This window comes from Panulirus ornatus, chromosome 28 (assembly GCF_036320965.1).
Source record: "Panulirus ornatus isolate Po-2019 chromosome 28, ASM3632096v1, whole genome shotgun sequence".
Taxonomy (NCBI): Eukaryota; Metazoa; Arthropoda; class Malacostraca; order Decapoda; family Palinuridae; genus Panulirus; species Panulirus ornatus.
The window spans coordinates 10777549-10849637 of record NC_092251.1 but is presented as its reverse complement, the minus strand read 5'-3'; positions in this window follow the sequence as shown (position 1 = coordinate 10849637).

Here is a 72089-nt window from a genome sequence, read left to right as displayed (position 1 = left end):
TGCAGGGGTTAGAAATGATTAAAATCACTAAATGCAGGGGTTAGAAGTGAGTATAATCACTAAATGCAGGGGTTAGAAATGAGTATAATCACTAAATGCAGAGGTTAGAAATGATTAAAGTCACTAAATGCAGGGGTTAGAAATGAGTATAATCACTAAATACAGGGGTTAGAAATGAGTATAATCACTAAATGCAGAGGTTAGAAATGATTAAAATCACTAAATGCAGGGGTTAGAAATGAGTATAATCACTAAATACAGGGGTTAGAAATGATTAAAATCACTAAATGCAGGGGTTAGAAATGAGTATAGTCACTAAATGCAGGGGTTAGAAACGATTAAATTCACTAAATGCAGGGGTTAGAAACGATTAAAGTCACTAAATGCAGGGGTTAGAAACGATTAAAGTCACAAAATGCAGGGGTTAGAAATGAGTAAAATCTGAGAGGTTTTAAACTGTGTTTCACACAGACTTTAGGAAAGGGAAGATGTTATATAAAGGCTGTAGCTAAAGCGCTTTTTGATTAGATGTCAGACACCTCATCATTAGAAAGTTAAACGCTTAGAACGTCTAAAGGCAAGTAATTACAAAGAAAGTAATTATGGATATTCCATTAGCATCTTGGATAGTAATTATGGATATTCCATTAGAATCTTGGATATCTTCCCTCCCAACAGGTCAGAAGACTATAAACCATAAAGACAATAACTTGAAAGCTAGGATTTTGAAGCTTATAGGAACTACAACTGGGAAAGTTAAATAAACGAAAGTTGCTTAAAAAGGAAAGACGAAAGTAAACCTGTAAAGCTTCATTGATGCCTTAGTTCAATCAGATATTACTATCACATCATTATATTTCAGTATTTTCCATTTACAGGAATCAAAGGCAGATGTTAACATATATTTACATACCGTGTTGCTCGATGTTTAAAGTTTGGGAATCTCCAGCCCGAGGTATTACATCGAAAACGACACCTTGAACATAAGGTCAAACTCACGAGTTGATGGCAATTAACTTAAGAGAACAAAGTACAAGCTTAAAAGCTCTCTAAACTTGAAAAAGAAAGTTATTAAGTCACACGTTATTTTTACCAAAACTGCCAACTTATAAGTTATATAAAACGGATTAGAAGCTTTAGCCGAAAGCTAAGATGCTGGAAATTAGTAAATGAATTTAGAAGTTCAACATTTGAACGGGAACTGGAGTGTTTTAATGATGTAATCGTGAGGGGTAACAAGGAAGAAAATGTGAATCAGAAGAGAGAGTGTAGTATATGATCAGGATGGTGGCACGTTAGAAATTTGTATTCCCCTGCGACACACGTGTAGAAATAGATGAAGACAAAAGATGAAAATCACATTCAGAATGATTGCGAACGCAGGTACGTCAGCGGACCTAAGGCAATAGAAAGTAAAACTGGTTTATTGTGTAGGTGTCGTTACGAAGGATGTGTTTGTGTGTGTGTGTGTGTGTGTGTATTTTTCGGGATTAAGTATAGACAAGCAAATCATATGATGTGCCAGTGTTGGACAATGTGTGAGGCTTTCTTGGGGTCATATGGCACTTTCACACACCACACAGTACCGCTTTGCAGTGCAGTTCAAACTCCAGAAGTCCTAACAAGCGAAATGTACATTTGACTTTCAGAAAGTCTTGCGGGGAAATCTAATTCGCCTCATGACTGCTCATGGTGAAATCAAAGGCCTGTTCACGGTGGAATCAAAGGCCTGTTCATGGTGGAATCAAAAGCCTGTTCATGGTGAAATCAAAGGCCTGTTCATGGTGGAATCAAAGGCCTGTTCATGGTGAAATCAAAGGCCTGTTCATGGTGGAATCAAAAGCCTGTTCATGGTGAAATCAAAGGCCTGTTCATGGTGGAATCAAAAGCCTGTTAATGGTGAAATCAAAGGCCTGTTCATGGTGGAATCAAAAGCCTGTTCATGGTGGAATCAAAGGCCTGTTCATGGTGGAATCAAAGGCCTGTTCATGGTGAAATCAAAGGCCTGTTCATGGTAGAATAAAAGGCCTGTTCATGGTGGAATCGAAGGTCTATTGTCCTTAAGGGAAAATGAAATGTATTGCATGATTCATGAATATCATCCTGTCACACACACAGTGTAATTCACCGTAAGCGCACTGACGTGAAGATAACAGTTTGCAGTGGCCGGGTAATACGACGATTAATTCACATCTCGGACCCATTTGGGCGGCGTTTGACTCTGCATAATGCTCCGGGAATTGAGCTATATCATACTAAGAGTATCATATGGCCTCGATGTGTGTTCTCATGGTACGATATCTCCTGGCAAGAGATTCCAGGGCTTCTGGTACAACAATTTGTCCGTTTTCTTTTCTACGATAACTCAGTCACTTCTAATGGTAAGGTCTAACGGGGTATACCTCTCTTTATCACTCTCACAAATGTCACTTTATAGTGTTTAGGACCGAAAAGCAAGAAGCTTTTGACAACAAAAACGTAACTTATATATTCTTACGAATGTTTGCAAAATTATTTAGTTATTTAGGTGTCCTGGAGTAAGAAAAAAAAAAAAAAAGAGAAGATATACAGTCCTTAGAAAAAAAATAGATTGGCATTAGATCACTTTTAACACATGAAATTTCCACAGCTCAGGTCACGGTTTCAGAATTGTGTGAGAGAGCAATGCTCCTAATGGCAATGGAATTAATAGACAGGAGATTAAAAAAAAAAAAAGATAAGGTTATGCTCCGCGCGTGTACAGATCGGCCTGATGAGGAGCAGCAATGCCACCGAGCTTGCCGGACCCGAGGCACCAACACGTCTGACTCACAACGAGGCCGAAGCGAGACTGGCTCCACCTCTCTCCCCTCTCCTCTCTCTCTCTCTCTCTCTCTCTCTCTCTCTCTCTCTCTCTCTCTCTCTCACTCCTCACCTCTCCCTCTCCCACCCACTCCCCTCGTACCCGGGTGGCTCGCCACCTCCCCCACGTCAACCAGCACCGGCCCAACATAGCCACAACCACCTGCCTCCTCGCTCAGACACACAGGTGAAGAAGAAGTCTAGCGAAGAGGAATGTTTCTGGCGTGAGCCAAAGCGTTCATCGCATTCTGCAGGAATGAGGCATAATGCTTCTCTCTCTCTCTGGGTACGAGGACGTTCTACGTCGAATACGCCAGCAGGAAACAAAATATTCGTCAATAAAAGCGGATGCCGAATATTTTGTCTCCTCGAATATTATAAAACTTTTGTTCGATAGTCTTTCGGGATCGAGGGGGGGAAGGAGACGTTTATATCGTTGTCTAACTCCCCCGGAGGTACAAGATTCTCACTCGCACGCGAGTTGCAGCCTGATTTGTGCCGTGTCAGACGATGGTAAAAGCTTGTTCTTGATGTTGTTTAAAAGGTCATGGTTATTGTTTCTGGTAGGATGATGTTAATGGCATTTTTGGTATTCAGTCGAGTTTGCAGTTTTCACAAGAAGGAGAGGCTAGCCTTTGTGGTATTACGTAACGAAGAGTTTGCACTGTTCACGAAGGGTGAAGCTTAAAGCTCAAGGTACTGACGAGCGTGAAGCTAAAGTTTACGGTGTTCAAGAAGGGTGAAGCTAAAGCTCACTGACTTGGGTGAAGCTAGAGTTTACGATATTCACGTAGGCTGAAGCTAAAGTTTACGCTGCTGATGGAAAACGAAGTTAAAGATTATGGTTGTCACGGGAGATGCAGTCATTGCTCATGTTATTCACTGGTGATGGGAACTAAATCATCAGAGTATATGCGCTCAAGATCCTGCTAAAGTTTACGGTTTTTCAAGCGTGATTAAGTTTAGAGTTTACGGTGTCCACGCGGGATGAAGCAAGCAAGAGTTTACACTGTTTGCACAGGATAAAGCTAGGTTGTACAGCGCTCCTCATAAAGCTAATGTTTATAACCCTCAACATGGCATGAAGCTAGGTTACACAGCGCTCCTCATGAACCTGAATTGTATAACCTTCAGCATGGCATGAAGCTAGGCTACACAACGCTCCTCATGAAGCCAAAGTGTATAACCTTTGGTTACACAGTGCTCATGTGGGATGAAGATTTTTACATTATTCATGAGGGATAATTCCTAATCTTACTGTCCACCGAACAGCATAATGCAAATTATTCATTTTACTCGGTCCCCTTAGGGGAAAAACCATTTTTGTTGATATCGACCAGAACGGAACTAAAGTTCTCTTCCCTGGAGTGAGATAAGGTAATCTTTTTCTCTCCAAGTGGGGGATGGGCTAGTGTTGCCCTCATCAAGTTCATGAAGACAGATTTTGCGGTTTCCAGTCGTTTAATGTTGCTATCTTCGTGTCATGTAGAAGCCGCATCGTTTCTCTCTACGAGTGAGAAGAGATCTAATGCTGGAGCCTTGAAGAACGATGATGCCTGTCAACTGGAATAGGACTGACACTCTAGTCTGTGGTTCCAAGTAGAGTTCAGTATATAATAAGAGAGTGTCGTATGTCGACAGGCTGGACCACATCTCATAATCTTGTGAACAAGTAGATGGGAACAGTAGCCATCCTTGAGAACATTGCACACCCTACCTCGTAGTATGTCCTATGGAGATTCACATGATATCATCGCTTCTCTCAAGAGCCGCGAGGAATTGTAAGCTACCTAAGGCAACACAGGATTAAACACAGCTGTTGAGAAAGGTTAATGTTACTTGTCCCTGACAGAAGAGGAACCAAAGGTTAGAAATGCAAGAAATACGTAACAGACGAGGTGGGAAATCGCAGTGAAAATAAAAGGATTTTTATCATTATGAAAAGCGTGTGTATGCGTGAGGTGGAAAGCGGAAAAAGCAGAATACGTTACGAACTGCCAACATATGTTACATGATAGACAGCGGGAGTGGAGCAGACCAGCAATAAACGTGTTTAAAGTCGATACTGCAGACTAGAAATTAGTATAATATGACAGGGGATGAACACTATATCTAGAAGATACGAGTAACATATACAATGAGACGTCACGAAACAGTCAGGGAAAACGGAGAGTCAGTATGGAGAAGATAACATCTGCTGAAACTTTCGTCAACATATTTGGTTGAAGGCAAGTCGAAGCGCTCTGTTTTCGGTGCAGGGAAGCAGGAATAGGGTGAGAGTGATGGAGGCCAGGATGGTCATGTAAAATACAAAATTCAGGAAAATAATTCTGTGTTCCTTCTCGTTGACTGGGTTGAGGGCGTGGAGTGGAAAACATCCCGGGAGGTAAAGGGATGTAGGAAGGGAAGAGCAAAGGCAGGGGGAGCAGTGTAGCATAAGAGAACTGGAGATGAAGGGAAGGAACGATGGAGGGAAGATGATAGTAGGGTGGTGGATGATGAGGAGGGATTGATGATGAGAGTCGTGTAGTTTGCAGGTAAGAGGGAGAAAAAGTGGAAAGGCAAATCGAAAGGTGGCTGTGAAGGGGATGGCTTATTGATCCAAAATGTCTCTAGTCACTCCTTCCTCTTTTTGTTCAGTACGTCCTCTTAGGCCTCCGTCATGGGTCCAAGTGTCAGAGTGGGGACCACATCACCTGTGGAGCGATACAAGGCTATAGATAGTGATGAGGTTGGACTGTTGGAGAGCTGGTGAGGGTGTGTTTCGCCGGTACAGACGCAGAGTTAGAGATGATGATGGCCAGTGTGATCAGCTCGACAAAGGAAAGGAGTTTTGTTCAAGGATGAATGTAGGGAAGATGAGGGTGATTGAAATCTCATAGTGTGGAGGAGGGAACAGCTTTGTAGGATAGATGGCAAGGGAGTGCACAAGTTCAGTCTCACGGGTGTCATATGTGCTGAGAATGAAAGATGTGGGGGAAGAGCTGATCAAGTCTCGGGATGACGAAAAATGGTTCGCCAGGTGGATGGAGTTATTGAAACAGACTGAGAACGTCAATGTTAACGTCGCAAAGACCGGGATACAGGACATATCTCTGTATGGATCCGAGACATGGACACCTTTGGAAAGAAGACATTTGTTGGGTTCTAAGTCTCATGAGATGTGGGTGTGGAGCAGAAATGGAAAGCTTGAGCCAAGAAGACAAGGAAAAGAAGTAAGAAAATTTCAGAAGATGTAGGTGAAAAAGAAAACTTATGGAGGCGATCATGGCGAAGAAGGAGAATTGGACTGGGCATATTTTACGATGAGATGGACCCTTGAAGGACGTGATTGAAGGGAAGATGGAAAGGAAGTGTCCAAAAAGAAGCCGAAAGAAAGATCTTTTGTGCAAATGAAGCGAAGAGTGGAAACCGGGAGAGGACTAGGGAAGGATGTAAGTCCAGGCTACCGAATCCACCCATTATTCATACGAAAATAAAAGAAATAAATCAAATGTTCTTGTAGGCAGTAAGCCTGGAAAAAAAAAAAATAAAGATTCTATTCATAGCTAAAAGAAAATATGAAAACGAAAAGTTTTTTAACAGAAAAAAAGAATCCACTTGCAAACCAGAAGCAGGATGACACCATGGAGTGTAAACGATCATTGCGACCCCGCTACAAGTGGCTTCCACGAACAACGCTTTCGGCAGCATCTCCCCTGAATGTTTGACGAATATGTTACTGTATCCGGCATTATCTTATCTATCTCGCGACCTTCGGCTGTTCGAGGGACATTATTTCTCCAACCAGTGGTCCATCTGCGATGAAAGGTATTGGAGGGAGAACTCGTAGACATTGAGCCCCTGGCGGATCTACAAGAATGGCCTCATGTCACTGGCTAGGAATTGTATGGAACGTGATAGTGCGACGTGGGAGAGGAAAACTCATGTACGAGAGTGGGAAGTGGAGCGATGTGAGAGATGGATGTGGGAAAGCGAAGACGTATTCACATGGGGGAATGGAGGATTACTGTAGTAAGGGAGGCATTGTGGACTAGGGAGAAAGACAGTGGCTTATGGGTGAGGTACTGGGGTTGCAGAGAAATGCAGTTTGTGTTTAAGAACTGGGGGCAGAGGTAAGGAGGAACTGCGGGTTCTCAAGGAAGATGACACCGTGAACTGGGGAGAAAGATGTTGTGAATTGGGAAGGAGGATGGATAGTGTGCGATGGAGAGGAAAGTGCTCAAGGAAGATGACACCGTGAAATGGGGAGAAAGATGTTGTGAACTGGGAAGGAGGATGGATAGTGTGCGATGGAGAGGAAAGTGCTCAAGGAAGATGACACCGTGAAATGGGGAGAAAGATGTTGTGAATTGGGAAGGAGGATGGATAGTGTGCGATGGAGAGGAAAGTAAAATCCGAGTTGTAAAGGGTGGCAGTGACGAGGAAGTCTTGTGGGTTAAAGGGAAGCTTGGAAGCTCTTAAAACCTGAAAAGGAGAATGTTATGCATACGGTCAAAAACCTCTTTGCTTTGGGAAAGGGAAGTGCTGTGGGGGACACTACAGAGAGAACAGTATTCGAAGCCCCCAAAATACATCCTTAACGTGAGGCAATTCGTTTATTTTTACATTTCATGGTTATGATTATCATCTGTTACTTTAGCATTAACTTTGGCCTATGAATACGGGTAGCACTTGACAGGAAGGTTCTAATGTTGAAAGTTACCAGGAACACGGTGGTTAGTGACAAGAACTGTGTGAAAAAAAAGTTAGTTTACCTACTACTGGTTAAAGTAAAGATAGTAATGTATGCTCCCTGTTCGCTTATTTCGCATGAGAAGTTTTCATAAGTATGAGCATACAAGAATTGATATGGTCAATGGTTTCCTTTATGTATACTTGTGTTCCTTTACAGCAATTCATATGTATTCATCAGAAAGCAGCAATTGTTCCTGGCAAAAGTGTATGAATATGTATTCAGACATCAACATTCCTTTGTACATAATAAATATATGACTACAGTAACGAATGTACCGCATAAAACAACACTGTATCACACGCAATATCTAAAGAAGAAAAGGAATTGCAGAAAAATTCATCGACAACTGGCCTGAAAGATAGAGCAGATACCAACGACCTCTGTATTTCTCCGGCCCTGCAACAGAGTTGAGCAGCAGCTCATCCATGCCATGTAATCCAGACTGTAATATTGCACATCCATCAGCGTAGCCTTAGGGTGACAGACGACAAGGCAAGTTTATAACATTTTTAGGTCAACTTTAAATGTTGTTGGGGCTCTGCCACACACGTCTGATCCTTGGAAAAGAATTGTCATGTCTGGTCAGTGGTTGGTGGACGTGTTGATAATGGTTGGTATTATGGCCTGTTGTTAAGGCTGGTTGGTGGATATGACCTGTTGTTAAGGCTGGTTGGTGGATATGACTCGTTGTTAAGGTTGGGTTGTGGGTTTGAGCTGTTGTTAGGGGTTGGTGGCTGTGGCCTGTGATCTGTGATCGCGCTGCTGTGATTTTTGGCCGTTGATATGACGTCTTGCTGTAGCCTTTGAGAGGGAGAGGTTGTAGGTAATGCATTTCTCTCTCTCTCTCTCTCTCTCCTAAAACATCTGGGAGAATATATGCATAGTCAAGCTGTGCACAAAGACCAAGTCCTCCGTCATCACTGCAGATAAAACTAATCTTCTGCGAATTCCAATCGTACACCACAGAAGGATTTTATTATTTATACGTTTGAATCTCCAAATTCATGAATATACAAGATTTGCGTCTGATATGTATTATTTATTTATTTTGCTTTGTCGCTGTCTCCGGCGTTAGCGAGGTAGTGCAAGGAAACAGACGAAAGAACGGCCCAACCCACCCACATACACACGTATATACATACACGTCCACACACGCAAATATACATACCTATACATCTCAATGTATACATATATATACACACAGACATATACATATATACACATGTACATAATCCATAATACGAAACAAGGCTGGTTGGTAGCCGAGCGAATGACATCAGCCGTGCAGTTTGAAGTTATGTATAAAGGATATAGAATGCCTCCATTGTGAAACCACGAACGAGTTAGCGCTTGAAAGAATGAGACTAAAACGAAACTATGTGTAAAAGTGGATTGCATTACTTTTCAGTACCGAAGTACTTCTTATGAGTCGTTTATGATTTCATTTTTCGCTCTGCCAAAGAATCAGTGTTGTTTCTTACTGTCAAAAGATGTAAACTCGTACCTAGGATATTTCGAGTCTTGGTATAATCTAAGTTATCGAATCATTTCTGGAAGGTAAAGACGAGAAATGTGCCGTTGATAAACTTAAGATAAAACAGTTAATCTCATCCTCTCTGGGCAATCGTTAAGACGCGAATATACGTCACAGATGCGAAGGCAAATTCTTAAATCGCTAGAAACTTGATTGTTTACCCGAATTCTGTGACATCTTGGAGCTCAAAATCTTTCTACTTAAAGCCGAGTGAACGAACAAGATCTCCAGAGCAGTGTACTGAACTTGGTGTCGTCAAGGATTTGCGCACAATCCGAAGATTCAACAAACTTCTTTAAACACAGATATCAACTTTTTCCCTCAGAACGGCGCCAGCAGAGTCTCAGTCCGCAACAGCAGAACATAACGGTATTTCGAAAATTTCAGGTACCACCTCTCGCTCACAAAGGTAATTGATTTGAATGGAAGAGTGAGCGAAGTGAATATTGAGGGTATAATTGGGAGACATGGGGGGGGGGGGGGGGGTCCTGTTGTAAATGAAAAAGGTGGAAAAAAAAAATAGTAGAGTTGTCTGCTGAAAAAAACTGGTGATTGGAAATAGTTCGTATGAAAGAAAAAGAATACATACATACACGTGGGTGAGTAGGGTTGCGGGTCAACGGGCATTCCTGTATTATGTACTAATTGATAAACGCGCAAAGGAGACTGTTGGATGTGAATGGAATGAGGGGGGGGTAGCTGGTAGAATATCAGATCACATCTTGGTGGCGGCCAGTACGAAAGTTTGCACTGGATTTAGCGAAAGGAAAAGTACATTGGTGGGAAGAGGGTGGCGAAAATGAACGAGCATCAGGATGGCATAAAGGAGGAGTGGGCGAGAAATGAAAGGTGTATTCAAGGGAGCAGTGCTTGCATGTGAGGATAAATGCGTGGGATGCGGGAGGTGGGATGTGGACGTTTGAAAAAAGGTTGTGATCGGTGGGATGAGGAAGATAAGTGGCTTAATGAAAGGAAAAAACTAAACTTTAGGGACGATACTTGCTGGAAGGGAGAGCGAGTGATTAGGAGGAGTGTAAGAGAAGGCGGAAGGAGGTCAATACGAAGGCGCAATGGATGAAATATAGGGCAAAGGAGAAAGAGGCTGAAGGAGTACATCGAGAAAATGCACAGTGTTTATTCTAAAAACTTTTACGTATTAAGCAAAACCTTTGGTCAGGTTTTGTTACCACCAGGGAAGGACTCTCCAGGCAAAATTCATTAAAGTATCGTCATCGTTTGATGGGTCGGGTAAAAACCCTTTGTCTTCTGGCCAGTGCTGACATTTTCACTTTTAGTAACCTCGTGATGAAAATCCTGGAACATTTCAGGAAGCGAATCACCTCCAGTGAAGAGTATTTTCATTGTGTCGATTTTATAAGTGCTTTGGATTGTTGTTATAAGTGTGTACCTACATGTCCAAATGCTATGATGTATTTGGATTCTATTTCATAACCAAAGGCCCAATGATGGAAGCTGGCCGTCGAAGCCAACAACAAACAGAACATATCACAACCACTTCACTATCATAGCCTCACCATCATAACCCTTTCATACCCTCAGCACCATCCTGACAGAGCCACAACGTCGCAGAAAGCCATTATACCACCAGCACACCACCACCGCCACCACAACATGACTAAAAACTCAACTAGGCTTCCACAACAGTATCACGTCAAGAATAGATCAATAGAAGAACTATAACAACAGCACCACGAAAACTACTCGGACTGCTCCATCCCTAAAGCCACGTCGTTACCAAAGCACCTCTGTAGAACTACTAACAAACAGCACTGCTAAATTCCTACAATCATCAGTGCAAGACTTACAATAGTCTCTCACCACGATACCATCAACGCCTCATAACCCCCGCAACATTTCCGACGAATCTATAGCGTCACCCTATCACTTCTCCAGCAGCATAATGTAACCAACACAACACACCCACATCACCACACTCTCCCATTCCTACCAGCCACCACGTCGTCAGCAACCACTCCCCCTCCCACGTCCTCCCCATCCCTCACCACGCGCCACTGCCGTCACACCAACACAACACCGTTATGATTACTTCCTGGAGGCAACAAAAGACAGACCATAATGACTAGTCTCCTCAAAAGAAGGCACGATTCCCTATCAGTGTATTGACGTACACCTTCAGTGGCAGCACCCGACCCGTCACCATTGCCTGGTCTCCTAGGAACTATCTCTCTGTATCTATACAATCAAATATTTTCTGCAGCATTTTTATTGCTTTAATTCTTTTCGCTTAAACTTTCCGACGGACACTTTTTCTCTATATATACAGTACGTTATTCAGAGAGGTGGTTCTGGAAGCGTCTCTCCGTTTTCAGTATAGGAAACGCAACGACAAGGGCTAGGCTGAAGCTGAGCAGTGTTAACTGCTGGGTGGCGGTAGACGTTTAGCTAACGGTAACGACAGCTCAACGGCTACTATCAGAAGGTGGCAGCTGCAATGCAGCAACAGCTACTGCTCGGCTGCAGCTACTGAGAAATTACAATTACAGTCACGCAGAAAAAAAAAGGAAATGTGTTTAAAATCAATTTATTCGCGAACAGAGCTTATCGAGGGAGGATAGAGAATCTTTTGAGGCTGGAACTCTAACGCTGAACCAAAGTACACGGAACACTAACACCATCAATGTTCTGCAGTAGCCTCAAGGCTAGAACACTGTCCCTAGCGCAGCAGAAGAAAAGAACATTAGCGAGAACGCTTTTGAAATGTCCTCGACTATAAAACCCTATTCCTGGGGCGCGCCAACACATGACGCTAAAAAGGATAATTCCATTTGTGCTGTGGAGAACATTTCGACGGGCTTTCTGCAATGATAGGATAAGTATGGACGTGTTATAGGAGACACGATTACCACGTCCCTTGGAGCGTTTGAAGACGGTAGGACTACAAGAACGCTGCCTTCTGCGGTACGAGATTCCACTGGCCTTCGAACTCTCGAACGCAGTGCACTACGAGGAAGCTCCTTACTGCGATATGATAATCCACTGCGATTGCTCCTCGATAAAATGGCTCATAGCCCAGAATGAGACGTCAGTTTTAAGATATAGACACGGCGCCTTGATCTGTTAAACGTTGATCAATGGTTATATCTTTGTCCTGGTGGCATATGTAATGCTAGAGTTCTAAGGCAGAGAGGATTAGCACGAAGTCTGCTTTCCTATAAAATGCTGAATTCAGGGGTTCAAGAGGAGAACGATGAAGGAACCAACGACTTGGAGTTAAGAAGAAACATGGCACACGAGTTTTAGAACTGGAAATATTGGTGACAACTTTCCATAAGCATTTTATTGACCTTATTTTTAATACCCCCCAAGTCACTGTTTGTTGCACTTGTGTGTTTATGTGTTAGATGATGTACGACACTGTTGCGTTGCGTCACAAAAATGCAATGGACAAAACAGTACAAAATATATATTGAAGTATAGCGAAGCTGAAACACTGTTATTAAAGATAACCGGAGCAGATGTATTCCTAATAAACACAGAACATATACAGAACAGAATTTGAATTCATTATGATGAAGAATTTTATATTCAATTTAATCAAATTCAGAGGAAAAAATAACGCACCAACTAAATGAAAGTTTCACAATTGTATTTGTGTTATGTGGTGAGAGAGCTACACTCGTGTAACGCGTCGTCCCTAAACCTTGTATATATGTACCATGTTATACTCCTGTGTATGCACAGACGGACAGACGCACGCTCGCGTACATCCTAGCCTAAGCAATGTACCCATTTCTAAACCAGCCCGGAAGGGAGGATGAGCACCTGGGATGGAGGCTAGGCCGACTGCCACCCCCAGAATTCGAACCAGTGCGGGTCCGACCACGGGCTGACTCGTGCTTACATATGGTCAGTAATGCTAACCATTACATCACTGCAGTTATCTCTTGGTACTGTGTGGGGAGGAGGGAGTTCACCACTCGTGGGGGCCACGTCTCTTGAAATTTCTCTGCAGTCGTACAATTTTTTACACTTTTGTATGCTGTCATTGTTGATAGGTTCATCACTCGGTTTATTTCATTTCTCCACTACCCTTGAGTGTTATTTTTTACAAGTTTTTTAAACAATTTTTTTTCCTTACTTTCATAAAGACTCACAGGCTGTAATCAAGTCACCCCTTACCTTTTCCTCTGCTGTTGTGGAATCATTCAAAGACTCTAATCGCTCACTGTGACTCGGCTGTCTTTTATCATCCTTTTTCCCCTCTTCTAAACCTCTATTGGCTCTTTTGTGCTCATATGTGGTGACCAAAACTGAGACCTGTAATTAAGTGTTGGCCAACTGTAACATGAATATGTCTGTGCCCACGTAATTGAGTGCAACTCTGACATTCGCCCTCAGGCAGGCTATGAACACCGTCGAATCCCAGGTGCTTCTCCCTCACAGATTTCTGCAACATATTTTCTGCTTGATGAGTTGGGTATTGCGACCAGCATTTGCTGTGTCGCATCCTCATTCTTTTGCATTTATTCCCAGGCCTCCTCAAACAACGCTAGACCCCTCCCAGTCCAACCACTCCATAACCAGTGGTCCAAAGAAATCTTATTTATGAGGCCCGTTCCCTTTGGGAACTCCCTCGAGGGGTTGGCCATGGCAGAAGAGTCCTCATAACTGTTGAACTCCAGTGCAGCTTCTTAGCCTTCAATTCCTTACCCTTAACAGGCCACTGGTAGAGGGCATCTCAAGCGCAGGGTTTTCACAGCCAACCCTCACCCACGAGCGCACAAGGGGGGCTCACCCAAGCCAGCCGGAGGGCCGACAGGTTACCGATTTAACCTGTGATCTTGGACCTCATCCTGTAAAGAGTATTGGGCCCAGGTTAGGGCTTTCACGGAACACACCTCCAGGTCCTGGTATGAAAGCCCTAACCCCTTGAATGCACTTGCACTCTCTTGACACCATGCGCCTCGCCAGTTCAATGTGGCTGATGTTACGTGCATGGTGTCTTTTCCAGTTAAATCCCGTACTCCCTGAAGGACTTTCGCGGTGCCGTAATAGCTGCATTTGTGGTGATGTGCAGCTAAGAATGCAAAGCAAACTCCGAAGTCTTGCGGGTCTATGGAGCAAGTCTCAAACCCTCTAGAAGCCACGATGTCCGGCTTCCGAAAGGACCCTGTAAGAGGAATACGAGGCTTGCAGACCAAGTCGTAACTCTTTTGCCTCAACCGGCGAGCCCAAAAGGCACTGATGTTATCATGCTTCTTCACCCTTCCCCCATGGGTACGTGGGCATACCTGTGCGACAAGTGTCACAGAGGCCGGAGATATCGGGTCGTCCCCCTTTTAGCCCTGGCGAGAGTGAGGAGTGTTCCTCACCTCACTTGGATGGCCTTAACATAGTCACTGCCCGTCAGGAGTCGGGTCTCACTGGTGACCCATCTGCTGACCTAGAGTACAGCAGCAGATGGAGCGAGACCCGACCCATCGCAAGGACTGACTAAGCCCTCCATGCGTGATGGCGTTCGGTTTTGTTGCTCGCCTGTCGACCAGCAATGCGTGAGGGGCCCGACCAACTCTGCAATTTCATCATCATAGCAAGTTCTCGGACCGTCGCCTAAATCACCGGGCCAGACTAGGCGAGCAGCGTCTCGAACCTGGCTTGTTTATTTAGCCGGACGGTTGAGACAGTATCAGGTATTCCCAAACTCACCATCCCCTGCCGCTGAGTGGAAGTATTCGCTGGGCGCGTCATGATTCAGGCGGAGCCAACGACAAACCACCACTCTCACCTGCCTGTCCATGCGCGCGAGCTGCGTCTTGCATACCTCCCCAGCACCAGGCGATGCTTTAGTTTGGGTGCGAGGTGGTCCACAAGGATCGTAACCCTCTGCTAAGGTTTTAGAGGGGCCGTGGTGATGTTGGCAAGCCCCTCTTATAGCAGGGCACCATAGGATTTTTTTCGCCTATTCCCTACCCCGACGAAAGCACCAAGGTACTTCCATTCGTCCTTAGCGTCCATGGAGCCGATATCGCTGCCCAAGACTTGGAACGTCCTGTCTTTGTCGACGTACCAACTCTTGCGCTCACCATCGATCTCCATGCTGAGGGACCGACATTTTCCCGGGTTCACCTGAAGGCCACCCCCTGCGAGAGTCTCTGCCATGATGTCTATTGCTTTCTGCAAGGCAGACCGCCCTTCGTTTGAACACTCATCGTTGTTCTCCCATGCCTTTATAACATGTATAGTGCTGCACTGTACATGCATTCCGCCGATCCTTAAACAATTCGCTATGATCCATGCATACTGAAAATCCCAACTAACCAATCGATATCTATATATTAGTCTTTACCAGTACGTAATGAATCATGACAATGCACAATGTATACTACTTTTATACAGTTATAACTAAACTATATTTATAATGCGTGGGAATTTTAGTTTACCTCGGTGCCCAAAACACTGTGAGGAGCACATCAGAATGGCACACTGGAGACGAAATGAGATATCCATCCCCAAGGAGGTGCTGAATGATATCTACGTTCGATTCTTTAGGGAGGCTCCACGGTCCAAGCTGAAGGACGTTTATGGATTTTACTCCCGTTTGGAACGGGCTCATTGGTATTACCTGGAAGAGTGTGTTGGAACCAGTCTTGGATGGAGATTTCGTCTCTGTTCATTTGCAGTGCAACTTATGATACACCTAGATATATCCCCGCCCCCTGGTGATCTCCCGCAGCCATATAATGGATTACAAGGACTTTAGAGCTCGCATACCCACATTCCACGCCATAATGCTAAATGAGTATCATTCTCAAGTCCTCCTAGCCCAGGGTCATAGGCAAGGTTTCCCCAAAGGGAAAGTGGAAGACGGTGAATTCCCTGAGGATTGCGCTGTACGAAAGGTTTTAGAGGAGACAGGTTACGACATTTCCCCTAAGCTGGACGCGACGAATTATTTGGAAAAGAAAATCGGTCCTCACCATGTACGGCTCTACATCATACCAGGAGTCCCTCTCGACACCAAGCTTACCCCTTGCAGCTCAAGATTGAGCTTATTGAATAGAGGTTTGGTTTTAAGGAGGAGCATACGATACTGCTTGTTGTAATAATTAAGTCTTGTAAGTATCTAACCAGCTTTGTTCCCAGAAACACTTTGCTACACAGTCAGCACAGTTAGACAAATCAGCCTTTTTCCTGCTTCCAATCACTGTAGCCTCAGATGAAGCTTTCTTTCTGTTTTCTCCATTGCTTGAAGCTGCTTTATTACAAGTACCTGATGTTTATCCCTTTCAGTGAGTGCACTGACACTTGTCTTTGTTCCTGCAAATAATACCCCGGTAGATGCAGGCACTGTGTCAACTTTGCCCAGTCTTTTTGAGGATGAAGGTAGAGATGCCTTCTCAGAGGAAGCTTGTTCTGCACTTCACTACACACACTTACACACACACACACACACACACACACACACACACACCAACCACCACTATGTGTGAGTCTGTATACGAAATACTGGCGTTACCGGACTCCGCCTGCATGTGGTTACGCCACGCGCGAAAAAGATATCTTCGGCGAGGTTGTTTCATCGTCTCCGGACGAAAAGGAATACAATCTTCGCCGAAGAACTTCTCATTCCTGAGGAATCCATATTTTCTGTATTACTGGTGGTAAATACAGCCTCTAAGTTGCAGAAGGAGCCTCGTGGAAGAGATCCTGAGGGTATATTGTTAAAATGATCGAAGGAAAGCTAAACAAAAATTTTTTAGGCGTGTTCTTAACCTTCCGAAATCTCCCGGTGAAGTCACGGAAGAGCAGAGTAAATTCAGATTAGGCCATAAGATTAGAATTTGCTTCACCAGAAACCGTAACCCGAAAAAAGGATATAGTACTCAACTCTGTTAGTCGTGGCTCCGATACTCCCATGTGCCTGACGCAGCCGACGAGGTTATGCGACGAAGCGGTGGGGCCTCACGGCGTGAGAGCTGATTGCTAATAGCATCATAACGTCTCACGGACTGGAAGAAATCATTAACACGCCATCTTTCCTTCTCTTCGTACCCCTCTCGATCATTAATTATTCTTCTTTACCCTCTAAGCATCTGCAGACTCCCACTCCATACTCTTTCCGAGGCTACCGAATCCTTCTTCTCTCTCTACCTCTGTAAAGCTTTCGTTGCTCACCAAGTCGGCATCCCTGAGCTTTTCTAACCAAGAGGGTCTTTCGTTTTCTTTAATTCAGTCACCATTATAGCTTAGTTCCTTTTCAGTAGCTGATCAGTACCAGTCTGTTAGCTGTAAGCTCTCCATACCACTCTCATCATTGATCCTTTATATTCTCATTTCGTTTATACAAAATGTCAAAATCTCACCCTAAACTTTTTATACATTACTAAACCTTACTTACCCGTTCGGTACTCTGGGTCTCGGTTCTCTTTTTCGTTGAAGTTTTTAGCCTCTTGTCTCTTCCTTCGTATTACTGTCTGTCCTTATTATCTCCATGTGAACTTCAAGTAAATTTCTTCCTCTCTTCCGGTGTCAGCATCAACATTTAACACCATCCTTCGCACTCCTTTCTGTACGTCTTCCAATTCTTTCATCACAAACCTCCCGAATAATTGGACCATTTGTAACTTCTCGTGTTCCCTTTTCACCCACACTGCCACCGCCTAGGCACTGGTTACTCCTTCCCCCCTTCCTCCTCTTCTTCCATCTCTCCTTCCTTATCACCATAGCCGAGGATATTGAGGTCTCGCCTAAAATAGGGCATATGAATTTTCCCTTCTAATGGCATCCAATGTAGAACAGAAAGCTATTAAACTCAAGTCGGCTTAAGTCTTCCTATTCCTTGTTTTATGTAATAGCTTGGGTGGGTTGGGGTGGGTGGGTGAGGGAGGTTCAGTACCGTTGTCTCCAAGAGGGCATTAATTACACGAGCCAATAAATACCTTTTACGTTTAACGAGAAAAGTTGGTACTCGTCGGTCGAGCCTCTTCACCTACGAATCGCCGAAGAAGAAAATTGGTTCTTGCCACTGAATGATACTAATGGGGGTGTGGGGGTTGTTGAATAATTCCCCTTCCACACACACGAAACGTAAAACAGACGAACAATGAATGATGATGTCTATTCAGCGATGAAAAACAGTCCTCTTTCACGACATGCCCCATGACCTGTTCTCCGTATTGCCCCGAGTCGATAAATACGTATTAACCCTCCAAGGTATTGTTGAAGCGAATGACATTCTTCTTTCGCTTCGATTTTATTCATTTACATTCTCTTCTGACGGGGATGATTACACATGATGGATAACGATGCAGAGAATCATTTCTCCCGACAGAAAGAAGGTGTTGTTAGTGTCTTCAGCTGAAGGCTGTGGACATTTGTCAGTTGAGTATTCTGATGCCATCTGCCTCCTCTCCCTTACAACTGACTTTTAGAACATTTAACTGCGAGGAAAATGACTGGGAATGATGCCACCGTTGATCCAAAGAATCTCTCGAGCAAGGAGGTACTGATGCCTCCTTAAAGCGAGTTTGTTTTTGCTTATCTTCTGTTATCTCTTGTTGGTACCAGGAGTATCAGCTGGTCTTGAAAGGTTAGAACACCGAACAGTATCTCTTGCACTCGCGAGATTCTGTAACAACCGTGAAATTAATTCCCCCTCGTTACTCCCTTGTAAATCTGGGAGTCATTGTCAACACTCCCGCGAGATTGCACAGCCTTGCTTTTCTTGCATATCACACAAAACGTGTGTACAGTTTCTCATTTTATTTCCCCATATGGCTGTCATGTTTCTCCTGCCATCCACCTTCTCCGAACTTGCCAGACTTCTACCTGGTACTCCTGGTCGGTGTAGTCATTCGCTGGCTCTTGCATCATAGCCCAGCTCTCATTTCACTAATAGGATTATAATGAATTAGAACTTGAAACTGCTCAGCGCTTCTGAAAGTCTGCAGTTTTTGTGGGAGAAAATTTCCCCAAGTGAAGATAACGATTTTATGTCACGGGAGTTGGAGTACCTATGTATCATGACTTCTATGTATGTAAGGTTTGTAAATCATTATCTATAATGGATTTTGTACCTTAATCCATTGTATATCTGTCAATCTATCTATCTATAGGGGAGAAAGAATACTGCCCACGTATTCCCTGCGTGTCGTAGAAGGCGACGAAGAGGGGCGTGAGCCGGGGGCGGGAAATCCTCCTCCCGTCCTGTATTGTTTTCCAAAAGAAAGAACAGAACAAGGAGCCAAGTGAGGACTTTTCCCTGTAAGTCTCCGTCATTTGTTCTGGACGCTACCTCGCCGACGAAGCAGAATGGCGAATATGTATAAAGACGACTTCTACTTTCCTTTATCTGTTCGTATCACAGCTCGGCTCATTGTTTTACATTAGGGCTCTCGTACTCGCATCTCATATGTTCCTCAGCAATTCTCCCCCTTGGCCTGGTAACTATTCTCCTCAGTCAACAACAGCGTCATCACCCGCCTCCATCTACTGCGTGTCACCTTATAATAAAAGATATTACGTCGTCTTCCAGCACGTTTTCTCACTCAATTTGCTCCCCCATTGTTACAGAAAATGAACCCTATATGTCCCCAACAGATCCCCCGTCTTGACTACGTGTATTGTGTGGTGTGCAGTGACCAACACAGTCTCTCTCTCTCTCTCTCTCTCTCTCTCTCTCTCTCTCTCTCTCTCTCTCTCTCTCTCTCTCTCTCTCTCTTATCCCATTTTATTTCTGAGGGAATTCCTGAATTCTTCTTTCTTTTTTTTTTTCTAAATCTTTCCGTTGCTGTGTTTAACTTCAAGACCCTCCTCCCGTGTGTTTTGTGAATCTTCTTCATTCGTTCATTTCTTTGTTCTGTGCTTTTGATCTGTCTCTCTGGGTAGCCGGGTTCTTTGTTCGCTGCTTGAGGCTGTTTCATGTGCTACTAAGCCATCGTCGAGTCCCTCGTCATTCATTCTCTTTCATCTCCTGTTTCCTTGTTTCGCAGACGATACAGATGTGCCTCATTTAGCTCATTGTGTAGACGTCATCTTTTATTCATTGTTATTCCGTTATGTCTTTCTTTTTTTCGTCACTGTATGATCCGTTATTTATTTCTTTATTGGGTTTTTATGTCCATTATTTCTTGAGGCAACTGGTGTCGTGTCGTGTGTTCTCTGTGCCGTGGCCAGGCACCCGCCGCTGCATACATAAGCCAAAGGCGTTACCTTATCTGTCCACATTTACCCCTACAATATCGTCAGCTCCATCCCCGCAGCCAGGATCCACACCCGTCCACACACACACACACACACACACACACACACACACACACATACAGAGAGAGAGAGAGAGAGAGAGAGAGAGAGAGAGAGAGAGAGAGAGAGAGAGAGAGTGTATCGTCCGCCCCGTTTCCCTTCCCCTGCCATTTCCCTCAGACACAGGTGGCTCCGTTCACTGTGTGGGACGGACGTTAGCTGCCATGCATCCACACCCTGGCAGCCAGATACCTCGGACACAGTTCGCTAAACTGGATTACGTTCGGCAAATTGAGCCGACGCTGCAGACGAGGTCGCCGTTGGTGCTTTATATAGCCGACGCTTTGGACGAGGTCACTGTTGGTGCTTTGTATAGCCGACGCTGCAGACGAGGTCACTGTTGGTGCTTTGTATAGCCGACGCTTTGGACGAGGTCACTGTTGGTGCTTTATATAGCCGACGCTTTGGACGAGGTCACTGTTGGTGCTTTATATAGCCGACGCTTTGGACGAGGTCACTGTTGGTGCTTTGTATAGCCGACGCTGCAGACGAGGTCACTGTTGGTGCTTTATATGTCCGACACCGTAAAGAGGTCACTGTTGCTGCTGACGACAATGCATTTTCTGTTTGTCACGTAGATGCAAACGACGCACTCAAGAGAAAGCTCGGAGGAGCTCCTGAGGAAATATCAGTTTTTTTTCGCCTCTTTGTAGACGAAAATTAACGTCGCAATAATTTCAGTAATACTGCTCCATGATCGACACTTGGATTACCTTCACCTATAATGATAGACTGGTGAACCCAAACCTAAACGATGTGGATGCGATGCGTTTTGGACGGCTCCTCAGTGATCCGACCCACGACTTTTGGTCAAATAACCTCAGCTCGTGTGGAGCAGGCCCGCCTCCCTCCGTATTTCTCGGACACATGTAGCGGAATATTCTACGTTAATGCACGCAGTGTACCAAACAGATTTACCGAGTTAGTGACACTGGCATTAGAAAATTATGACCGGCTCGGTGACTCTAAATCCTGATTACGTGTTAGAAATAGAGATTTTGTTGTTGAATACGCACTTCCGGGATACAATATGTTTCGCAGTGATTGAGAAAATAACGTAGTAGCCGATGGTGTTTTACTGTGTTAAATCTCATATTTAATCTTGTATTGAAAATTGTTATATAAATCTTTGATAAAACTAATTATACTTTTGTGAAAATTAGAGAGAAGCGGAAAAATACCAGATTTTACTTCCAGATTCTAAATATTTTCGCATTGCTCTTGATAGGCAAATCCGGGATGATTGCGGCGGTGCAAACGACGTGGACGTAGCTTGGAAAAGCTCCATTAAAACTTTCAAAGCAGTAGTGGTAACACGGGCGTAGTGTTCGGTTTTCTTTCCAAAACGAAGCCAAAATGGTGGAACGTTGAAATGAGGAAGTGGCTGCTGTTTAGAAACGTAGCGTATAAGAAACTGAGAGAGGCCAATAACCAACATGATAGAGGAAATCGTGTAATTATTTTGAGAGAAACGAAAAGACTTATGAGTCAGAATAACCTAAAGTGTGAAGCGTATGTTGCTGAAAATATCAAAAGACACCCGAAGGAGTTTTATTATTATGTTAGAAGATTCAGTACCTAGTCGAGTGGTCCTTTTATTACGGAGACCAGGGACGTGCTTTAGAACAAAGAAGTCATGGCAAAGATAATATAAACTTTTTCCCCCCTTGTACGTGTATTTTAGATTTGAGACGCATCTCTTGTTCCATTGCCGAGAGAAGAAAATATCCTGCATCACACTGACGTGAATGTTGAGAATGTACTATTGGCCCGAAATGGAATGAAAGTTAATTAAAACGGTAGGTCCAGGTGAGCTTTACCCGCGATCAACGAGAGAGAGAAAAAAAGATGGGTAATTACCCCTCTACTCTTTTCAGTGTCACTTGCAACGGGGAAAATTCTAGAGGAATGTAACATTACCATTGGGGTTTAATGATTAATTAACGTAGATTGTATGCATATATATATATATATATATATATATATATATATATATATATATATATATATATATATATATATAAATATATATATATATATTATATTTTCAGTTGTGTAGATGACCGAGTGAGTTTCTCTGAGCGTGTGCGTATGTCCACCTCTCTTGCAGATTGCCTCAAGTCACCTTATACGCAACGCAGTACATTATACACAGAGTTCTCGCGGCAACACTGAGACGCAGCAACACAATGGACCAGTGAGGAACAAGGCACGTCTTGCAATGTCATTATGTGTCTGAATACCTCAGCCACCCACCCGTCTGATTAAAGAAACTATCGATCCTCCAAGACACTCTCCCTTCATGTCCTCTTTCCTCGACCCTTTAATTCCATGGTCCTTTCTGTCGTCTCCTATCCCTCCTCTTATTCTTCGTCCTCTCTTGTCTTCCTTTTTTTTTTCGTATTTTACATCATTCCCTCCTCTGCTCATCACTTCCCCTCTCCAAGTCTTCTTCTCTTATCCCCCTGTCCTCCGCTCTCATCCCTCCTCTTCTTCCCTTTGTAGCATGTCTCGTCGATTAATCAAAGGGCTGGAGCAAAAGACCATTGTGTTAGCCTGCAACCTGCCTCAGGTCCGCCACAAGTCATTGTGGGTATACAGCCTGTGTGAGTAAACTTTTGTATACCCTCACCTGCTTGTAAACCTTCTCGGTGCTGCATGTGGGGAGGGGCACTGTGGTTATGCATCCTATATCAATAACTTCTTATTTTTCGTATATTTTTTTTTTGCTTGCCATAGAGTGACTGTTGTCTACGAGTCTGCTAAATGTCTTCCTCTTTTTTTTTTTTTTTTGATATTCCGTAAGTGTTCGATGAAGCTTCTGAGTAACCGGTTTACCTCCAGAATTTTTGCGATTTATTATTAAACCAAACTCGAGCATTAAGAAGATGCTATCTTCATCATTTTTGAAGGGAGATAGTAGGCTACGGGCTCTGTTGCTCTGGCATAGATCCTCTGTGCTATGTGCATGGAGTACATCACCCTTACTTTCAAGATACGCTGCTTGTAAATTCTGATCTTACTTTTCGGGATAGTAAGCTTGTGAAATGTGCATTTTAGGGAACAAGTGAATATTTAGGGGGTATCTCTGATCTGCCTAACATCATGGTCACATAATTTGAAATAGCTTCTTGATAATTTACTTGGATTAAAAAAAAAGTGCTTTGATCTAATTACTTCAGTCCTGCCTTACTGTTTTCTGAAGCTGGTATCAGAATTATCTGAGGTCATGAATTATTCTCATATGATAATACCTGTCTCCTATGCATGACAGCAGAGATCCTGATCTATGAAGATAAAAGTGATAAAATGATTAGATTAACATGAAGATAGGTGTACAAATAGAGAGGCTATATGTATGAGGTTATCTCACAAGGATATAAATGAGCCAATCTGCATGTGGAACTCTTATGTCGTCTGCTTCTGTCTGTGAATGAACGAAGGCAGTGTGGTGTACTTGTAGTGGTTAGTGGTGCCAGGAGTCGAGCCCATAGGTTCGAATCTTGGTTTGCAGTAGTCGGTCCACATTCAACCCAGCTGTTCATCCTTCCTTAGGGTTTGATCGATAAGCTGGATACCTGGCTTAGGCTAAGGTATATATTCATATAGTGCTCATGAGATGATCGTGATTAGGGCATTCAGTAAAACTGACATTGTAGGGTCGGTATGGAGATGATTTTTTTGCTCTGTTCTAACACAACCTGTTGTGCTCCGGTACCTTTTTTTCTCAATGTCTTTGTCACTGTAATACACACAGTATCCCTGATTCAGTTTACTTATTGCATCGTATTCTGTTCACACTATTGCCTCTGCTGTACCGTCTTTAGAGTATCCTTTAGTGTGTACCTGGCTTGATGTACTCCTGTATGGTGCCAACAGATAGTGCCTCCCTCACTGTGCTCTTTCCCCGTGCCCCTAACAGCGCCTCCCTCACTGTGCTCTTTCCCCGTGTCCCAAACAGCGCCTCCCTCACTGTGCTCTTTCCCCGTGCCCTTAACAGCGCCTCTCTCGCTGTACTCCCAACGCCGTGCCAATAACAGTACGTCACTCACAGTTTCTTCCTCTTGGTTACCCTTGTTGCTCTCTCTCTCTCTCTCTCTCTCTCTCTCCCTCTCTCTCTCTCTCTCTCTCTCTCTCTCTCTCTCTCTCTCTCTCTCTCTCTCCTTCATTGTAACGCCTCCTCTATTCTTTTTCCCCCCTTATTACAACACCATCCCAGCCAGCCAAGGCGTCCGCGCCACTCCTGACTCGTCTCTGTGCCTGAGGGCAGTCGCTCTGTCAGACCCCTACTGTGTCAGTCCTGATGTCAGGTGTTGTCTCGTCTGTCTGTTGTGCAACTCGAGAATTCAGTCGTTGTGTCCATGTTATCTGCTGCTGACGCATCAGGGTGATATTATAAATGATTCTTTGATATGATTGAGAAGCTCATGGGAGGTGACTATCACATTTGCAGTCATAGGGTGGTATTTTGTCTCCTTTGTTGTGGACGTAAGCGTTAGGATTGTTGTACATGGGAAGCACATATAAAAGGAGACCGTGGGATTATTGTACTTGGGGAGCGCAGATAACAGGAGACCATAAGATTGTTGTACATTGGGAGCACAGACAATGGGAGACCTGATGGACCAGAACGGGATTATCTACAGATTGATTTTCATTTGTGGCAGACGTTAGGATAGTAAATCAGAAGGTAAGTAGCAATATGGAAGAGGGGGAGATGAGAAATGAGGTGGGGCGGGAAGATGATGTGGGAGACAATAAACTAAAAGGCAAACTAGGAAGGGAAATAGTGAAGTAGGACGAGGGAGAGGAGATGGATAACGGAGGAAATGTAGGTGTTTACAGAGGAGGAGGTAGAATGGAATGGGAAGGGGAGGAGGTGAAGAAGCAGAGAGGAGCTGGGACGGAAAAGGTGGAGGGGGAACGATACAGAGGAACTGTGTTGGAAGGGGAGGAGACAGTTGTAATGGGGTTCTAGGATGGAAGAGGAACAAGAGTGGGATACAGAAGATGGGACACAGGTGGAGGCAGAATGGTGAAGTCCTGGAATGGAAGAGGAGCGAGAGTGGGATGCACAAGATGGGGCACAGGAGGAGGCAGAGTAGGATGGAGGACCTGAAATGGAAGAGGAGACGTAACAGGGTCGAATGGAGGTCGAATAAGGAGGGGCAAGCGGATGTGTTGAAGGGAAGATATGGGTGAAATAGGGGAGTGAATTGGAGAAGCCTTGAAGGAAGGAACGACCGGGTGTGGGAGATGAAGGTGAAGCTCTATACATTTACAGCTATGTATCAGTTAGTCAATAGCTAATCTGCCACTGATGATGAACTAATCACAAGTTGATCAAGAAACAGGGAGGAGCTGATGACAAATCAGTGGGAACTCATCAAGAACCATTGTTTCTCTGATTATGAAGCATTCCACGACTAATGAGAGGGAAAGTAGGACGAATTAATGGTCCATCCTCACGGCTGGTACCTGGGTTCAGATTCAGACGAATCGCAATGGAAGTGACGAAAGAAAAATTGCCAGTGAATATACGAGAGCAAGTTCATTACAGAGAGAAAGATCCAATTATGATATTACGTAAGAGTAAAAATGTAGTTCATGTTTAGTTTAGGAATGTGTTAGGAGCTTTCAGAGCCAATTCACTTGAGGAGGCGAGGTAAAAAGAGATAATTTCTGCTGGCAAAATAGAATTCAGGGCAGTGGCTTATTGATGGACGTCAGTTTAGCTGTCAGCAGTGATCATCCAAAAGTAGGTTAGCGGGTCTGTCCTCCAAGGGAACGTTTAATCGTCAACATTCGCAGGGAGTCGATTACCCCTCTGCTCTCACTGTCAGATCTACTACGTAAGTTAGAATGACGTTATCGTGATGAAGTAACCAGTCAGATACCGTGTTCACTCCATACGCCAGAACATTATGGAGATGTGTAATGTTTAACTACTCGACACAACCATCCAGTAAATCACTAGGATATGATCGCACTGGACAGACTTCACAAAATTAGAGGTGAACTCCGACGTTCTAAATGGATTTTGCCTGCACAAAATACTCACAACTTTGCAGAAATATACAAGTTTGCCGAACTTTTATTCATGGATTTAACATACTGGTGATCACTGATGTAAATTGCCTGTGATGATAGGTTGAGCGCTTCGAAATGAAAGTGGACTCGTTCGTACCCTCATATATATATATATATATATATATATATATATATATATATATATATATATATATATATATATATATATATATATATATTTAAAAAAAAAAAAAAAATATATATATATATATATATATATATATATATATATATATATATATATATATATATATATATTGTTAACCTGTCACCTTTTTCTAGTGGTGTTAATTGATTGATACAGCACCACCACCTCCTTACACACACACACACACCACAATGATGCTTCTTCTGAGTGCTCTCTGGTGATTATCACGACTGTCTTTGATCGTCAGGCGAAATGATATTGAATCATGTTTCTTGTGTCTAAGTGTACAAAAAAATGGTATTCTTTTTTTGGAAATGTAAGATATTAAATGCTATTCTTAACTCGTTTCAACATCAAATGTCTCTTGAGACTGAAGGGCCTGGAAATAGATTTGACTGCTCTCTGCTTCAAGAGTAAATACAATCTTGCTCTCCTAGACCTAACTGCGTTAGTGTATCAGGATATCAAGATAAATACCTACAGTGCGTACGCTTGTCCATAATCACTGCATCCCTGAAGAGGCGAATCATCACGAAAGCACTTGGATCACCGTGATTTAATTTTTCTTGAAGTATCTTCATGTTCCTTAAGCATGTTATTTTTTGATTCATCTGCATTAAAATGATTATTAGAAATATATATATATATATATATATATATATATATATATATATATATATATATATATATATATATATATATGTCGACGTTTATTCAAATTCTGAAACTTGGCGACGGTCATAGGATATCGTCGACGAAGAGTGGAAATTAGCAAGGGCTCCCGACCCAGAGACAAGCCAGGGGAATTTCCCCGAGCCAGGCATATCGCTGGGGGTCATGTCCGTGTGCCGGGGAAGAACTGCCTCCGTTCCCCCCAAAATTTCATCTCCTCTTGTCGTTTGGGGAGATGTGACTGCGTTTATAGTTTTCGTTAAGGGATGGGGGCGGCTTGATAACCTCCCTCCCTGGAAGGGTGGGTGGAGGGAAGCTGGTTTCATGACTGTGATAAAAGGCAGGGAGGAGGGCGGGAGGACTGGATGACTGTGATGAAGTGTTGGGGAGGAGAGGGACGATGCCTCCACGGTCATAATGGAAGGGGTAGTTAAGGCATCTTAATGAACACGAGATACACGGGCTTGGGTACAGGATGGGTGGGTGCGTTCATGGTGTGTAGGGCGGCCTAATGGAATGGTGTGAGGCCCAATAGGTTCGCTCGATGGTCTTTCTGGGGTAGTTAATGAGGTCGAAGAGGCTTAGGGTAGTTAGTAGGGTACGAGAGTGGGAGGAAGAGCAGGGTGGATACATATGACTTTAATGGTGAAAGGAGGAAGGCAGACTGGTTGTCTACCATTAATAGAGATGGAAGAAGAGTTTTGGGCATACTCTATGGGCTTGATAGAATTAGAAGGGTTGGATTCTTCGGTTGATGTGAAGGTAACGAAACAATTGGCTGGTTACTTCACCTTAATGGAAAGAGATTAGGAGCCTGGGTTGTTGATGTAGACGTGTTTTTCTTATCATTTTTCAGCAAGGCATATGAAACCCATTCAAGAAAATGAGGGAATTTCAGTAGATTCTTAAAGTCTCAATAATTCAGTGGAAAGTATCCTTCACGGTGGGTCTCTCAGCTCTGTCTTCTAGTATTGGCAAGGTTGGACCTTCGCCAAGGCTCTGATTGCAGCAATATATTGTTAATTCTGTTATGACCAATTAATCGGTATTCTACGTTGATCATTAATCGCCTGGTCCTGGAAGTCCGACAAGTACAATTAATTGTATTGGAGTTCGATTTGGTGACGAAATATGACAAGCTGCTCAGTCTCTGTGCTGCAGATTGCATGCACGAGGTAAGCAGGTGAAGGCAGGCGATTCTCAGTCACACTGCTGACTTTGGGACATGTACTAAGGAGAGTATTTCCGACAGCCAAAATGTGCTAAGAAGAGTAAATAGACCGGATATAATGTGATGTGCTTGGGAGAGTACATGGGCAAGTCAGGATGTGTTAAGGAGAGTAAATGAACCAGTTATAATGTGCTGGAGGGCGTGAATTGACCTGCCATGTGTTGAGTCCACACATACTTATTCTTGAATTAGAGGTACAGTAGGTAAATCTTGCAGAAATTATAGATATTCATAGCTGCATATTTTGACCGAGTCAGAAACAGTCATGCATGCATAGAAATAGGTCAGCTTTAGCATAGTTAAGGCTTAAGAGGAGACAAATATGACTCCTGTTATGTATGGGGAAATAAAAGCACTTGTTATGAAAATGCGAACAGGAAGAATTTTCAGCATATATCGTCTTGGTAGTAGAGAAACAGAACGCTCGTTTCGTTACTGGTTATCGCTCGTGACGAATTTGACATGATTGCCAGTGTAGCTGGAGTACATGGGAAGGACATACAACAGTAAGCCCGATGGTTCATGAAGAGGTTATCTGGGATCTTGATCTTGCCTTTGGGAGAAACAAGATAGCAAAGCAGAAGGCACCACCTTTACCCAACACTCCTCCTGGTACAATAGCTGACATGAGATATTAAGAGCTGAGGAGCCCCGCGTAGTATGGTGAGCGTATACTGCCATGGGAATTGTATAGGAAAGTGTGAACTAGAAAGATTCTCTCCTTTAGCTGGAGTGGAGTGCTCCAGGGAGGAAGTGTGCATATAACACGAAGGAAAAATAGAAATGTTTAATTTTTCTAAACAGAAACTTTAGAACTTCTTTTTCCCTTCTTGAAACAAGCTTATTCATTGAGAACACACATCATCAAAGTACTTGTCTAGATTTGAAGGTATTGCGAGTCCCTGTCCTTACTACATCTGGTGTTTGGCAACCATTGGCTTGGTGCTTACTAACCCAACAGACTGGGTAGGTAGGTTTCTTGACAGTATAGCCCAACCTGCCGATCCCACTCCTGACGCCCAGTTAGCCGTACAAATAAAGAGAAATTTCTCTCCTCCTTCTAGACATTGGATAGTCTGAGTGACTGATCCGGGTTTGTGATCTTCATGAAGACCGCTTAATTATCGGAAAAAACTTCAAATTTCGTGGTTAGGTTCGTTGATCCCTTTGTGTTATGGTGATGACTTGAGTCCAAAGGTCACTTTATGGCTGGTTGAGCTTTGTCTGTTATCTTTAGGAGGGTTTATATGAACTGTCAGTAAATGCTTCGACTTTCGGGTATAGGCATGGAATCTCTTGTACTGTGGTAGTGACTGTATCTAAAGGTCACATTACCGTTGTTTCATTATGACTCTATAAGCTCATCTGTAAAATCACCGGCACGAGAGGTTATTGCAACTGTCCATGATCATCGGTGAGCACAACGGTACGACGGTGGAGGACTGGCGTCGTGTTTGACTCCCAAAGATCAGGGCTGATTCCGGCCCGTCATAGCCAAATGGCCTCAGGCCTTGACGATCAAGGATCTTGGAGTGGAGCTTAAGGATCGCAGGCTCGTTCTCCATAGGTTTTTATACATAATCCCATTTTCTTTTCTTCGTGATTTCGAGGATGCAGCGTTTAAGGGAAGGATTCTTTCTCCTTTACTTTAAAGCTGATGTGACCCACTCAAATTTATTAGTATTTACGAGTTTTGAATACCGTGGTACGTTGCTGTATGGCCGTGTTGTTCGTAATGTATAGTGGATGTTTCTGCTTGTCTGTGCACGCGTGTGTTCAAGCAATTACTAATATGTACTGTAGGGGGAGGGAATTTTACACTCGTGGGACCCCATCTCCTGAACTCTCTATGTGTATGCATTTATGTTTGCTGGTGTGTGCATACATGCGTATACATTTGCGTGCGTGTTTTGAGGAATAGCTCAGTTGTCAATTTATGTCGTATATAACTCTAAAAATGAATATATATTTTTTCAGAGGTGTAACGAAAATTGGGGGTTCACACTATTTCTTTATCTTCCATACCATCCTCTCTCTCTCTATCTCTCTCTCTCTCTCTCTCTCTCTCTCTCTCTCTCTCTCTCTCTCTCTCTCTGCCCAGTAAGGCTGCACCAAGGGATGGATCATGGGACGGGGATGATGCTCTCTATCCATCCATTTACTGCCTCTGGAAACGTTGCCTCTGTCACAGCCAATTAAATGCTGCCTATTGGGAAATGATTAATCAGCTAACGAGCTTTATGCTATTTAGTCGACTACATTGTAGGATATCGGCATATATATATATATATATATATATATATATATATATATATATATATATATATATATATATATATATATATATCATATGAGGACCAGTAGGGAATTTGGCTCAGGAAATCAAACTGGCTTTCATATGATAGATATCCCAGGACATTGTTATTTTTATAGATTTTCCGTAAAACACAACATTAATTAAGGTAATATTTTAGTAGGTTGGATGGTTGGTTATTTTGGCCTTGAGGCCTACCAGGAGCTCGGGGTCAGTGACTTAACACTACCACAGTCTTGAAGCATTCATGGTTGGGATTCAGGACCCATTTGTGATTCATGGTTGTAGCTCAGGATAATGCATGTTTGGCCTTCAGGAGTCTTTGGTAATTCATAGTTGTGGCTCAGGAGTCGTATATGAATTAATTCATTTTTTGGGATTCAGGGGTCTTTGGTAATTCATGGTTGGGGTTCAGAAATCCAAAGGAATGATTCATAGCTGGGGTTACACCGTGCGACTGAAGAATCCTGAACTCTTGTTTTCAGCATGATTACATGACCATGTACACTTATTACACGTAAGAGCATTAGAAAAGGTTTTCATTACCTTGTATAGGTAATGAGCATCTACATTGCGCTTATCAAATAACACGTATCTGGGTACTGGTAGGGACCGGTAAGAATAACTGGGTAATATTCACTTCATGGTTGGGAATGGCCTCTGTTTATAAGATGGGGAAAAAGTTTGATTCTCTGTTAGGACAGGGAAGGTAATGGAGTCTGTGTTTAACCCTGTGTTAAAAGAAGGAGAGGAGTGAATTCTCCGTTCAGACAGGGATGCTTTGCGTAACTTGTGTACCATGCGAAGTGCCACATCTCTGCCGAAGTGTACCCTTACTGTATGTAACTTAGTTTCCTACAGATTAGCAAGTGCTGCAAGCCCTTTGCTGCAGCTGAATGGTGGGAGGGTTTATTGGTTTAGTCAGTACATAAGATTACAACGTTGTTAAGTACCAGTTGACTCTGTAACGAGCATTCTCGTTAAGCTGGGGGACTTGGAGGGCTGGCTAGAGTGCTGGGGGCGTAATGTTGATTACGGACCCAAGCGTTGCAAGAGCAATGATTCATGTGCCTCTGTTCCCCCTATTTAATTACGTAATCTCTCTCTCTCTCTCTCTCTCTCTCTCTCTCTCTCTCTCTCTCTCTCTCTCTCTCTCTCTCTCTCTCTCTCGTAGTATCGGAAGGACTACTGACGGCCGCAGAATGAGCCGTCATTTCTGTGGCTGTCTTTTGTCACTCCTATTTGCCCAGGACGTCATCTTTTCTTGCCATGTCACCCTCCAAGTAGGCTCCTCCCGGCAGTCAGTCCACGAGCATATAATCTCTCCATCTCGCACGTAACTCACACGACTCGTTCTTCACAACTCAAAATGTTCCTGCGGTGAGCGCTACGCGAGAACCCAGGAGGACGAACGACCCTGAAGTCCATAGTATTCCGTGCAGCGAGTGTTCAATATGATGCGTGAATGTGTAACGTCTTGGAATTCTCGTGAATACCAGAAGATGGTGGACAAATGTTTTCGTTCAAGATCTCTTGATTGATGGTTTCCTGTGTAGATGATGATCTGAGCGACGACCTTGGTAGTCGATGGGCCTCAGGTCTGACTGAACAACCGAGCGTGACGGGCGCCTCACTGGGCACAACGTAGGCACAGGAGTCACTATGCACAAGGTCACGACGTAGGCACAGGAGTCACTGTGCATAAGGTCACAACGTAAGCACAGGAGTCACTGTGCACAAGGTCACAACGTAGGCACAGGAGTTACTATGCACAAGGTCACAACGTAGGCACAGGAGTCACTGTACACGAAGTCACTGGTGCGCAAGATACCATATAGATAACGGCCGAGATAAAGTTATGGTGGTGTACGCAGTGAAGACCACAGAATGACAAGGAGTACTGCCTCACTTCTACGTGGCAAGTTTGTAACTTGAATGAAAATATATATGAAGCGTTGCGAGGGATAGAGGCTACTACAGTCCCAATAACCTTGGCCGCCAATAAGAGGTTGGTATCAGGTATACACACCTGACCCCCAAAGTCATGTGACAGGTCGTGTGACCTGACGTGTTGGTTGACAACTTTCCTCTGATGGGGGACAAATTTCTTCCTCTGTATCAAGTCTTCTTTTCTCTCTCCAGTCACGGGTTAGACACGAATATATATATATATATATATATATATATATATATATATATATATATATATATATATATATATATATATTCGGGGTAGTCACTTGTTTACCATACGGCGTCCTAGCTACTCACTTCACTTTATATCAACTTACTGTTATATTTCTTTCTCGTATCTCCCCTGATGATGTGATTATTACACGAAAGTGCGCTTGGAGACTTATCGTGTCTCATTACCCCGTGGACTCGCAGGAATATATATATATATATATATATATATATATATATATATATATATATATATATACACACACACACACATACGCATTTCTTCACTCAAGCTTAAAGCGTGACGTTCTCTCTTCGTCGTACCATACCAGTCCCTCAGTAGATAAGGGTAAAACCATAAGCGCTGCGAATTTCGTTTGCCACCAAAACTCACCGCTGCATCGGCCACGCCGCCTTCAACTCCTCCCTCCCAAAACACACAATGTTTCGTTTAATCATGAAAGCATCGGCATCGCATATGCATCGAAGATACATTTGCATATGGAGTGATGCGGAACACGAAAAACTTATCATTTAAATGCATATCCGAAATTCCCCCCGAAGGCCACGGAGGAATGGAATAGAATTTTATTTTGGAGGGAGGACCTACCTCTCGCTCAAGTAATCTATATGGATTGTCATTTCACACTGAAATAGCGGAATTCCGGTGTCCTTAAGGGCCTGACGATGGTGATGCTACTCTGTGCGGCCTGGGGTAATTCCTCTTTACTCCTAAGGCTTCAGGTCCTCTTTTGAGTGACATGTGATTTAAGCTCTCTGCTGCATCTCTTGGTACTACTGCGCCACAGCTGCTGCGGTTGTTGTTACAACAACAGCTGTGGGTAGTGCTGCTACTGGTTCTAGATGGTCGAGCTGAGCGCGGACGGTGCGACAGCTGTTGCTGCTCTGGAGGTGTTTTTTTTTTTTTTTTAGTGACGCTAATTCCACTGTCTTTGTTTCTCTTGTTGATCGCGGTACTGTTGATTGCCCTACTGACGTTGTCTCTGATGGTGCTGTTAATGCTGTCTCCGGCGTCCCTGCTTTTGCTGCCGTCGTCGATGGCGCAATTGGTGCTGACAGTGAGAGCTGCTCTTAACTTTTTCGCCCCTGGTGATGATGTGGACGCGTTGCTAGTGGTGTTTTATATCTACGTCCGTTCGTCCTGTTAACCTTGGGGCTCCTCCCTTCTTTGGCGTCGGGAGTTGAACGATGGTTTCGGTCTGGATAAATAGCCATCTCGTGTGTAGCAGCGAGCTGTGCGAAGCAGAATTGTTTCCCCTTCATCTTTTCTGTTGTACGTGCATTTTATCGTTTTAGGATTTTCTTGTGCTTGAGCATCCTTCCAGTTCTTCTACATCTTTGTAGTATATTTTGATTGTGTGTGTGTTTGTGTGTATGTGTGTTTGTGTGTGTGTGTGTGTAGGTGGGTGTGTAAGAAAATTCCATCCGTAGTAATATGAAAGTAGCAGTTCCAGCAGATGTTGGATCTACTACAGTCGAAGGGCCACATTCATAGTTCGATTGTATGTGGTCTTGATACATGGAGAAGGAGTTAAAAAGATATATCGTTTGCGAGATGTAGCTTAAGACGATGACGGCCTCAGTTGCACCTGATAGTCGATAGACCTAAGCCCAAACAACCAACCAGCCAATCAGCCGGTACTGTTGAAGAACATTTATCGGCAATATAAGTTTCTATAGAATATGATTGCTTAAAATAGCATATACTCACATGATATATACGGATATATGAAGCATAATCCCTTATGATATTTACGGATATCTAATGCATATGCTCTCATAATACGGATGTTCATTTAATTTTTGTAATAGATTCACGTCCATTTCTTAACACTAACGCTTTTGGGAAAACAAAGAACTTCACACACAACTAGTGCAGTTCACAAATAGCTCTTATGGTCATGCGGACTGAATACATCGTTGATATAGCATCTTAGTTGAATCCTCGACTGGATCATTTTATCTGCTCTTCTTTGCTATTTTCCCCATGACCATCCTTTTGATCGCTGGGTACCCAACCCATGACCTCGTAAAGAAACTTGTACACTCTTCAACCCCACAGCCTCATCCCTTCAGGAAAGATAATCGCATTATAGTCACCGGCTACAGATATGCGTCTGCTTCATGGTTATACAAGTTGCGTCGGAAGGTTGAGAGGCACGTAGAGACGCCCTTCGAACCATGCGTTAGAACGTGTCGCATCCCCGACGCAGCGCTTCGGAACACCTCACGACAGGTCTTCAGAGGATCACGCCAAAGGCTACAAGTTACAGTTTGTACAGATCCCAAAGGCTACAAGTTAGTTTGTACCAGATCCCAAAGGCTACAAGTTACAGTTTGTACCAGATCCCAAAGGCTACAAGTTACAGTTTGTACAGATCCCAAAGGCTACAAGTTACAGTTTGTACAGATCCCAAAGGCTACAAGTTAGTTTGTACCAGATCCCAAAGGCTACAAGTTAGTTTGTACCAGATCCCAAAGGCTACAAGTTACAGTTTGTACCAGATCCCAAAGGCTACAAGTTAGTTTGTACCAGATCCCAAAGGCTACAAGTTACAGTTTGTACAGATCCCAAAGGCTACAAGTTACAGTTTGTACAGATCCCAAAGGCTACAAGTTAGTTTGTACCAGATCCCAAAGGCTACAAGTTAGTTTGTACCAGATCCCAAAGGCTACAAGTTACAGTTTGTACAGATCCCAAAGGCTACAAGTTAGTTTGTACCAGATCCCAAAGGCTACAAGTTAGTTTGTACCAGATCCCAAAGGCTACAAGTTAGTTTGTACCAGATCCCAAAGGCTACAAGTTAGTTTGTACCAGATCCAAAGGCTACAAGTTAGTTTGTACCAGATCCCAAAGGCTACAAGTTAGTTTGTACCAGATCCCAAAGGCTACAAGTTAGTTTGTACCAGATCCCAAAGGCTACAAGTTACAGTTTGTACCAGATCCCAAAGGCTACAAGTTACAGTTTGTACCAGATCCAAAGGCTACAAGTTACAGTTTGTACAGATCCCAAAGGCTACAAGTTACAGTTTGTACAGATCCCAAAGGCTACAAGTTACAGTTTGTACAGATCCCAAAGGCTACAAGTTACAGTTTGTACAGATCCCAAAGGCTACAAGTTACAGTTTGTACAGATCCCAAAGGCTACAAGTTACAGTTTGTACCAGATCCCAAAGGCTACAAGTTACAGTTTGTACAGATCCCAAAGGCTACAAGTTAGTTTGTACCAGATCCCAAAGGCTACAAGTTAGTTTGTACCAGATCCCAAAGGCTACAAGTTAGTTTGTACCAGATCCCAAAGGCTACAAGTTACAGTTTGTACAGATCCCAAAGGCTACAAGTTAGTTTGTACCAGATCCCAAAGGCTACAAGTTACAGTTTGTACCAGATCCCAAAGGCTACAAGTTAGTTTGTACCAGATCCCAAAGGCTACAAGTTAGTTTGTACCAGATCCCAAAGGCTACAAGTTACAGTTTGTACAGATCCCAAAGGCTACAAGTTAGTTTGTACCAGATCCCAAAGGCTACAAGTTAGTTTGTACCAGATCCCAAAGGCTACAAGTTACAGTTTGTACCAGATCCCAAAGGCTACAAGTTACAGTTTGTACAGATCCCAAAGGCTACAAGTTACAGTTTGTACCAGATCCCAAAGGCTACAAGTTAGTTTGTACCAGATCCCAAAGGCTACAAGTTAGTTTGTACCAGATCCCAAAGGCTACAAGTTACAGTTTGTACAGATCCCAAAGGCTACAAGTTACAGTTTGTACAGATCCCAAAGGCTACAAGTTACAGTTTGTACAGATCCCAAAGGCTACAAGTTACAGTTTGTACAGATCCCAAAGGCTACAAGTTAGTTTGTACCAGATCCCAAAGGCTACAAGTTAGTTTGTACCAGATCCCAAAGGCTACAAGTTAGTTTGTACCAGATCCCAAAGGCTACAAGTTAGTTTGTACCAGATCCCAAAGGCTACAAGTTACAGTTTGTACCAGATCCCAAAGGCTACAAGTTACAGTTTGTACAGATCCCAAAGGCTACAAGTTACAGTTTGTACAGATCCCAAAGGCTACAAGTTAGTTTGTACCAGATCCCAAAGGCTACAAGTTACAGTTTGTACAGATCCCAAAGGCTACAAGTTACAGTTTGTACCAGATCCCAAAGGCTACAAGTTACAGTTTGTACAGATCCCAAAGGCTACAAGTTACAGTTTGTACAGATCCCAAAGGCTACAAGTTACAGTTTGTACCAGATCCCAAAGGCTACAAGTTACAGTTTGTACAGATCCCAAAGGCTACAAGTTACAGTTTGTACCAGATCCCAAAGGCTACAAGTTAGTTTGTACCAGATCCCAAAGGCTACAAGTTACAGTTTGTACAGATCCCAAAGGCTACAAGTTACAGTTTGTACAGATCCCAAAGGCTACAAGTTACAGTTTGTACAGATCCCAAAGGCTACAAGTTAGTTTGTACCAGATCCCAAAGGCTACAAGTTACAGTTTGTACAGATCCCAAAGGCTACAAGTTAGTTTGTACCAGATCCCAAAGGCTACAAGTTACAGTTTGTACAGATCCCAAAGGCTACAAGTTAGTTTGTACCAGATCCCAAAGGCTACAAGTTACAGTTTGTACAGATCCCAAAGGCTACAAGTTAGTTTGTACCAGATCCCAAAGGCTACAAGTTAGTTTGTACCAGATCCCAAAGGCTACAAGTTACAGTTTGTACCAGATCCCAAAGGCTACAAGTTAGTTTGTACCAGATCCCAAAGGCTACAAGTTACAGTTTGTACCAGATCCCAAAGGCTACAAGTTACAGTTTGTACAGATCCCAAAGGCTACAAGTTAGTTTGTACCAGATCCCAAAGGCTACAAGTTACAGTTTGTACCAGATCCCAAAGGCTACAAGTTACAGTTTGTACAGATCCCAAAGGCTACAAGTTACAGTTTGTACAGATCCCAAAGGCTACAAGTTACAGTTTGTACAGATCCCAAAGGCTACAAGTTACAGTTTGTACCAGATCCCAAAGGCTACAAGTTAGTTTGTACCAGATCCCAAAGGCTACAAGTTACAGTTTGTACAGATCCCAAAGGCTACAAGTTACAGTTTGTACAGATCCCAAAGGCTACAAGTTACAGTTTGTACCAGATCCCAAAGGCTACAAGTTACAGTTTGTACAGATCCCAAAGGCTACAAGTTAGTTTGTACCAGATCCCAAAGGCTACAAGTTACAGTTTGTACAGATCCCAAAGGCTACAAGTTACAGTTTGTACAGATCCCAAAGGCTACAAGTTACAGTTTGTACAGATCCCAAAGGCTACAAGTTACAGTTTGTACAGATCCCAAAGGCTACAAGTTACAGTTTGTACAGATCCCAAAGGCTACAAGTTACAGTTTGTACAGATCCCAAAGGCTACAAGTTACAGTTTGTACAGATCCCAAAGGCTACAAGTTACAGTTTGTACAGATCCCAAAGGCTACAAGTTACAGTTTGTACCAGATCCCAAAGGCTACAAGTTACAGTTTGTACAGATCCCAAAGGCTACAAGTTAGTTTGTACCAGATCCCAAAGGCTACAAGTTACAGTTTGTACAGATCCCAAAGGCTACAAGTTACAGTTTGTACAGATCCCAAAGGCTACAAGTTACAGTTTGTACCAGATCCCAAAGGCTACAAGTTAGTTTGTACCAGATCCCAAAGGCTACAAGTTAGTTTGTACCAGATCCCAAAGGCTACAAGTTACAGTTTGTACAGATCCCAAAGGCTACAAGTTACAGTTTGTACAGATCCCAAAGGCTACAAGTTACAGTTTGTACAGATCCCAAAGGCTACAAGTTACAGTTTGTACCAGATCCCAAAGGCTACAAGTTAGTTTGTACCAGATCCCAAAGGCTACAAGTTAGTTTGTACCAGATCCCAAAGGCTACAAGTTAGTTTGTACCAGATCCCAAAGGCTACAAGTTACAGTTTGTACAGATCCCAAAGGCTACAAGTTACAGTTTGTACAGATCCCAAAGGCTACAAGTTACAGTTTGTACAGATCCCAAAGGCTACAAGTTACAGTTTGTACCAGATCCCAAAGGCTACAAGTTACAGTTTGTACCAGATCCCAAAGGCTACAAGTTACAGTTTGTACAGATCCCAAAGGCTACAAGTTAGTTTGTACCAGATCCCAAAGGCTACAAGTTACAGTTTGTACCAGATCCCAAAGGCTACAAGTTACAGTTTGTACCAGATCCAAAGGCTACAAGTTAGTTTGTACCAGATCCCAAAGGCTACAAGTTAGTTTGTACCAGATCCCAAAGGCTACAAGTTACAGTTTGTACAGATCCCAAAGGCTACAAGTTAGTTTGTACCAGATCCCAAAGGCTACAAGTTAGTTTGTACCAGATCCCAAAGGCTACAAGTTACAGTTTGTACAGATCCCAAAGGCTACAAGTTAGTTTGTACCAGATCCCAAAGGCTACAAGTTAGTTTGTACCAGATCCCAAAGGCTACAAGTTACAGTTTGTACCAGATCCCAAAGGCTACAAGTTACAGTTTGTACCAGATCCCAAAGGCTACAAGTTACAGTTTGTACAGATCCCAAAGGCTACAAGTTACAGTTTGTACAGATCCCAAAGGCTACAAGTTACAGTTTGTACCAGATCCCAAAGGCTACAAGTTAGTTTGTACCAGATCCCAAAGGCTACAAGTTACAGTTTGTACCAGATCCCAAAGGCTACAAGTTACAGTTTGTACCAGATCCCAAAGGCTACAAGTTACAGTTTGTACCAGATCCCAAAGGCTACAAGTTACAGTTTGTACCAGATCCCAAAGGCTACAAGTTACAGTTTGTACCAGATCCCAAAGGCTACAAGTTAGTTTGTACCAGATCCCAAAGGCTACAAGTTACAGTTTGTACAGATCCCAAAGGCTACAAGTTACAGTTTGTACAGATCCCAAAGGCTACAAGTTACAGTTTGTACCAGATCCCAAAGGCTACAAGTTAGTTTGTACCAGATCCCAAAGGCTACAAGTTAGTTTGTACCAGATCCCAAAGGCTACAAGTTACAGTTTGTACCAGATCCCAAAGGCTACAAGTTACAGTTTGTACCAGATCCCAAAGGCTACAAGTTACAGTTTGTACCAGATCCCAAAGGCTACAAGTTAGTTTGTACCAGATCCCAAAGGCTACAAGTTAGTTTGTACCAGATCCCAAAGGCTACAAGTTACAGTTTGTACAGATCCCAAAGGCTACAAGTTAGTTTGTACCAGATCCCAAAGGCTACAAGTTACAGTTTGTACCAGATCCCAAAGGCTACAAGTTACAGTTTGTACCAGATCCCAAAGGCTACAAGTTACAGTTTGTACAGATCCCAAAGGCTACAAGTTAGTTTGTACCAGATCCCAAAGGCTACAAGTTACAGTTTGTACCAGATCCCAAAGGCTACAAGTTACAGTTTGTACAGATCCCAAAGGCTACAAGTTACAGTTTGTACAGATCCCAAAGGCTACAAGTTACAGTTTGTACAGATCCCAAAGGCTACAAGTTACAGTTTGTACCAGATCCCAAAGGCTACAAGTTAGTTTGTACCAGATCCCAAAGGCTACAAGTTAGTTTGTACCAGATCCCAAAGGCTACAAGTTAGTTTGTACCAGATCCCAAAGGCTACAAGTTACAGTTTGTACAGATCCCAAAGGCTACAAGTTAGTTTGTACCAGATCCCAAAGGCTACAAGTTAGTTTGTACCAGATCCCAAAGGCTACAAGTTAGTTTGTACCAGATCCCAAAGGCTACAAGTTACAGTTTGTACCAGATCCCAAAGGCTACAAGTTACAGTTTGTACCAGATCCCAAAGGCTACAAGTTACAGTTTGTACCAGATCCCAAAGGCTACAAGTTACAGTTTGTGCCAGATTACAGAGGCTAGACTGAACTATGAAAATTATGAAGGGTAGCTCAGGAAACCAAACATTGATATCGCCAAAGTCACCCACACCATTTACGAAAGATATACGTGATACACAGTGATAAGGATATGCTGGTGGGTGCGGAAAGCTTAGCATGTCGAAGATTCTTCGAAGCATAATCAAATTTTCCAGATAGCATGTTCCCCATCCGAGGGAAGGACTGGTTGCGTATCACATGGGCTCTTCAAGCGTCTGGAAGAACTTGCTTGTGCCGTCCGTATCGTCTGAATGTTTCATTGTCAGATGTCGGAGAGATGGAATAAACATCATACCTACTTTATAGAACCAAGAATGGTGATTATGAATCAGGGAAGCTGTCGCCACGCAAGGATTGCTTTGATGTGCATGCCGTCAGGGGTATTAAGTACCCGACAACCATATGGCATCTTAGTCTGGAAGTTCAGCGCAACACTGTCATCCACACTGCTATGTTTGAGAGGCGAATGATCAAGCTCAACTTTGGATCAACTAGATAACAGGGTCTCCAGCCCTAGAAATCGATCTACAGTTCCTGTCCTGGAAATGTGAACGAAATAAACTCTTCGTGCATGACTGAGAAACTCTGATGCATAGACTGCTACGTCTTTTAGACATGTGAAACGAAGGAAAACTATCAAATGTTGAGCAAGGACAGATTGATGAAAGTGCTGGTGAAGGAGTCAGCAGCAACATAAATGCTGAATGTACATGAGTGTAAAATGTATCGTTCTCGATTTCGATATACAATTATGGCATATATATGTATATATATATATATATATATATATATATATATATATATATATATATATATATATATATATATATATATATATACACATTCATACAACAGTATCATATAACTTTCTGGTGTCGGATCGTGTGTCACTTAGGTTTTGAACAGAAATGCGTCACTTTGAAATGTGTATTATGATATTCTCCATAAACAAAAAGAATAATGTGTGCAATACTTCATTCGTAAAATACAAGTGTTAAGCTGAGTGTGCGTGTAATCAGTGTGCAATATGTTACTCAGATGGGAAATCAGTTTCTACCCAAATGAAGTTGGATGTTATTAACGGCTGTATCATTTACCGTCACAGGATTTAGATGACCTTAAACAAGAGAGCAAGGCAAACCCGCCAGATTTATTGCCCATATCGCTGTCAAATAACATCTACCCTGGGATTGCGTATTCGACGATGAAATCTCTGTATCTCGTATAAGCCATACCAATTATATAATCTCCTTTCACTGTACTTTTCTTTAGCTTTATGCTTCACTCTTTTATATGAGGACAATCAGTAAGAAATATTAGAGTATGGTTCAGCTTTGTGTAGTACTGAATTATAAGAACTCATAGCATCCCCGTTTTCTTTTTTCCAAAGGCATCTTCTTTGTTAATCAAGAGAAGCTAAAAAAAAATCCCGTATGAACAAACCACAGTTTTTCAAAGGTTTTCATTAGTTATTTCAAGGAACTTTAAAACTAATTTGTAGAAATATCTTTTAAGCACCACCACTACTTCAAGTCCGATATGTTATTCATCCCTTCTTCCCTGCCTTCGCAATATATAATAATCTTTGAGTAACTGCAATTTTATATTTTCGATCCTACTTGGATGGTGCCACAGCAGCTCCGGTTGTTGCTGCAGCATCAGCTGAGTGGTACTCCTCCTGTTGGTGGTAGAAGGTAGTAGAGCTGAGCGTGGATGGTGCGACAGCTGTTGCTTCCGCTGAATAAGCAATTTCAGGGTAGATTTTATTTAGTAGAGGTAGAGGAAATAAGAGTTAGCAGTTGTGTCTTGTTCTCTGATAAAGGTCACCTAAATCCTATGATGATAAATGGTATAGCCCTTAATTGTATCGACTTCATTTGCGTAGAGGTTACAGATAAAATTTGTTAAGAAAATAAGAGCACGACTCGTTCGGTGGCTGTCCGCACTGGCCACCAGTGATAGACGAAAGATTTCATGATCAGGTGGCTGAAATTTATGATGAAAGGCGATTCGATTGTAGCAGGAAATTCTGCCACACAGGTAGTATCTAAAAGGAAGAGGGGCATGAGATCTCTTTCCACCTGCTCTGGAGACGAGCGGATTCCACCTAATCTTACTCGATAGTTCCCTCGGTCCAATTACCGGACTAACCTACTCGCGACGAGGACGTACTAGGTTTAGTTCTTGCTGCAAACGGGGCTCGTTAGTGAGTGTCGAAGTTGGAGAAAATTTTTGGTATGAATGACCCCCCTGACGAATTACTTCTGAGGCAACTTTTTAACACTGGGTGTATGGTCGATCAACATACCGTACTGCCGGTATTACTGGTAGGAAATATATGAATCATTTCACTTGGTAGCTGGACGCCAGACACCATAAGACTAGCAGCCAGTGTAAGGATTCGTAACAGGTGCCAACCCCACCAGAATACACATGACAGGTTCTTCGACTTAACCTGATTTTGTCAACTTTCCTTAACATTTTTCTTGCCAAACCTTTATCATATCAAGTCTTTTAGTCACTTTCCTGAAGAAGGGTCCTAAGGTATGGGCTAAAACATTTAGCTACTGAAGTCAAACCCCGAAACAGAATTTCACGCAAGCATGGCCAGTGGACGAATCTTCGCCGGTGCACCACAGCTGCATCCCCTGACATAGTTTAAGTTCTTAAATGTCTTTTAGGTGAACGGAAACACGAACGTCGTTCTGTCGTCTCTCTCTCTCTCTCTCTCTCTCTCTCTCTCTCTCTCTCTCTCTCTCTCTCTCTCTCTCTCTCTCCTTATTTTCCACCTCTCCCTCTGCCAGCCTCACCCTATCGTATTCCAGTCTACTTCCTTTCATCCCCCCCCTCCCCCCCTCATTCAGTCTCCAGCTCCTCTTCATCATTCTATCTGGAGTAGGGTGTCTGGTGTTTCCTGGGTTTGCTCAGCGGACTATGACGTACAACAGAGGAGGGTAGGCACGCTGATATTGGCGGTCCTGAAGTCTCCCAAGTGACAGACTAGTCCTGTGTGATTTTTGAGAATATTGATGATATTTTTTAATAGTATTATAGTTTATCTTATACTTTTTTTTTTTGCTTTTGTCACCTTCAGTCATATCGTCCCGAAATTACATTCATTCCACCAGCGTCTGTAGTATTATATGGCTGACTGTTCTGAGCTGTTCGGTAATATTTATCAACGTGATTAAGTATACTGGCAATTAACGACGGTGTCCCTGAGCCCCCAGGCTAGAACGGAACGCGACCGTGACATCATCAGATCTACGTTCAGACAGAAACCTCCGACCAGAGTGATGCTTACTAAGCCACAGGAGTTTCCACAGATATTCACTAAGTCACAGTTTGAGGAAGGAGTGGAGATACATGGTTGATTGTTGTCAGGTCGTAGTGCGATGAGAGTAGGGGGTAGATGGGCCATAGCCAGGCGTGATGATAGTCGAAGGTCTTTGTAGAAACACCAGAACTATGCATTAGGAGAAGAGGAAAAAAGAATAAGAAAAAAAGGCTGGCACAGAATAGTCCCAGAGTTAGCCTGGAAAAACACTCCTCTTCCTTTAAAGGCTCAGTGTAATCCACCTTGTCTGTCTTGCCTCTTCTTTAATCTCTCCGTTTGTTTGCCTCCTCCCTCTCGTATTTCTTTCCCTTCACATCCATCCAGTATATCTTTCATTTGTCTAATTCCATTCTGTTCTTTCCTTTACGTTTCTTTCTTTTCTCATTCATTTCCTTGGTTCTTTATTCCTTGCTTCATCTCAATGAGGCAGTCTCTCTTTAAAACTTATATTACAACATATATTACAACATGTAAGCCATATTCTGTTACTGAACACTTGGACAGCCTTGAGTCCAATCTGCGTAAACCTGGCCCAGAGAGATAACTCCTCGTATCAGGTGCATTCGTGGCCTCATAACTTCCCCATGAACCTTATACCAATAAGCCGACTTAAAGTTGACCTCTGGGAGGTTAGGTGTTAACCTGCCCTTATCTTAATCATCGTCTGTATCTCAAAAGGCCCATAACCTCAGATGTTATTGTGTTATAATCCCTTTGTTAACAAAGGTTTCTGATATTCGCTATTGCCAAGGGCCTGCGATTCCCATGTAGTTCTCATACATCCGATGTTTTTGAAGGTCTATAAACCTCAGGATGGTAAAGGTTTCTGATCGTATATTTTACTGATAATCAGTAACCCCGGATTTAATGATTAATTCTAAATAACTGAAGGTCTGTAGCTCTAGCTCATAAAGGTTACTAATCTTCGATTCTTGTTTCCATAAGCGTCTCTGTTATTCGATGCTGCCCGAAGTCCATAGTCTTAGGTTAGTTTGTCTCATCTTCTCTGTTGATGGTCTATAAAACCCATGTTTAAAAAAAAAAAGAAAAGGATTTTCAACTCTCGACGTTGATGAGATACGTTTAAAACATTCAGTATTACTCTGGAGCTATTGTCAAGCTCGCTCGTATTGGTGGTGGAGGCATCATGTCCTGTGACAGATGGGGGAACTCGGGTGGTCCTAGTTCACGGTATCAGCTGGCTTTCACAATGACAGGTCGTAGCAGTGTTCCGTCGGGAGGTTTCATTTCGCCAGACTCAAGTGCTAGGATCTGGCTTAGGGATACAATGAATGTAATGGGGAGTTCTGAATTTTGCCTCGGATTATTTCTTTTTTTTAAATTCACTGTCGAACGAATGGAAAAATGAATATGACTTCGTTATACAGTATATATATATATATATATATATATATATATATATATATATATATATATATATATATATATTTGTAAGTTATATATTATTGACTAGATTTTTTTTAAACAAGGTATAAGTGAATTCAGATTTTTTTCCTAGGAACTCGAGTAACGTTAATTCGGGCACATCTTAACTGAAACGAGATTTTTCCTTCGTTTTCACTGCTACATATTAACGTAATGTGATATAACCATTTCTTTTCCCATACCAAAGTACCGATTGATATCGTTCAACAGCTCACACTTAGGTATTGCAGATATCGACCTTGCCATACAAATATAAGTCGACCTTTTCTTCGTGTCGGATTCCTGGAAAACAAATTCCTAAAAGGGTGACAGCGACAGACCTTTCAAGCCTCCAGCAAGTTGAGATCTATACGTATTTGATCACTACTACCACACACCCCTGCTCGGCGGCAGTCTCTGCCGTAGGCACGTCGTGTCCCAGCAACCAATGCTGGTAACTCACACACGACTTCCTTCAGGAACCCTTTGGCAAAGACTCTGATATTTCCGGCAATGTATTTTATTATTTATTTATCTATTTATTTTGCTTTGTCGCTGTCTCCCGCGTTAGCGAGGTAGGGCAAGGAAACAGACGAAAGAATGGCCCAACCCACCCACATACACATGTATATACATACACGTCCACACACGCAAATATACATACCTATACATCTCAACGTATACATATACACACACAGACATATACATATATACACATGTACATAATTCATACTGTCTGCCTTTATTCATATATATATATATATATATATATATATATATATATATATATATATATATATATATATATATATATATAGTACTTGTCCAACCTAATGCAGTGTACTAGAAAGGTGAAGAATCGTGTGATGGAAAATGGTGATGGACTGATGTGTGATAAATGTGCTCCACAGATCGTTATCTGATCGCAGAACGATCGCACAAAATAGAGAGAGAGAGAGAGAGAGAGAGAGAGAGAGAGAGAGAGAGAGAGAGAGAGAGAGAGAGAAACGACGTAGATGATGAACGAAGGAGTGGAAAAAGAAAATAAGAAAAGCATATATTTTCATCCTCGGCGCTAGAGTGGTTGATGCCGGAGAGAGAGAGAGAGAGAGAGAGAGAGAGAGAGAGAGAGAGAGAGAGAGAGAGAGAGAGAGATAGAGACCTCAGGCCGCTCTGGTATTGGAGTTGTGTCGCTTTGCTGATGATTTGTAAAACTTGTATTTCATCAATAGTGGGGAGGAAACGCTCCTTAGAATCACCTGGCCATCCTGGGCCTGACCTTTCCTGGTATTATGAGTAGTTGGTATCCCTGTTCACACTTATTTTTTTTTCCCCCATATTGCCTCTGCAGCCAAGTTATGGGTTTACTATCAACCACACTGAGAGAGAGAGAGAGAGAGAGAGAGAGAGAGAGAGAGAGAGAGAGAGAGAGAGACCCCTTCCTCCTTTCTCCATCCCCCATTTCCTCAACTTCTACTCATATAACTTCATTGAAGTTTGGCTGATCTCGGTAGAGGTCGATTTGATCAACTATCCGAAGCATCTCGTCGTCTAGCGGGTAAAAGAGAAGTTCCCAGAACACATCCACAGTACGAGGCTTATCCTTAATGCGAAGGTGGCTGGGTAAAATTCTAGGAAACATCTGAATTGCGCGTTTTCTTCGTTGAAAATGGGAATTTCTCCTGACTTTGCTGCTATATGCATATAGTGTTCAGCTTAGCGTACGTACTGTATCATTATGATAGCCATGAAATATTTTCTCAAGTGATTGATTACCCATTGAGCCGTTTGTTTTACATATAAATGTAGTGATTAATATGTTTTTGTAGTGATGTTATTTATACAGGGAGTAAAATGGAAAGTATTTGAAGCACTACTTCTGCATCTTTACGTCGACGATATCTATCATGCTTGAAATTTGTCACTGTTCACGTCAATAGATTATACCGGAGTGACTCGATGTCGCTGTGCTGTTTGCAGTATCGGTCGAGCGTCGGGCGTAATAACACGGATAACAGCAAACAGTAGAAAGGAAGCTTCTGAAAAAAAACAATAGATACAGGAAGGCAAGGGTTGTCAACTGTTGGAAAAAGGGAGGGAGGGATCGGACGGACCACTGCATAAACTTTACCTTTTAAGGTGAGCAGAGTTGTGTACCAGACTATGTACATCGGAGGTACAGTCCACTGCGAGGATTTGCCGGCCAAAACACTGGCTGGGATGTACCCCACTCCATAGGCCCAGCAACTCAAGCCAAATAAAGTGCCCTCTACCTCTGTCCGCGTTCGTATCGTGTCTGTATGGCCAGGTAGCCACTGGCTCTGCACTAGTTACCCAGATCATGGCCACAGTATGGCCATAAAATCTGCATGTGTTTCTAGATTAGTTCTAACGCATATACTAACTGCCACATTGTCCGGGCATTAAGAGTGATGTAATGCGGTAATAATGATAACACTGTTTGAAATGGACATAGGTCAGATATAGAAATGTATCATTTTTTGTATTGTAATTCTAATTCATATGGAGGGCGTTAAAGACACATCTATGATGATTTAAAGCGGTGGTCGGCTTTGGTGTTGTATTTAACAACAAGCAACAGCGCTCAGTTCTAACAAGCTACAGCGCTCAGTTCTACGAACAGGTGTCAAACCTTTGTTCGTTCATCGTAAACGTGTGGCCAACATTCTTATTTTTCACAGCCAGCTACAGAAGTGAGCAATGACCTCAAACTAGGTGCTCAATAGAGAAGCCATACCTTTATAATCATTTGTTAAAGGTAATATTTTATTAATGCGACGGTCCTATTGTATCTTTATCTTTCTTTTTTGCATAATTATACATTTGTTTATTAATTTGGTCTCGATGGATCGTCCTACAAATTTTCTTAAGAGTCTAATATTCATTATACATCCTCTCAATATAGATTTTCTGATCATGTAGAAGTTCTCATATCTTTGGTTTGTTTTTTTTACCTCCAATATATCAATAGTAATCACAAAAGAGAATGTTACTTGTCTTTTAACTTCCGCTTGTTATTCTGAAGATTAAACATTTCACTTCTATTCTAACCTTCTTGATGCGCACGTAGGCAAATAGTAGTGCACGAGTCTTGGTCCAGTTTCTTCATTTAGTGGATCATGAATATCGTATTCAACCTGAGCCGTTTTTCTTGTTCGACACCTAACGTGCTTCTTAGTAAGGAATTTAAATCGTAGGTTTCATGAAAGATTTACAGCCTCAGGGAGGACAACTAACAATATTAATGACCTGTCTCAGCACCCGAGTCCTGGGATTGGATGAAATATGAAAAATTTACCCACGCTCACGGTTGCTGCTCACTCCCCCTCGAAGCAGAACTCTGGACAGTAAGCCATCGTTAACTTCACGGGGACAGATACAGGCCTCCGTCCACTACTAGTGTTCCCAGACTGAAGAGATGTGTTAACTTTCTTTGGCTCCGGAACATAAAGTGCTTTGGCCACTTGATAAGAATTCTGAATGAAAAACAACGGGACTCTTCTTATAAAATGAGGGTTCGCCATCAGATATGACACTGGAAATAGGATAAGTTAAGAATATGAAAAGAAAATATGGAAAAAATGAGAAAAAAACGTGGTTGAAAAGGCGAAAAGCAGATGGATAAGAAGATGGAGTGCAAGGCTCGGCAGATGAGTTGGAGGAAGTCAGCCAACGGGGCGCCGCTGACGATGGATCGGGAGTATGTCACAAGGCACCGACTGTGTTGATGAGGCACGGGACGTGTTCACAGCGGCTCTGTACAGATAAGGCCAGTACACGAGTAGGTACGTGTGCGTCCTCTTAAGAAAAATAAGATTGCTTTCGGGTGTGATGCGACTTCAGGAAGAGCGATGTAACATACATCATGTAGCCAAATCAACGTAGATGAAAATATGGATGAATATGATAGTCAAAGAGATATCCACAGATGACAATGGGAGGTCTACACGCAGCACAAGATAGACCAGAAAGAATTGTGAGTGTCCACCAGATAGACCAGAGACTTGTGAGTGTCCACCAGAAAGACTTGTATGTCCACCAGATAGACCAGAAAGACTTTTGAGTGTCCACCAGATAGACCAGAGACTTGTGATTGTCCACCAGAAAGACTTGTATGTCCACCAGATAGACCAGAAAGACTTTTGAGTGTCCACCAGATAGACCAGAGACTTGTGAGTGTCCACCAGAAAGACTTGTATGTCCACCAGATAGACCAGAAAGACTTTTGAGTGTCCACCAGATAGACCAGAAAGACTTGTATGTCCACCAGATAGACCAGGAAGACTTGTGTGTCCACCAGATAGACCAGAAAGATTTGAATGCCCCCTTAAGCCAGATAACAGAAAAAGGGGAAAAAAGAATGTGGTCTACATATGCAAAAAAAAAGGAGATATCAGGGCTTTGTGAGCCAGAGTGAGGGACCACTGGAGACAGTCTTATGGCCTGGAACTTAGAACGGCGACGGCAACGCACATAGGCGCCTCACACACTGATCTATACACGCCCGACAAAAAGAAAAGAAAAAGTGAGGAAAGAAAAGCGAATTTTTTTTTCAGTACAAAAACTCATGATGGAACGTTCAGAGTTCATGTTCGAGAACTCCGGATCCACTATTTCGAATTTTCTTTGAGTAAACTCTAAAACCGTGGTATAATCTCTCCTTCCCCTGTCTTCAGATGACTAATCTAATCTTTGTTTCTCTATCTTTCTCTATAATTATCTTTCTCTCTTTCATGCCCTAATCAACTCGGCCAAATAGCAGATAGTGTAAAACATTCCTTCAATTTTCCACACATACAAAAACGTAACAGAAAAAAAGGTATGGTTTAAGGAATGTCAAAAACAATTATTCAATGTTCATGTGTTTCCATTTCCTATGCAAATTCAATCCAAAGAAATGAAAAAAAAAACTGATATGTTAATTTTCCTCCCCGGCATTCGGATGGAATTATAATTACACAGTGTTATACACTGTATAAATCATCATCAGCAGAAAAACTAAAGGGGTCCTATTGTAAGTTGTGGCCAAGTGCAACACATGTGTGTATTTGAGCGAGTGTATGTGTGTGTGTGGTGCGTGGGTCCTTCGTACTGTAGCACTGCGTGTATATGTTATCAAGTGGGTGAGGTGGTATGTGGATGTGGTGTTTTGGCATAATGTGTGAACGTGGGCATATTGTCCCAGTCTTCGTGTGCGTACGCACCGTATGGACGAGACGATGTAGATTTTTTTTTCTTCTGTATGTTGGAAAGTATACGGCCAAATCATCCTCGTCTCGACGCTATATATCAAGTGACTCATTTCTCTCGTGTCTCCCCTGATTATGTGATTATTACACGAAAGTGCACTTGGGATCTTATCGTGTTTCATTTTCCGCGTGGACTCATAGGAATATATATATATATATATATATATATATATATATATATATATATATATATATATATACATATATATATGTATACATATATATCGAAACCAGGCACCAAATTGATCGATTAATAGGAGAGAGTGAACGGCTAGGTACACTGTGGGTAGACTGCCCTACCTTTTCTAGCCCGTGCGGTCCCAACCCTGTAGGCGATGGTGGGAACTAGCACGGATTATGCTACACCACAAAGACCCATACAATGTTATGTAATTGAGAGGTGTTGTATAGGATAGCATGTAAGCTTATTACCCCAACCCCTTCAAGATGACCACCTAATTCTAACCCATCCACCCTACCGACTCCAGTTGACTCCCTACCCTCGATGACCCCTCATTGACGACAGCCTGACCCATCATCCACCGACCCCCAGTAGGACAAGGTGAACCTGACCCCGCCAACCTGAGGTGGTAAATCGACCTACGTCTGCCAACCTCAAATAGAATAACCTGCCTCAACTGATGATAATATTGATCCTCATCCACCAATACCCCATTGATGATAGCCTTATCCTCAAGAATCAACCCCCCCGAGATCATATGGATAAGCTGAAATCCACGTTGAAGATAGTCAGCGCAAATTGAAAACGAGGTAATTGGACATGATGGCAGGGCTGGAACCAAATTCACTCGTGATCATTATTCGTAATCGGTATATTATTATTTACTTTTTATAAACTGTGTATTCTAAAATATCACCCAGATTTACTGACACCATTAAGACATGGTGGGGTGTGTGTGTGTGTGTGTGTCTGTGGGGGGGCTATAAGTCTCTCTCTGTCCGTCGCTGTCGTTATCTGTCATCTGTCTAGGCGTCGTCTGCGCCATGCATCTCTCTTGTGTATTTTTTCGCTCCAGTGTCGAAGCAAGCCAGTTTTGCCTCTGTACTGGCTTGTCTCTTTCTCGTGGCCGCCTCATATGATATTTCTTACCATGTATGGATAGTTTTTCTTTTTTATATTCTTTATTCTTACTCTTTATTCTCGCTCGAAACCTGGAAGATTGCGCGGTACTGATATTCCAGCCAAGAGTATATTCTACAACCATGAAGTAGTGTTTATGTAAAAAAATAAAAAAAAAAAAAACCTTACCCAAGTAATCCTGCTATGCTCTTTTTTTTTTTTTTTTACTGAATAGAAAAAAGAATATCGCTTTTCAGTATCCATGCGTGGCATACATATGTATATCCTCTCGTCTCCGCGAGAATAATAGTAGCAAACCCACTGGGCGATACGTAACGCCCGGAATATGGTTATAGGGTAGGGCGCAGCAGCAGTGGCGGACGAGAATGTACAAGTGATACAGCGACGTGTGTGATTCTCTCTCTCTCTCTCTCTCTCTCTCTCTCTCTCTCTCTCTCTCTCTCTCTCTCTCTCTCTCTCTCTCATATTGTAGAAGAGGTTTGGTGGATGGACTTGCGCGGTGTAGCGAGTAGCGTCGCTGGCCGTGACGCATTCACTGGCCGCCCAGGGTCGAGCGCATAGGTTGAAATCCTGGTTGCGGCAGTCGGTCAGCAGCCAACCCTTAGGGGTTGATCTCTGAAATGGGTACCTGGCTTAAGCTAGGATATATATATATATATATATATATATATATATATATATATATATATATATATATATTAGGGCATTCAGTTGACCATACCTATCGATTAATTTATAAAGAAAAGTGCTCCAGTTCAGTTCCAAGACTGACATTATTTGCGCCCCATTATATGTAAAGTAACAAAATCAACTATACGCATTTCTCGCTTTCGTACATTAATCTCAGACTTTCTAATGTATTTCGCGATCACAGACAGTCTCCAAAGGAGCCAGTGACCTGACACTGTTTATAATCCTTTGCGTCACTTCAAATACATCCTGTCGCCTCCTGAGCCCGCCCAGTTGATATGGTCTTTGTCCTTAAAGTGTCCTTATTTATATTTATTGAGGTACTGCCTTTAGATGACTGTCACTTATCATCACAGACTCTTCTCCATGTCCAGGAAGACTGATAGACCAGCGGTGATTCGCATACGCTTCGTCATCCCTCTATGATATTGACCTTAGCTAATTCGGGGTCTTCCTCAGAAATCTTTTAACGTGCTGGCTCGTTTTTCCCAGGAGCCCTTGCATTTACCGACCATTAAGCCACGGATGTTTCCCCAAAGTACCTCGACTTCCCTCGAAGTTCTTCCTGTCCTTCGGCACTTTAGTGGAACAAGCCAAACTTTTCGTCACGAGCCGGGAAGAGGCGGAGTTACCAAAGACACGGCAACACCGATGAAGGCATACTTTTTTTTTTCTCCCTCTCTCTCTCTCTTACGATTCATAAACCCGCTCTCGCGACTACGGATCGACTTAAGTGGACTTCAAGCGACGGGAAAACGACGCAGGTGCTTCCCTTGTAGTAGCTCAAAAACTCCGCAAGGGATAGTACAGATGGTCTGCTTAAAGATGAGAGAGGACGAGCGTTGTAACGAAGTAGGCACAGCCACGAGGCGAGACGATAACATTGATCTGTAGTATTCAACGGCTACTCAACGGGAGACGCTCTACGATGAAAGATAACCATCACTGATGATCAGAGAGCGGGTCTACGACGCAGACTGTTGCCATAAAGGCACAGTACTCCTCCGACGGCATGGGAGCTCTGGAGGCTCTTTTAGTGTCGACGGAAAGGCGCTTCGACAGTTGTTCTTATCTGTTACTGTCTTAACTCACGCACCAAAACTCGGGTCATCATCATTTGGGCCGGGCCATGGCTTCGCGTGTGGCATCGCTATGCAAATCTGACACAAGTTTTCTGAGTCTGCCCAGTGGCGTCTACCATCAGGGCTGCTGGTAACGGAACCCTTGTAGATAATCTACGAATGATGGCATTTCCAAAGAAAGACGGTGGATGATGACTTGTCGTATGTTACTAGGCAACGTAGAGGGTTAGTCACTACGGTGATACGCAAGTAGCGTGGAGGTAATCTGAAGGAAGGGAGATGGAAGATTGGAACAGTGGGACAAGCCTCGTTACCAGTCAGAAGTGAATTGAGAGATGTATTACTATTGTAGCGATACATGTTAAGCCATTTACATCTTGACAGAAACAGGTTGGTTGAAAGAGCCACTGGAGCTCTCGCACACATACAGTTCAACCTTCAGATGCGGCAAGTTTATCTTCCTGTTGCCTATTGTGCCGGAAGCGTGCGTACATTCGCTTTGAATGAGACCATCCCAATAGATCTCTCGGAACACGCTAACAACGTAGACATTTATATGGAGGAATATAAGCCTCCCTGATAAAACCCGTATGCAGAGTCGTCTAATATATTTATGGTCTGCCAAAAAAGAAAAATTCTGAACGAGTAATTACTAGAAAAAGTTATAACCAAAATTAATGGGTTCCATTCGACTCCTGGACATTATGAGAGCATAATTCAAATCCATTCTGCAATAAAACCCATAAGCATTTGACCGTAGGCTGTTGAAGAATGAGAGCTATGAAACACTTTGTTTATGGAGCGAACACCTACTCCACACACCTACTCCACCCTCCCTAGGAAAGGGCATGGGAAGTGAATCCCTCGTTGTTTGCAGATAACGCGGCTCTGGCGGAAGACACCAGAAAGAAACTCCAGAGGTCACTGACAGAACTTGGAAGATTGCGAAAAGAAAATGTTGAACTTAATGCGAACAAAATAAGAGGTTGAGGTGCAGCAAGTGGGGTGATGACGCAGGATGATCTGAGTGTAAGTTTGAGTGGAGAGAACACGAAGTAAGTGGAGTACTTCAGGGACCTGAGGGTTAGATGTGATACTGGTTGGAACCATGGGGGCTGAAAATGAGTCCAAGGGCAGAAAGGGAGCAAAGCTGTGGAAGGAAAGAACTGTGTTTGTCAAGGTGAAGATAGCTAAGTCTGAAGGTATAGTAGTTAGAACAGGAGCTTCTTCAGCAACTGTCATAGGCCAGGTCCTGCCCTTGTACCAAGTGCTTCCCCCGGCAGGTCTCACTGGCCGGTTCATTCCCCTGCAACAGGTACCTCCTCAGCATCTATTACAGGCCAGATCCTGCTCTGGGCCTGAAGTCTTTCCGGCAATTATCACACACAACGGCACGAATTGAAATGCAACTTCTTTCATTTCATTGAGCGCCGGTATTATTTCCGTTGGAGTGTCTATTGACGTTTCCCGGCTTTGCGTAGCCGTAGAACGAAGCCAGCAGCCGTTGGAGTACATTTTGATACGTGGATTAAGGTGGAGTTTCTCCTCCTTCTATTCGTGATTTCCGTCTTACGGTATCTCCATATATTCTGTTACATGTACCTCCGTGCTGTAGTGGTTAGCATACCTGACAATGACGCATTCACGGGGCCTCCCAAGGTCGAGCACCTTGGTTCAAAACCTGGTTGCGGCAGTCGGTCTATAGTTAACTCAGCTGTTCATCCACCCCTAAGGTATGGTAGGTAAAGTGGGTACCTGGCTCAGGCATATATAAAAGAAATGTATTCGTTCATGTGTGAATTTCTCTCATATTTATCCAGATGATAATCACGTATAAACTAATATTTTTGACGGGATTGAAGAAAGATGACATTCCTGAGGAGTGACTCTCATTTCGTCCCCTCAGACGTTGAGAAACGTGGGTTAATTCGAGTGAATGTGAACGATGGCAGACGACGGGAAAGAATGGAGATTAAGACGAGTTGTAAGTGAATCAGAGAAATGAAAAAAAAAAGGATCATTGGGTTGGAACTGAGGAAATTATGCGAGCCGAAGAAGTAAAAGAGGAGGACAGGACTGGCAAAGAAAATTAGAGGAGGGGAGAGTGAAGGAAATGAGATGAGGATGAGAAAGGTGAACACAAGAAATGCAGAAGGTTTAGAGGATATGTGAAACGGGCAAGCGTTGGTGGAGCTGGTTTATGAAGGAGTTGACGTACATGGCACTGAAATGATCCCAGAATAGATCAGGAATCAGTAAGGGAACATGCGAGTCTCATGGCGACCAATGTTATATCAAGAAGGAATCTCTGGCATTTTAGGTGGAACGAGGCAAGTCCAGTGATAACAGACAAGATACCAAGATGTCATAACATCACCTTAAAACGAGGAGCTAGAAACTTTGACGAGGAAAGGGACAAAGATATATATATATATATATATATATTTTTTTTTTTAAACTATTCGCCATTTCCCGCGTTAGCGAGGTAGCGTTAAGAACAGAGGAATGGGCCTTTTTCGGAATATCCTCACCTGGCCCCCTCTGTTCCTTCTTTTGGAAAATTAAAAAAAAAAAAAAACGAGAGGGGAGGATTTCCAGCCCCCCGCTCCCTCCCCTTTTAGTCGCCTTCTACGACACGCAGGGAATACGTGGGAAGTATTCTTAATCCCCTATCCCCAGGGGATATATATATATATATATATATATATATATATATATATATATATATATATATATATATATATATATATATATATATATGCAGGTACTCCACAGGAATACCTGCATATAATGGGATGACTCGCATACATACGGCCTCTGTCCGTAACATCATTCACACACGTCCAGAGTGTTCGAGTGGAACATGGACTCCCACTCTCCTAAAGGTACTTTTGAATTCCTCAGTCTGCCCACTGAACTGATTTGTCACGCGAGGCCAAAACCTAGGATAGCAAACGCCGTACCAACGCATTTATCATTATTATTCTCATTATTAGAGTTAATTAGAGTTATAAGGGATATTATTTTGCCAGTATGATTATTTCTATTGCTGCTGTTTGTGATTTTCTTTTCTATTTGATCGCCATTTCCCGCGTTATCGAGGTTAGCGCTAGGAACAGACGAAGAGAGGGTGCATTCGCTCGCCTCCATTAGTATTATTATAGTTATTAATATTATCATTATTATCAATTATATCACCAGGGCCTCTTCTTCTGGGGTTCCTGCACTTTGAACGCTGCGCTGTAGTCAGTAACAGGGAAGGGTGAACTCCTTTGGAGGGAGAAGTCCTTGGACGAGATTGTACTCCGATGACACAGCCTTGCCGAAGATTATTTTTTTTTTTGTACTCGCAACGTAACCACAAGCAGGCGGGGTCCGGCAGCGCGCTGCAAACGCATTCATAAACGCAGTTTTGAGAGAGCAAATGAATGCGCTCAGTTTGTCGATGATTAATTCATCAATCTCTCATGTAGCTTCATCAGCTATGGACGGACGTGATTATACGTCTATGAATCATGTATGTCTGAAAATACTTCTAAGCGCTAGGTAATAGATTAGGATAATGGTCCCGACTGAATTTTAAGTGTTCAGCTGCAGAGAGATAGGCTATTGTTTCGGAACTCCTAACTTTGATATGCGGAATGGCATATGTTTACAGCAAGTGCGCGGACGAGAGAGAGAGAGAGAGAGAGAGAGAGAGAGAGAGAGAGAGAGAGAGAGAGAGAGAGAGAGAGAGAGAGAATACTTACTTACGAGGAGATTTTGGCAAAAGGCTCGCGGGCTAGAGAGCATCGATTGCCAAAAGGACATTTCTCGAGTTACGAAGAACGAGTCCTGTGAGTTACATGTCATCAAGTGTTATGAGTGATGTGGAGAGGTTGCGCGTTTGTGGACCTAAAACCAGCGGCTCTCCTGTAGGTGAGGAAGAGAGAAAAGACAGCTACCTGGGCCAAAGGAGGGAAAGTTGATAGCCATGCGAGGGCTGGCTCTGCGCAGCCGTCAGTAACCCTCCCAATACCCAAGCGGGTAGTACCTCACTTGCTCGTTGGCTGCTTACTGCCAGCTAGAGAGAGAGAGAGAGAGAGAGAGAGAGAGAGAGAGAGAGAGAGAGAGAGAGAGAGAGAGAGTGTGTGCGTGTGTGTGTGTGTGTGTTAGGTGTAAACAACGCAATGAATCATCCCACTATCCCATTGTTCGCCACCGATGACGGACAGAGCGTCTCGCACAAGTGAAACAATGAACCTTGTTTGGCAGCATGATAAACGACGGAGTCTCATCGCTTATAGTCCACACGTCTTCTTTCTCTCTAATAGAAACAGTCCTTTATGAAGGAGGGTCGATTACAAGAGCTTATCTGTTAAAACATCAAATACTCAATATGAATATATACGGCTTCTGCTTTTACGACGTATTCGCAAGAGTGTCGCAAAATGTCAAATCGTAATATGATGATGATAGAGGACTTTTATACTCGTCGTCTTCTTTATGAAAGTTATAACCCAAGTCGTACCAATCAGGCGTCGAACCACACACGACTCTTGCATGACTGCTTCTCTTAACGGCAAAACTGACGGTAACTAAAATCGATTACAATCTCGTTTCGTTGAGGACAATACCTGAGTCGTTGAATGCGAGACTTCAGTGAGCATCACCGCACAATGACTATTTTCGTAAGCGCGGAGAAGTTCTGACCAGCCACGATCAACTCCCCGAACTGTTTTCGAAACATGATCCACGAGGCTTGACCTGAATGCCGAGACGGCAAAGTAATTGGCTTCTAGAGAGGTGACTACATATATACGAGGTGGAAAGAGTTTGCAGAAAGTTATTCTGCAAGTGTATTTCTGAGCAAGTTGCGCCTCACTGAGCAGCTGGAAAGGGGATGAAGGGGAATTTTAAGATTTTTGTAAGGAAAGAGAATACCAGGAGAAATATAATTAGAATCTGAGTAAACATGGAACTGAAGGTTTTCATGTGTTCAGTGTTCGCATGGAAACTCCTAAGTTCCATGAACCTGCCATTCCCGAGAGACGCCTAACCCAGAGCCCAACTTACGAAACCCGACAAGTTGACAAGAACCACTAATAAGTTGCAGCTGAAGTTCAGGAACTGTGGAAAGTTTTAAGTCACCTCGCCAGTAAATGTTACCAGAGGAAACTTCTGGTCCAAATGTCCCTTTACAGCGAGGATGTTCGCCCACGGGCCAGCTGTCGTCTGACCCAAGTCGTCAAACGACTGATGATATGAGTCTTGATGCTGCTCCAGGACACACAGATCTAATCGGCAGCTTGCAAGATGCATCAAGTGTATAGAGTCATCAGTCGGAGATGAGCTCACCGAAGGCAGGACAAAGAACTTAAGAGACGCAAGAAGAGCTAGTGGTGGTGTAGTGGCCTGGCTCTACAACTGGGTACAGTGGACCATCAAAAACACATGCAAAGTCCACTTCAAACCGTTCAACTTATTACAGTGACTCTCTTCTACATATAAGCTTTACTCTACAAATGTGCCCTGTATTTCTACAAAATAACCCTCCATACACTTAAACACCTGATCCTGCTCCAACTCGCCTCCAAACATTCCTGGTATCACTGCAGCCATCTATCTTCATATACAAACCTTGTCTTACTGCAACAATCTTCCTCAACACAAGCCTGGTATCGATACAGCAACCCTACTCCACAAACATACCTGTCGTTGCTGCAAAACTGACTATTCGAATACTGTGTACTCGAATACCCTTCGTCTCACGTTGGTGAGCAACGGGGTCTTCACCGGTCATTTCCCATCAGGCTCACACAGCCAGCAGGTAGCATTTTACCGAACCTAACTGTACAACGCGGAGGTATATGAATACGAACAAAGTGCATATGAACGCGCACCTTCATAGAACATATATATATGTGTGGTGTGAGGTGGTTTGATCGAGTAAGTAACGTAAGGGTAAGAGAGATGTGTGGAAATAAAAAGAGCGTGGTTGAGAGAGCAGAAGAGGGTGTTTTGAAATGGTTTGGGCACATGGAGAGAATGAGTGAGGAAAGATTGACCAAGAGGATATATGTGTCGGAGGTGGAGGGAACGAGGAGAAGAGGGAGACCAAATTGGATGTGGAAAGATGGAGTGAAAAAGATTTTGTGTGATCGGGGCCTGAACATGCAGGAGGGTGAAAGGAGGGCAAGGAATAGAGTGAATTGGAGCGATGTAGTATACCGGGGTTGACGTGCTGTCAGTGGATTGAATCAGGGCATGTGAGGCGTCTGGGGTAAACCATGGAAAGCTGTGTAGGTATGTATATTTGCGTGTGTGGACGTATGTATATACATGTGTATGGGGGTGGGTTGGGCCATTTCTTTCGTCTGTTTCCTTGCGCTACCTCGCAAACGCGGGAGACAGCGACAAAGCAAAAAAAAAAAAAAAAAGAATATATATATATATATATATATATATATATAGAGGAAGATATGAAAAATCAATCAAGTGATTACAACACGAGGTGTAACAGGAGGACAACAAGGAGTAACGATGAAGCAAAAAGGTATTTACGGAGAAACGACTATTATATACGCTAATGGAATTTGTCCGAGGATGCAAAACCCTGAGTGACATCCCGGCCTCACGCCGGCGCTGCAGCTTAAAACACAAGTATTTTCATGGCCAAGTTTCAGGCGGGCAAGAGAGTTTGTTCTCTTAGTTTCCCGTAAAACTGTGATGCTGCATCACTCAGACTGTATGACCCCCCCTAATGAAGCATCTTATATATATATATATATATATATATATATATATATATATATATATATATATATATATATATATATATATATATATTTGGCAATTCTGCATGCAAGGATTTGGATTAAACGAGACTGTTATGACTAGTTGTTCGTAGTTGTGCGATTTCCCTTAAATCATATATATATATATATATATATATATATATATATATATATATATATATATATATATATATATATTATGTATATATATAGATAGATAGATATAGATATATAGATAGGTGAAATTGCACTCCAGTAGGAGTTCATACAATTTCATTTACCATGTTATTTTTCTATACATATGGCGGCATATGGCACGACATGTTTCGTGGAGACAATCCACCTCATCAGGTGCCAGTACTTAACAAAGTTATTTAAATCCAATCTCTTCAATGTCTAGCAGTAACCGTTGTCAGAGTGATTAAGGGGGGGTCACGTGGCGAGGGTTGACCTGGGTAGCTGACTGTGTCTTGAACAACATTTTATCTTCTCGTGTTTTATCAGTTCTCTCATAATGATTTGGTTAATGCTAGGATAGGCTTTGAAACTGCCTTAGGACAAAGTTAAGTTCTTAGAATTAGCAATCAAGACAGATTCAATGACGATGCGTGTGGCATAATGAGTGGAGTCGACAAACAAAGCGACTGAAACGGTTTCCACATCAACTTGTCAACTGCTCATGGGAAAAAGAAAGTCACTCTTAATGTTCAGTCAGTTATTATACCAATCGTAAAAGAAATCATCATTCTTAATGTTCAATCATTTATTATACCAATCATCGACACTTGATTTACGGAAGGTATATTCTGACATTTCACACTTAACACCTTTGAAAAGTTTTTTGTGTGGGGTTGTGGTAACTTTTTTTATGACCTGATTTTATTAGATTTTACGTTACAAATAGACCGACAGTTGGATGCTCTCCTTTGCAACGGACATGGCGAAATTTCACGAGATCGTTTGTACCCCAGCGAGGCTGGGGTAGGTAGGGTTATGATGCTGGGGAAGGCTTCTCAGGCTTGGGGAAAGGTTTTCGGGGCTGGGAGCAAGTAGCGAGGCTGAGGGAGGGTAGTGGAGGCTAGAGAAGAGTCGTGGGGGATGGATCAGCTCGCTCTGGGAACCCCACAACATAAGTCCCATCACTGGTCTCTCAGGATTCATATCAATAGGAAGAATATTACGTGCTTACCCATGAGACATATTTCACGACAGGACAATGTCATCATCCAGATGAGAGGACTAATACATTTAGAGTTCGGCAATGCTCAGACATCACCTGCACACCATCACTCTACAGGACCAGCACAGCACATAGGAAAACCTCAACACTGGTCGCCCATCTCATGCACACTCAGCATCAACAATGCGCGCTCCTCCAGGCTTAGCGCTTCTCGCTCATCTGCGCACATCGCACAGCACCTCAACACGGCTCAGATACCACCGGCACACGCGCCGTTAGACAGCTTGAGCACAGCGTAATACAAAGCTCTTCATCACGCTCACTTAACCTGAACATTCGCATCAAACAGTGATACATCATATCTCGTGGCCTCTAGCAGTGATCACCCTTGACCTAAAACACTGTGTGATTCCGCAAAGTGGAAAAAATAAACATTGATATCAATATGTGTTAAATCTGATACGAAGGGACGGAAGCGAGAAATGGCCTCTGATGAAACAGATCTGAATTTCATGGCACCACAACGAAAACACCCATGTGTACATAGCAACCGTATCTTAGTCTTACAGTATGTACTCCAACTGTACCTTACAGTATGTACTCCAACTGTACCTTACAGTATGTACTTCTTTGGATAATAATCATTACAGAAAATCATCGATAGAGTCCTCGAAGGATAAAAACGAGAAATGATATATTTCTAAATCAGTGTCATATTCATTTACTTCATGTGAGCCAGGAGGGAAACTGTGTAAATAGACAGGCTCATAGAGACGGCGGTAACAGTCATAAGAACAGACAGTCTGTCAGAGATACGAGATAAGGAAAATTATTGAGAAAACGGTTCTGTACGCGTTTAATTATCGAGGTTATAGTTAGAGAGCTCGAGAGACTGATGAGCAATTAGGAGGAAAGCGACATGAAGAGGTTGGGGAGCACTTACAACGTTAATCTGGAACATATCACTACATGATACGCGGATGGCGTGAGGTAGCTTTGTGGAAGGCTCGCGACGAAGTGAAAGAGAAATAGAATATTATGCTAATAATGATAAGAATAATAATAATAACTATAATAATGATTATAATATTAATAATAATGATAACTGTGATGATAATTAAGAAGGATACAGTGACAGTTAAGATGATAATAATGATTATAACGAGAATAATGATAATAGATTCCCCGTCTTCCGTGCCAGCGAGGTTGCGCCTGGACTAGAGAAGAAGGCATGGCCTCATCTGCTCACGTCCACTCCCTGGTTTGTTCTCGTACACTGGACCGACACCAGGACTCCCTTACCCACAGTTGAGCCCCACAGGCCTCTCCTTGTAAAGGTTCCCATCCACCAAATTTCCTTTCCCATCGTGCAAGATGAAAAAAAGTAGTAATGTTAATTATACACACAAGTTTTTTGAAAAATTGTGTGTATAATTGACATTAATACTTTTTTTTTTATCTTTTAAGTTATTTATCCACTAGATTGATGATGTAACGGTGATTTTTTTTACATTTTTTTTCTGGGATTTTTTTGTTTGTTTAGTTTCAAGTTATATCCCTGGTTGGTGTATCTTTGCACACACACACACACACACACACACACTAGCCTAGACCAAGTGCCCAAAATGTCGACCATCCGCGAGGAGAGGATAATGAACAGCTGGGTTGGCTGTAGGTGACTGCTAGGATACGAGCTGGCCCGTGCTGGAATCATGGTCAGTTACGCTTACCAGTACATCAACGCTTCTATCCATCTGTCTGTCTGTTCTTGTGAGCGTTTGAGTTTTGTGTCTGCATGTGTTGCTCTGTGTTTACGATTATTCGTTGTAGCATGAAGATATTAAGCACCAAAACGTTACTCACGAAGGATGAGTCTGAAAATAGTAAAAACGTTTGAAGATACACACACACACACACACACACACACACACACAAAATGTCTATTAGCGAGTATTTCCGGTCTCTTTATTGTTATTCAATATCACTGCATACTACTAGAGCTTTACATGGCAGGCACTGATGTGCTGGATGATAGCGTTTCACTGCGTGGCATTCGTGTGGCTCACGATACCGGAGCACTGCACGACAGTAGCGCATTTCGTGAGGTCAGAATATCGCCTGATCTTAGTGCGCTGTCTGGATGTAGAACACCGCATGCCACCCTTCTGTAGCTTGTAGCTTGCATGATATTGCCGTATTGCATGACACTGCCTCATTGAAGCATACTGTGTGATGCTGGTACACTGCCTTATGCTAGCATAGTGCATGGGACTAGCGCAGTGCATGACGCACTTGGAATTATACCAGCGCTATACATGATACTAACGCAGTGCGTGAAACCAGCGCACTGCATGATATTAGCGCACGGCTCGCTACCAAGCTACCAACGCACTGCATTACACTGTTGCGGTGTATGAAAATAACGTAGGACACCATGATCGCGCGCTAAGGTGCCAGCGACCCTTAATTTACAGTGCCACCCGGGTTGAAAAAGTGTTTCAGAATATGACAGCTCCATTACAGAGGGGTCGTATAATACAGGAAGGAATGCCGGCTTCATTCGCAAGTGTGTTTATAATATCCTCCCCCGAGGGCAGGTCTGGACAATGGTACAGGAGGGTGGGGGGTTCATATGAGCAGAGAGGGAGTAAGGCTCGCCTCCCGGTGTTGGTGCGCGAGGAGATAACTTTTAGCCAGACAGGTGTAATAGGAATTTCTACCGGCGTTGGCCTTGGTCTATGGCATAGCTTGCAGGAGGACGTCTCAAGCTGCTTGTGACGTTTGGCCATCAGTATATTCGACAGGAAAGCCAAAAGACAAAGCAGACTTCTGAATTAATCATATAAGTAGAATAATCGCTCACCGACACGGACTCATGTTAATCAATCTTTTATCAACACTTGTGCAATTTTGACGGGGTATGATTAAGTCCAAATAGCAAACGTGGAAATAAGCACCGAATGTATTAAGCATCGTCATGAATACGTTTAGCCCTCAATTAAGCTTGTCAACGAACCAAGGAAACTCTCAGACTAGAAATATGGCGTCTATTACCGAAGACACAGAGAGAGCCCAAGACGAGCGTATGGCTGCAATGATGATAAAAAGAAAGACATCTAACTTCAGGTCCTACATCTGATGATATCATGCATTAAGATACGAACTTGAAACGCAGACAGAAACACCAACCATGCACGGTAGAAATAAGAATATAAAGGACATACTTTCTATCTGAATCAACCAAACCGCTGAAGGTATAAATGCTAGTCTCAAGAGACCTAGGCTGTATTGTTGTATTCTAAGAGACGAGTAATGTCCCACTCAGTTTTCCCGTTTGGTGCAGAGGTGGTACTGGTTCCATCTAAGATGTGCTGTTTTGTGTAAAAAAGAGATGGTTATTATTCCCATCAACGCACAGAGCTCAAGACTGGAGATCAATATGTGCATTAGCGTTCAGTTGTATGGAAACATCGAAGAGGAAAAGAAACTCGGAACTCTCTCCGACGCTTACAAAGCACTTATAAGCCATCATTTACTGTATAGCACGAACGGAAGAGAAACGTTATTCTTCTTCCTTCTGCTCTTCTAAAACGCGATTGAATTTCCAGAATTCATGAACTAAAACGGCTGAAGTGATAGTTTTCACTGAATTACTTGCTGAAAAATCTCTTCCTACCCATCCTATACATGGTATAAAGACCGTTTGGGAACCATGTTTTGTATATTTCCTTCGCCTAGTGTTGGCTGTGGGACGTAACAGGGATCCACTGCATCGTACCTTCTCTGTGGGTTGGAAGAGAGACTTTGTATATTACTACTAAGGACTTGCTGCCACCATTGCAGAATCAGTAGCTAAGAGCTCGAATATTTTTCTAGATGGAAGACGGGATAATCTCCTCTCTCCTCGTTAGCGATGCCAGGAGGTAAACCCCAACTGCGAAAGTCCACCTGGATGTGTTTACATGCGTTCTGATGACCAGACGTCGAACTTCTGCCGCATTATGGTCGATGACAAGAGCGAGGTATTGTACTTCCTCAGCGTCTCATAGGAACCTTAAGTGACCAACATAGCCTTCCACGATGCGCCTCGCAACCAACACTACTGGGGAAGGCGAGTTGATGTCCGTGTTTTGAACCTTACAGTTCTCGTAAGGGAAAGTAAAAATCCTTTTATTTCGTAGTCTACCAAGTGAGATCAAGAGGAGAAACTCTAAACAGACCGATTTTGAGATTATGAACGATTCTCCTTCATTTACGGACTGGTTGTTGAAATGGGTAGGTATATTCAGCACGTTAGTCAAAGTATTAACTGCCATTTTTTATCTGTTCCTATTTGACGCGTGTAGAAAAGTCAACGGTAGAACACAATGATGAACTGCTTACATTGCTAAGATAAGCTGGAGCTGATGACTGCTGTGAACCCAGGAACGAGACGAATGAATGACACAACCCTCCTGTAACTTATATGTATATTCAGCAAGGGGCAGCTAGACCTGTTGCCAGCCATGTCCCAGACGCCCTTGGAACCCGTAACGTAAATGAATGAAAAAGACAATCCTCCTCTAACTTATGCAGAGTCAACACGGAAATAACTTCTTTTTCCCCCATCTCTGGTGACACAGTTCCGCATGATCTCACACACACACACGATCACAACCCTCTCACAACCTATCCCATCCAGGGATAACGAGAAAACCCAATTACTCTTACCTTCCTCACTCTCCACTGATGTAACGCATGTTTTGAAATTTCTTTCTTCTCTCAACTGTGTCATTTTTCCCACGGGCTGAGTTTTTCGAATCCAACTCGTCGGAAATTCGTCCTCTCTGTTGTTAATGCTGTGGTGGGATCTTCCTTACGCATGCGTTTCCCAGCAACCAAAGTTTCAACAGAGTTATAATGCTGGATAAATATTTTACAGCGAGGGAGGTCTGCACCCTCGGATTATATACAACAAGCAGACATTATGTTTGTGTGATCAGAACACTACCTGAAACCCCCTGATCACGCGAGGTTAGTTGGTGTGGCGTGTTGGAGGGTGGGGTTAAACCGTGTTGGAGTTGGGGTTTGGGCCCTTGGGGATAAGGCAACTGCTAATGCTTTGGCTATGCATCTTCTGTGTTCCTTGGCTTAACTTCTCGTATTTGTACCGCAGTACCTCGCGCTGATATTGTTGCCAGTAGATTATTCTCGTACCGTGGGGGAGTAGCTTTATAACATTTCCACTCCCTGTACCTGCGTTCCTGCCAGTACCGCTAAAAGATAACTGTACCGTTTGGTATGGCATGATAGATTCTTAGCCGTTCCATTGTACCTGAGATTGCTATTGCTGCTGCTTCTGCTGTTGGTGAGCTGTCTCTTACCACATGACATAGCATAATGCCTTTATACCTGCGCCTCCATTATACTTGAAGCTGTGTTCCCTGCTTAGAATATTACTGTGCCGTCTAACGTACCTTTTCTCTTAGCTGTACCATAGCATCTGAAGATGCTACACTGTAACTGTTGCTGTACCACGTGGCGAATTATGGTACCATTTGACGTACCTTATATTTAAGTTGTACCACAGCACCTGGAGATGCTACACTAGGACTGTTGCTGTCTAACAGGAATGTTACTGTACCATACGGCGTACCATATACTTTAGCTGTACCACAGCACCTGTAAATGCTACACTGTGACTTGTTGCTGTACCGCGTGGTGCAGTGTGTAGCATTCTCCCTCGTACCACATTGCCTGGTACTTCTCGTGTCTGACCCTGACTGGACCTTGTGACCTAGTGGAGTAACTTATACCAACGTAACTATAAACATATTCGCCGGTGTCATACAGATTAGGTTATATTCTCTTCCCACGATATCATGCGCGTCGACCGTCTTACTCGCAATTAGTTTCTTGGGAATTTCAAGGGGACGCTGCACTATCATCTTCCATCTGATTGTGATTATTCTTTTCTCTCTTGATGATAGATATCTTTCTCTCTCTCTCAGACTAGAGTACAAGATCCAGTTTCTTTTTTTTTCTTAGCGTTTTGTTACATACTACGAAAATAGTGTATTAAGGTGAGGTTCTCGAAGAATGACAGTATGCATGTGTGAACACAACACAGACACATACACATCCAAACATTCCTGTCTTCTCTTTCGCGCGCGCGCGCACGCGCGCACACACACACACACACACACACACACACACACACACACACACACACACACACGAGCTAACGTGGTGCAGCGGTTAGCGTCGCTCACTGTGATTCACGCTCGGGCCAGACCCTGGTTCGAATCTTGAGCGCAGCAGTTGTCTTAGAGCCGATCTGTTCATCCTCCCCTTTGAGGTTGATCGATAAACGACTACCCGTTTCAACATTGATGAGGGTGCTTGTGTGTGTGTGTGTGTGTGTATATATGTGCTTGAGAGTAAAGACATGGTGCATACGAGTGTAAAACTCTATCCCTTGAAACACACAAATAGTAATCACATACACGTATTAGTTAGAAACCAAGAGAAACACAAATGTTCCGTCGACTTAATATTTGCATGATTACAACACACACTGGAAATGTGTTGCAAATTTTCGGTTGACTGCAGAGTAACTGGAGAAAACTAAACGTAACAGTATTAATGATCGAAGGTGATCTGTGGTGTCTGTGCGATCATGAGACCTGATATGTGTACGGGAACGGGAGGCAGTCGACGTGTGGGAGGGAGTGACGGGCGACGTGCAATCCTTCACTGAACCCTTCCTGGGGCCTGGCGTCGCCGCTGAATAATTGAGTTTCCGATCAATGGGGTCGAGGCAAAGTTGTGCCAACACTACGTGTCCGAGAACGGGAGGTTCCTACCCCTCCCCAGTGTACCATTATCGGGGTGATGAATGAGGCGTTGTGATCAGTCAGAGAGAGAGAGAGAGAGAGAGAGAGAGGGGGGACAGCGCCGGGGGAAGGATGTCGAATGGAAGTTAGGAAGTTGCTAGGGGTGGTGTGGCAGGAACATCCTGGGTGGACTGCCGGTAGAGGGAGGTGGTGAGGCTGAAGCTTGAGGACACTGCTGTGTGGCTCGCAGAGGCTCAGTTGTGCGAACCCATCTAGAGGAGAGAGAGAATATTTGGAAGAAATGAAGAAAAAAAAGAAATGAGACTAAACCCTCACCTGAGCGACTTACAACGAAAACCTCGCATTTTGTCCATGTCGTTTCACCGTTTCCAAAACCTTCCCTGAGCGCCCTCTTTCCAGGTGTGGGGTGAATTAGAATCTATAGAATCAAAACATTTGCAATAGTACAGTGTGGTCTGTGGGTACACACTCGGAATAGTCCATAAAGCAAATGCCCTTTACCATTAGCATTCACATTACAGCCAATTTGAAGTGTTGTCAGTTATCAATTTTGTTTATTATTTCGTCTTCATAAACCACTGATACTCACTTAAAAACATCCTTCCCATAATTGGAAAATTATGCGAAAGTCGGTGCATTTTCCTTGATATGAACTTTAGCTTTCACAATCCATTCCACGCAACGTCTAATTTGTTTGTCAAATGCAGAGTAGCAAGTCAGACTGAAGGCTTACGTTAAGTAACATCGTGCCAATGTTGCTGGGGTTACTGGGAGGTCAAACGATCCCTAAGCGTCTTTACAGCTAATTTTTCAACGTATTTTATTTCGCTCTTGCGAAATCAGATTTGGCAAAGCCCAGAAGCTGCGTAAAGATTCCTCTCATGACTTTACTGATAAAACGAGAGATTTTTAGCAAATTCTCTAGTGTTGTGTTGGCTGATTCTCTTCTCCAACGTGTTGAAGCTTTGGTTTAATGGTACTTAAACTGCATGTCATATTCACCCCCACTGATGATACTTAAAGTTCGTGTCATATTACACCCTCCACTGATACTAATGATACGTGTCATATTCACCCCCAGTGATGACACTTAAAATACGTGTCATATTCACCCCCACTGATGATACTTAAAATGCGTTTCATATTCACCCAACTGATGATGAAGTGCTTGTTATATTCACCTCCACTGAGCCCCTTTGCATAACACTTTCACCAACCTTACCTTCTCCACCTTAACATATCCCCGACACCAGCAACAAGACACACTCACACACACACCAGAGCCACCACTGGCGTTACTTCCTGCGAAAGACAGTAATTTGTTGCCGCCACTGCTACTACGACCAGACGTAATGGTATCGTAAACATCCATTACCTTTAATTTGACGACCCCGGTGAAAAGTCCAAATGGGCGTCTAAGACTGGCATCGCTCTGGCGATTTTCATTACGAAGCCCCTCATCCCCGACCTGACGTAATGCCGACAGTTATGGGAGGAGAGAGGGAACGGGGGCGGTCAAAGGAGAGGAGAGTGGAGAGCCTGAGAGACGAGTCACCCAGGTCAGAGAGCAGGAGGTGGTGGTAGTGGGAGAGATGAAGGGGAGTACTCGATGGGAAGCAGACTGCCAAAGAGAAGAGTATTATCCATGCGAGTCAGGGTTCTCTCTCTCTCTCTCTCTCTCTCTCTCTCTCTCTCTCTCTCTCTCTCTCTCTCTCTCTCTCTCTCTAACATCAGTATACCTTTCATGTATATGGATAAGGAAATGTGTAGTGAGCTGGCCATATCCTTTATAAGGAAAAAACTAGAATAAGCTGCTCTCTCTCTCTCTAAAGTAGTGACACTCTCTCCACTCATCTGCCTTTGTCCACCTGTGTGTGTGTGTGTGTGTGTGTGTGTGTGTGTGTGTAAGACCATGTTTTTCTGCAATAATATCAATAACAATGATTGATTATATTATTATTATTTCAATGAAAACAATGAAATGATAAGAACGTTAATAGTAAAAATTATTATGATAATAATGATAGTAATAATAAGAATGATAATGATAATAATAGTACCCTTTCTTGCTTTAGCAAAGTAACATTACAAACAAAAGACGAATGGCATCATTTGCATACATACAGTCTCTAGCCGACCCCTCAGAAAAGAAGAAAAAAAATCCACATCCAAGCCCAACTGACCTTGAATGCTTCACATGTCTTGGTTTCGGTCCACTAAAAGCACGTCGTTCCTCCCTTCCACCCTATATACCACATCGAATCGACTCATTCCGTGGAACACAAGCCTCTCGCCACCCAGAATGTTTCCGACTTAGGTATATACCAGAGCCTCTTTAATTCCACATATTAACTGTTCACGTCATCGGTCTGGTTTGAAAACGTAAAGGTAGTGATCAGGTCACACAGCACTCTTCTCTCTTCCGACGTGGAGAAATTTAAAGCCTTTAGCCTTTCCTCGTAACTCAGCTCTCTTAACTCTGGTTTTATAGGTGCGGTGTCCAAACTTAAGCAGCTTATTCTAGTTTTTTCCTTATAAAGGATATATCCAGCTCACTAAATATTCCCCTTATCCATATACATGAAATGTATACTGATGTTTGCCAGCAGACAGTTTGTCTCCCTTACTCTTCTGCTGATGTGAGGCTCTGGCGACAGCGTTGGGACGATGTCAGCTCCCAATACCCTCTCACACACAGAACCCGAAGCTTATTTAATGCTAGATGATAATCACATTGAAGCCTCCTTTCACTCTGTTCCATCCTCTTTACTTTACATTTGCTCAGGTTGAATTTCATGAATCATGTATCAGGCCAACTTTTGAGTCTCTCTAGGAACCCTCGTAAATACATGCAATCCTGCTTGCTTTTCGCTTCCCCTCACGACCTTAGCATCATCTGCAAACATAGTGGAACCATCCCCATGGATCAAGAAGAATAACGGTCCCAAAACAGAACCCTTGGGCACTACGGGAAGCCGTAGCCGTACCCTGGCTTGTGCTACGGGTCCAGCCAGCCCTTGGTGGCTGGGACGGACGTAGAACAAAGAGCAGAGGTATGGTTGGAGAGAGGTGATGCCAAGAGAATTAATCGAAACGGAAGGCTGTTTATTCCACCCTAGCTAACAGAGAGATGTGGACGAATAATTCATACTAGGGCGAGGAAAATCTTAGTGGATATTGAACAGCTGCTCACAAGAATAATAATTACGGCACCTGTATGATAAAAACCCAGCTTTTGGGAAGCGGATTTTGTGACGTTGAGTATACAGGGCATAGAGGACAGAGTGGATAATCTGGTTATGCTCGACATGTTTACGTAAGTGCAGGGTTGAATTTTGGTATTTAAAAAGTTGAACTAGGGGATGACGGGCGAGTGGCGCTCGGATAGATGTGTGTGCGGAGAAATTGCGTTTT